Consider the following 72,089-nt stretch of genomic DNA (forward strand, 5'->3'; position numbering starts at 1 on the left):
GGATTGGAGAGCGACTAATGACCCTCTCACGCCCACCATTTTCTCCAACACATCCAATCCAAATTTTGAGATATCCATTTTGTTCAACGTAGTTGAAAGTTCTTGAAATAATGAGATAGCCATTTTGTTTAACGTATTTGAAAGTTTTGGAAATTAGTTCTTAGAGGCTGACAACCACCCTAACAGACCTTAGGGTAAGGGTTGTAATTTATGCCTTGGGGGCATATAAGGTGATTATAGAAAGTGTTGTCGTTTCAAAAAGGGCTCATTCAATTGGAAATCGAAAGGCCTTTTTAATAGTCGAAAGTGATTGGAAGGCTTGATATTTTTATAGTAAAGATCGATGTGGGTATAATGTATTATTTTTCGTTGTTGTTGTTGCTTAGACCAGGGCACTTCGTATCGAAGGAGTTGTCGTGGGAACTTCGAAAAGGGCTCATTCGATTGAAAATAGAAATATCTGATGCCCTTTTTAATAGTCAAAAGTAATTGGAAGGCAACTAATCCCCATCTCACTCCCACCCTCCCATTTGCCCATTATGTTTAAAGACTAAATGTTTCCTTAAGATTAAATCAAAATGCAGTGTGTTAATGTTAATTCTCAATAAGGCATCTCAGCAGTATCCCAAGAACGACTGAGGGTATTATGTTCAAACTTTCGCGGCTACTTTTGCTTTTAAAATTTAACCCAATCAAAATAGCTTAAGTGTATCCAAGCTATCAAATTAAGTAAACAGATTTTTTTGCGAATGGTATCAAGTTTTCCATCTCAGGTGAACTAGAGGAGATATGAAACTAAATCACACATTACTTTTTTTTTCAATATTTTTAAAAGGATGTATGTTATTTAAAATTGCCGAACAGTCTTCTCCAGCATAGAAATAGCAGGCCAAACTATGAAGTCTTAAAAAACGAAAAGATTCAAAGTATTATTCTTTTTTTCTCTGAAAAGACTATGTCAACATCAAGCGAACAGAAATTAATTTAAAGAACTTTTTCCACAAAATAAGTTTTTCAAAGAAAAGTAAAGAACTCCATTAAACAAAAAATGAGCAAAAATATAATCAAATAATCTACCAAGTGTGAAACTACCACAAATCACCATCGATAAATAAATTAAACCCAAAACAAACAGAAATTACAATAATTAACCGAGTCAAACTCAAAACAAGCAGAAATTAACATAAGTTGGGCGCAAAACCCTTTATGCTTTCCCAAGGCCAGAACAAAATTTGCACTTTACTGAATACAAATGAATGTGCACTCTCAGTTTAATTTACATATACTGATATTTAGTAATCAAAATGTTAATATTATTTGATTTATTAAAGTTTTGAAAGTAAAAACATTTATATTTTTTTCAGTAAAGTACAAATTTTGTTCTGACCTTATTTTGTGGAATTTTTTTTTAACTAATTAAATTGAATAATTGATGTATAATGATATTAATTGCTGAAAGCTTCATCAGTTCAAAATTTTACTATAATTTTAATGTTTATTTTCAATATTAAGTACGAAAGAAAATATTTGTAATAAAATTGAATTTTAGTAAAGCGCCAATTTGTTTGCTGTGTATTAATTTGAAGCATCTATTTCAACTACTAAATGTAGCTATTAACTAACCTTAACTATGCCGTTTGAACAAAAAATTTAACTATTTAAAATACTAAACTATTTTTTGTCTATTTTGAACTAATTTTGACCTATTTAACTGGTTTTAAAAATGAATTTTTTTAAGCTCAGATTTCAATGTTTGCATAGTCTAGTATTTATTCTTCGATAACTCCCGTTTTTGAGAAGATAAAAAACGAAACACAAACAAGCAAATAATATAAAATATTACCTATACCTTCAGATATCCCTTTCTCATCAATCCACTTACAAATTAGGTTACCTACTTAGTACTACGATGTCCTTGATGGAACTAGAACATACTTAATAAGACAGCTGGTTAAAAGAAAGTCAAGGCACTCGAAAGTCAGATTCGTCAAGTTCAATGTCTTACACGTGATTTCCAAAACAGAAAGAGACACTTCCTTTTTAGAAGTCAATAATACCTCCGAAAGTAAAATCCTAGCAGTTCAAACAGGAGGCAAGGGATGCAATATTCGCTACATACCACAAGTAATTACAAATTCTCCTATTAATATATGCATTCCTTTCCCGGGGATAGAATCCTTATTGAAATTGAACGGAGCAGAATTGTTATTCGAACTTATATAAGCTATTAAGTAGGCATGACACAGATAGCAATAATCTAAGTTATGTAACCAACAAAAAGAGTAATCTGGGTTATATTAAGACCTTATAAATCCCCTAGGCTAATGAAAGTTTTGGGTTAGAGTCAATATCGATACATCTCCATGAACGTTAGTTAAGATTGATTAACAAAAACATATAACATATATTTGTTCTAATCTGTTACCTGCAGTTCTATACATGAGAGGGGAGGAGAATTCCCCTTGCAAAGGTTTAAACCTTTTATTTGCCTAAAAATTTGCCCTTGTTTTAACCCCCCCCCCCCCAAAAAAAAAAAAACTCTGAAAAATTCTGAACAGAATTTAGTTTATGTAAAGAATTAAGGTATTAGTTCAATTCATACTACACAAAGGTCTTTCAATATTGAAATAACTGTAAACATAATAATAGGCAGCGCACCAGCGCTGCCTTAGTAAAGAACGATGTTGCCACAATGTATTATTTTTTTTCCTCCATACCCGGGCACTTCGTATCGAAGGAGTATCTTCGTATCTTCGTATCGAACTTCGAAAAGGGCTCATTCGATTGGAAATTGGAGTGGTGATTGGAGGGCAACTAGCCCCCCTTCCCAAGACAATCATTCCCCTAAACACATCCAATCAAAATTTTGAGATAGCCATTTCGTTCAGCGCAGTGGATTTCCACATAGAAAATATGTTTTTGAGGATGACACTCCCCCACAACTCTCGGGGCAAGGATTTTAAGTTATGCCCTGAGGGTATATAAGAACGATGTTGGCACAATGTAATATTTTTTTTTCCTTAAGAGCAGGGCACTTCATATGGAGGGGGTCGTAGTAAAAACTTCAAAAGGGGCTCATTCGATTCGAAATTGAGAGTTCTAGTGCCTTTTTCAATAGTCGAAAGTGATTGGAGGGCAACTAGCCCCCCTTCCCCCACGCCCATCATTCCCCCAAACACATCCAATCAAAATTCACATCAAAATGAGATAGCCATTTTGTTCAGCGTAGTTGATTTCCACATAGAAAATATGTTTTTGAGGAGGACACTCCCTCACAACCCTCAGGGCAAGGGTTTTAAGTTATGCCCTGGGGGCATCTAAGGTTTTTATAGAAGGCGTTGTCGCAGCAACTTCAAAACAGGCTCATTCTATTGAAAATTCAAAGGGCTATTGCCCTTTTTAGTAGTCGACAGTGATTAGAGGGCAACTAGCTCCCCCCACGCCCATCATTCCCCCATACACATCTAATCAAAATTATGAGATAGCCATTTTGTTCAGCGTAGTTGCTTCCAGATAGAAAATATGTTTTTGAGGAGGACACTCCCCCAAAACCCTCAGGGCAAGGGTTTTAAGTTATGCCCTGGGGGCATATAGGGTTCTTATAGAAGACACTGTGGTAGAAACTTCAAAAAGGCTCATTCGATTGGAAATTCAAAGGGCTAGTGCCCGTTTTAATAGTCAAAAGTGATTGGAGGGCAGCTGTCCCCCCCACGCCCCTCATTCCCCCAAACACATTCAATCAAAATTTTGAGATAGCCATTTTTTTCAGCGTAGTTGATTTCCACATAAAAAATATGTTTTTGACGAGGACACCCCCCAGACCCCTAAGGACAAGGGCTTTAAGTTATGCCCTTGGGGCATATAAGGTTTTTAAAGAAGGTGTTGTCGTAGAAACTTCAAAAAAGCTCATTCGATTGGAAATTCAAAGACTTAGTGCCCTTTTTAATAGTCGAAAGTGATTGGAGGGCCCCTAGCCCCCCCCCCCCACTTCCATCATTCCCCCAAACACATCCAATAAAACTTTTTAGATAGGCACTTTGTTCAGCGTAGTTGACTTCCAGATAGAAAATATATTTTCGAGGAGGACACTCCCCCAAAACCCTCAGGGCAAGGATTATAAGTTATGCCCTGGGGGCATATAAGGTTTTTATTGAAATCTTTGTCGTAGAAACATGAAAAGGGTTCATTTGATTTGAAATTTAAAGGGCCAGTACCCTTTTCAATAGTCGCAAGTGATTTGAGGGCAACTAACCCCCCTCTCACGCCATATTTTCTCCAAACACATCCAATCAAAATTTTTAGATAGCCATTTTATTCAACGTAGTTGAAAGTTTTGAGAATTGGGTCTTTAAGGATGACAACCCCGTCCCCCACAGCCCAAGGGTTTTAAGTTATGCCCTGGGGGTATATACATTTTTTATTGAAAGCTTTTGTCGTAGAAACTTCAAAAGGGCTCATTCAATTGGAAATTGAAGTGCTTTTTTTAATATTTGAAAATGACTGGATAGCGACTAACGCCCCTCTCACGCCCACCATCTTCCCAAACACATCCAATCTAAATTTTGAGATATCTGTTTTGTTCAACGTAGTTGAGAGTTCTGTAAATTTGGTTCTCTGAGAATAATAACCCCCTCAGAGCCCACAGTGCAAGGGTTGTAAGTTATGCCCTAGGGGCATATAAAGTTTTTATTGACAGCGTTGTCGTAGAAACTTCAAAAGGGCTCATTCAATTGGAGATTGAATGGGCTAGTGCCCTTTTTAATAGTTGAAAGTAATTGGATAGTGACTAACGCCCCTCTCACGTCCACCATTTTCCAAAACACATCCAATCAAAATTTCGAGATATCCATTTTGTTCAACGTAGTTGAACGTTCTGGAAATTAGGTCTTTTAGGATGATAACCCTCCTCAGAGCCCTCAGTGCAAGGGTTGTAAGTTATGCCCTGGGTGCATATAAGGTTTATATAGAAAGTTGTTGCATAAATCATAGGCAGCGCGATTGCGCTGCCTAAGTAAAGAACGGGGACACTCAAGAATAAGAAAGGAAACGGGGACTAAGTAATGAGTAAGACACTTCCCCACAACCCTCAGGGCAAGGGTTTTAAGTTATGCATTTCGGGCATATATGACCGATGTTGGCACAATGTATTATTTATTAATTTTTTCTTTTAGAGCAGGGGACTTCGTATCGAAGAAGTTGTCGTAGAAACTTCGAAAAGGGCTCATTCAATTGGAAATTGGAGTGGCTTGTGCCCTTTTTATAGTCGGAAATGATTGGAAGGTAGGATTGGAAGGATTAGAGGGCAACTAACCCGCCTCTCCCGCCCACATTTTACCCAAACACATCTAATCAAAACCTTGAGATAGCCATTTTATTCAACGTAATTTTAAGTTCTGGAAATTAGGTCTTTGAGGATGACAACCCCCCCCCCTCCCACAGCCCTCAGGGCAAGGGTTGTAAATTATGCCCAGGGGGCATATAAGGTTTTTATGTAACGAGTTGTCGTAGAAACTTCAAAAGGGCTCATTTGATTGGAAATTGAAATGGCTAGTGCCAATGCAGTTGAAAGTTCTTAAAATTAGATATTTTAGGATGATAGCCCTCAGAGAGCCGTCAGGGCAAGGGTTGTAATTTATGCCCTGGGGGCATATGAAGTTTTATTGAAAGCGTTGTCATAGAAACACTTCAAAAGGTCTCATTCAATTGGCTAGTGCCCTAGTCGCCTCACGCCCACCATTTCCCCAAACACATCCAATAAAGATTGTGAGATAGCCATTTTGTTCCACGTAGTTCAAAGCTCATGAAATTATACCTTTGAGCAGGACACTCCCCCCACAATCTTCATTGCAAGGGTTTTAAGTTATACCCTGGGGGCATATAAGGTTTCTATTGAAAATTTTGTCGTAGAAACTTGAAAAAGGGCTCATTCGATTGGAAATTCAAAGGGCTAGTGCCCTTTTTAATAGTCGAAAGTGATTTGAGGGCAGCTAACCCCCCTCTCACGCCCATCTTCTCTTCAAACACATCCAATCAATATTTCAGATAGCCATTTTATTTAACGTAGTTGAAATGTTTGGAAATTAGGTCTTTAAAGGTAACAACCCTCCCCCCACAGCCCTCAGGGCAAGGGTTGTAACTTACGCCCTGGGGGCATATAAAGGTTTTTATTGAAAGCGTAGAAGCTTCAAAAGGGCTCATTCAATTGGAAATTGAAAGGACTAGTGCCTTTTTTAATAGTCGAAAGTGATTGGAGCGACTAATGTCCCTCTCACCCCCACCATTTTTCCAAACACATCCAATCAAAATTTTGAGATATTGATTTTGTTCAACGTAGTTGAAAGTTCTTGAAATTAGGTCTTTTAGGATGATAATCCCCTCAGAACCCTCGGTGCAAGGCTTGTAAGTTATTCCCTGGGGGCATATAAAGTTTTTATTGAAATATTTGTCGTAGAAACTTGGAAAGGGCTCAAGCGATTTGAAATTTAAAGGGCTAGTACCCTTTTAATAGTTGCAAGTGATTTGAGGGCAACTAACCCCCTCTCACGCCATATTTTCTCAAAACACATCCAATCAAAATTTTTAGATAGTCATTTTATTCAACGTAGTTCAAAGTTTTGAGAACTAGGTATTTAAGGATGACAACCTCTCCCCATACAGCCCAAGGTTTTTAAGTTATGCCCTGGGGAATTATACATTTTTGATTGAAAGCTTTTGTCATAGAAACTTCAAAAGGGCTTATTCAATTGGAAATTGAAAGGGCTAGTGTCTTTTTTAATAGTTGAAAGTGATTGGAGAGCGACTAACGCCCCTCTCACACCCATCATTTCCCTAAACGCATCCAATCAAAATTTTGAGACGTCCATTTCGTTCAACGTAGTTGAAAAATCTGGAAATTAGGTCTTTAAGGATGATAACCCCCCTCACAGCCTTCAGGGCCAGGGGTGTAAGTTGTGCCCTTTGGACATATAAGGTTTTTATAGAAAGTGTTGACAACCCCCCCCCCCCCCCACTGCCCTCAGGGCAAGGGTTGTAAGTTATGCCCTGGGGGCATATAAGGTTTTTATTGAAAGCGTAGAAACTTCAAAAGGACTCATTCAATTGGAAATTTAAAGGGCTAGTAGCATATAAATGCCCCTGGGGGCATATAAAGTTTATATAGAAAGTTGTTATACAAATTTAAAACAGGGCTCATTTGATTGGAAATTGAAATTGCCCTATTTAATAGTCGAAAGTGAATGGAGAGTAACTAACCCCCCTCTGACGCCCACCAGTCCTCCGGACACATTCAATCAAAACTTTCAGATAGCCATTTTGTTGAACGTAGTAGAAAGTTCTAGAGATTTGGTCTTTGAGACTGACATCCCCCCCCCCAGTACTCAGGGCAAGGTTGTAAGTTATGCTCTGGGGGCATATAAGATTTGTATTGAAAGTGTTTTCGTAGAAACTTCAAAAGGGCTCATTTGATTGGAAATTGAAAGGGCTGGGGCCATTTTTAATAGTTGAAAGTGATTGGAGAGCGACTACCACCCCTCTCACACACACCGTTTCCCCAAACATATCCAATCAAAATTTTGAGATGGCCATTTTGTTTAACGTGGTTGAAAGTTCTGAAATTTCGGTCTTAGAGGATGGCAACCACCCTAACAGACCTTAGGGTAAGGGTTGTAATTTATACCTGGGGCATATAAGGTGTTTATAAAAAGCGTTGTCGTTTCCAAAACGTATCATTCGATTGGATATCGAAAGGCCTAGTGCCCTTTTTAATAGTTGAAAGTGATTGGAAGGCTTTATTATTTTTATAGTAAAAATAGAAGCGGGTATAATGTATTATTTGTTGTTGATGTTTCTTTTTAGACCACGGCACTTTATATCGAACTATTTGCCGTAGGTACAATAAATAGGGATCATTTAATTAAAAATCGAAAGGGCTGATGCTATTTTTAATAGTCGAAAGTTATTTGAGGGCAACTAATCCCCCTTCCCCTTCCACCTTCCCACGCCCACCCACCCATTTGCCCATTATGTTTAAAAACTGAATGTTGCCTTAAGATTAGTTCAAAATGCACTGTGATAATGCTAATTCCCAATAAGGCATCTCAGCAGTATCCCAAGAATGACTGAGGCTATTATGTTCAAATTTTTGGGCTACTTCTGTTCTTAAAATTTAACCAAATCAAAATAGCGTAAGTGTATCCAAGCTATCATACAAAGTAAACAGATTTTTTTGCGAATGGTATCAAGTTTTTTCATTTCAGGTCAACTAGAGGAGGTATGAAGCTAAATTAATCAGTACTATTTGTGTCCAGATTTTTAAAAAGATGTATGTTGTCAAAAATTGCCGAAAATTTTTCTCCAGCATACAAATAGCAGGCCAAACTATAAAGTATTAAAGAAACGAAAAAATTTAAAGTATTCTTTTCTTTTTCCCTGAAAAGACTATGTCAATATAAAACGAACAGAAATTAATCTTATTAAAAAGCCTCCGTCCAAATCTTAAAAGGTACCTTTATTTATACCTTAATTAAAAACTTTGAAAACCATCCCTCCACCTTTCCAGATATCAATGAATTGGAACTTTTTGTGCTTTTGCAGAATAAACAACTATGCAATAGAAAAAAATCGAGTTGATTCTGGTGCAATTTTCCCTTTTTTCTCAAGCAATTTTTAATGAAACTTTGTTTTTACGCAAGAAAAATGAAAATAAATCATTAAATTGATCTTCTTTCACCTTAAAAAAAACCCTCCAGAATGTGGAGGAATGAAACAAATCACGTGTATATTATGTATAGTGTGCAGTTGCTCAAGTTCTGACAAGGTTTGCCTTAGCTTTGACAAGGTTGACAAGGTTGCCAAGCTTCTGACAAGGTTGCCATTGATTTGCATGTAATTTAGGATACTTAGAAGCAAAAGACAAGTAAAGATTATATTTTTAATTAGCAAAATATAGCTAAACAACTCAAAAGAGATAAACGTTTAGGACTTAATTTAAAACTTACTTTCTGTCTAGATCTAAGACACAACATATTAGATAGTTATACAGCGAAGCAAACATAAATCAATTTGGGAGCATGGTTAACTCGGGAGTTTACTTTTTCCACTTTCTTGCTTTTCTTACAAGGGTGTCCGGGATTTCCCTAGAACTTGGGTAAGGAATTGCTCTTCTGACATGCATGAGACCAGCAACAGTTTTCGGATTGAGTATATTACAGAGTGGGGTCTTTATCGTTTAACTCAGAAAACTGACACTCTGCTCCAGCACTGGAATGGGGTAGACACATCAATATAAGCATAAAATTAGGAAAAAATGTAAGGAAGGGTTGTCAGTTCCATCTTTTAAATTGGCAACACACTTCCAAAATTTTACTAGAGACAGATTAACATCTAAATCTGTCTCATTTGTTATAAAAGGAGGATGTCTCAAAACTGTCTATAGCGTCTCAAGATCGATATGAGGGACCTCAGAGGAGGAGGGGGGTTATAATATCAAAAAGATGATCATGATCATGATACTTGGAAAATGCCTAGCATAAAATCGAAAATTCCGACTCAACTAACTCACCCTCTCTTCAATGCTTGTGTATAGCCTTGGTTATAACCGATAATTAGCTCATTTTAATAATTCTAAATATTTTGTCAATATCAGCTGTTCATAATCCCATATAAAAAGAGCAAGTTTTGTTTATAACCTGGTATTATGTCCAACCACTCGGACGAGGGGTGAGTTTATTACCCAAAGAACAATACATATATCATCTTATAATCCCATAAATAAATTATAAACAACATTGCGTCTATTATTATTTACCTATTTGTATTATAAATTTTTCTTCCTGGCTTCAGCTTGCTCCTTCTTCATATAATTTCAGTATGACTGTTGACTCCAGTATAAATATATACAAATATTCGTATATATATATTTATACTGTGTTATAGTGCTCGTATATATGTATGTACTTTGCTGTTGACTGAACAACATTCAAATTCAACTTAAGGAAGTTGGTCACTCACAAGATAGTGTAAAGTCTGTTTGCTTTCTCAGTATTCTCAAATCATTGTAAATGATAAACATAGGCAGCGCAATAGCGCTGCCTAAGTAAAGAACGATTTTGGCACAATGTTTTTTTTTTTTTGGTTTGTTTTTTTTTTAGACCCGGGCACTTCGTATCGAAGGAGTTGTCGTAGAAACTTCGAAAAGGGCCCATTCGATTAGAAATTGGAGTGGCTCGTGCCTTTTTAATAGTCGAAAGTGATTGGAAGGCAACTAACACCGCTTTCATGCCCACCATCTTCCCGAACCCATCCAATCAAAATTTTGAGATAGCCATTTTGTTCAGCGTAGTTGATTTCCGGAAATAAATTATTTTTTGTGATGGAAACTCCCCCACAGCCCTCAGGACAAGGGCTGTAAGTTATGCCCTGGGGCCATATAAGATTTTATAGAAAGTTTTGTCGTAAAAACTTCAAAAAGGGTTTATTCGATTGGAAATAAGAAGGGTCAGTGCCCTTTTTAATAGTCGAAAGTGATTGGAGGGCAACTAACGCCCCCTCTTACGCCCATCTTTTCCCCAAACACATCCAATCAAAATTTTGAGATAGCGATTTTGATCACGTAGTTGAAAGTTCTGGAAACTAGGTCTTTGAGAATGACAACCCCCCCCCCACACATCCCTCAAGGAAAGGGTTATAAGTTATGCCCTGGGGACATATAAGGTTTTCATAGAAAGTGTTGTCGTAAAAACTTTAAAAAGGGCTCATTCGACTTGAAATTGAAATGGCTAGCGGCCTTTTTACTAGTCGAAAGTAATTGGAAGGCAACTAAACCCCCTCTCACGCCCACCATTTCTCCAAACACTACACAAACAAAATTTTGAGATACGTAGTTAAAAGTTCTGGAAATTAGGTCTTTTAGGATGACAACCCCCCCCCCTCCGAGCCCTCAGGGCAAGGGTTGTAAGTTATACCCTGGGGGAATATAAGGTTTTGTAGAAAATTTTGTCCTAGAAATTTCAAAAAGGGCTAATTTGACTGGAAATTGAAAGGGCTAGTACCCTTTTTAATAGTCGAAAGTGAATGGAGAGCAACCCCCCCCCCCCCCCTCACGCCCACCATTTCCTCTAACACATTCGGTTAAAATTTGAGATAGCTATTTTCTTTAACGTAGTTGAAATTTCTGAAAATTACGAGTTTGAGGATGAAACCCCCAAACCCCTCAGGGCTAAGTTGGTAAGCTATGCCCTGGAGGAATTTAAAACTTTTATAGAAAACAATTTCGTAGAGACTACAAAAAGGGCTTATTCGATTGGAAATTGAAAGGGCTAGTGCCCTTTTTAATAGTCGGAAGTGATTAGAGGGCAACTAGCCCCCCTCTCACGCTCACCATTTCCCCAAACACATCCAGTCAAAATTTTGAGATAGCCATTTTGTTTAACGTAGACGAAAGTTCTGGAAATTAGGTCTTAAGGACGACACTCCCCCCAAAGCCCTCAGGGCTAAGGTTGTAAATTATGCCCTAGGGGCATATAAGGTTTTTTTTATAGAAAAGGTTGTCGTAGAAAGGTTCATTCAGTTGGAAATTGAAATGGCTAGTGCCCTTTTTAATAGGCTAGTCGAAACTGATTGGAGGGCAACCCCCCTCTCACGCCCAGCATTTTCCCAAAAACATCCAATAAAAATTTTGAGATAGCCATTTTTTCAACGTAGTTGAAAGTTCTTGATATTATGTCTTTGAGGATGATAATCCCCCCCCCCCTCAGGGCAAGGGTTGTAAGTTATGTCCTGGGGGAATATAAGGTTTTTATAGAGCGTCGTAATAGAAACTTCGAAGGGCTAGTGCCCTTTTTAATAGTCAAAAGTGATTGGAGGAAAACTAAACCCCTCCCACCCCATGCTTTCTATATGCAAGAATATAATATGTACTGTACTGAAATTTTTTTTTTTTAATGTTTTCACTTTTATAACTTTAAGAAATCAAAAATTAATTAAGATTTTAAGGAAAGAATATCAGCATATGTATATTAAACTGAAAATGCACATTTTTTTTTCAGTAAATTAATTTGAATTTTTTTCAGAAAAGTACAAATTATATTCTGGCTTTTAGAAAGCAGTTTGAGTTTAAATTATTTTAATTTCTGTTGGCTCTGGGTTTCAATTATTTATCTATACTGAATTTATAGTAGTTGTAGGTATGGTGGGTTATTAGCTTCTATTTTTGTTCATTTTTGGTTTAATGGAGTTCATTACTTTTTTTTGAAAACCTTATTTTGTGCAAAAAGTTTATTTTGATTAATTTCATGAAAGAGAATGTTATCCTAACTTACTATGCGAGTAAGCGAAATGGGTAATTCCTCATACTAATAACTGAGTGATAAAATATCCACGATGTGAAAGAATGTCGATACTCAAGTCACTGTAATTGAATTTAAACAGCAGAATTTTTTCACGAGAAAAAATACATTACTCAGGAAATGTATATTTTATCCATTATTCAAAAGCGTAACATTACTGCAACATAAATTCAAAAACGTACCAAAAATGGTACGAACGCAACCTCGGTGGCAACCCTGGTCAAAATAGCGTTTAGTTGGAGTTATTTAGCTGACGGTGAAGCTAGGTTGTTTATTTTTTCAAAAAAGGTAAGAAGGCTATTGTTTTTATTTGTGATAAAAAGTTACAGCGTAATAAGATCAGAGCAACAACTGCAAAAGTTATTGCTGATGTGTAATCAAATATTCTGGTATAAAAAATATGATAAAGCCATTTCGACACCCTCAGTGATGGATTCTATTTTTTGGAGCCTGCAGTCCCAGTGGCCCTTACGTGGTGGCAACTGTAAAGTCCCGCTGGTCGAAGTTAATAAAATGACAATTTTGAGAGTGTTTGACAATAAGTAATTTCTAAAGCGGCAGCAATCTTGGAATTGTTTTCTTCTGGTTTATTTTAATTTCATATGGCCTATGGCTTTTTGGTTTAACTGACCTTGCTCATCACACACATTAACTCTCTCTTATTTCTTTTTCGCCTGTTAATAGCGCCTTTTTCTCTCTTTTTTCAAGGCATGATAATAAAAAGAAAGAAAAATTTCTTCCTTCTTTCATTCTCTCTCTCTCTATTTCCCGTACGATTTTATTTTATAGTTGGTTCTTTTTCCAGAGCATATGATTGCGAATGTTTACCAACCAAAGTACCATACTGAACGCATTAGAAGAGTTGGGAAGCGATCTTAGTGATTTCGATGAAGATGATGACTGGTTTCAGCAGTCTGAAGAGATGGAACTGGATCTACAGGAAAACACCGACACAGAGGACAATGCGTTGGAGACAGACCTGACTGACATGGCATCAGCTAATGTTCTCACAAGTTCAGACATACCAAACAATGGGGAAGACTCGCCAGCCATTTCTCCAGTCCCAACCGATACAGATCCTTGCCTTGTTTCGCCTTCAACTTCATTGGCACCTATTGCGTCTCGTGCAGCTTATCAGCCGAAGAAATATGTAAAGCCACCGACAAGGAAGGCAAAAGTCGTTGAACCACAAAGGACTTGGAAGAAAATTGTCGCAAAAACCCACCAGTTGAACTCGATGAATCTTGAGGCTAATTTAGAGGAAATAGGGAGTGATCAACTCCTATAAATTTTTTGACTTTTCAGTCATTTTTATTCACTTCAGAAGGGCAGAAATATTGATGTAACAGAAAAAGAACTTAAGGTATTCCTTGGGATAAATCTGTTAATGGGGTACCACCAACTTCCAAGCATGAGAGACTGCTGGGCTACTGATCCTGACTTGGGTGTCCTTTTTGTATCGTCAAGGATGTCGAAAAACAGGTTCGAAGAGATTTAAAGAAACTTGCATATTAGAGACAATCTGACAATCACAGCTGGCGAGAAAGATAGGTTTTTCAACCTGAGACCGATGATTGACTTGCTAAACTTCTGCTTCAAGCAGTTAGTGAAGCCTGGAACTTACCTGAGTGTTGACGGGTCCGTTATTCTCTTCAAAGAACGTTCCACACTTAAGCAAAAGAACCCAATGAAACCAATAAAAAGAGGTTACAAGCTTTGGTGCTTGGCCTGCATGACCGGTTATGTTTACAATTTTGACGTTTATCAAGGAAAATTCTAAGCTCTCGAAGATGATTTGGGATGTGGACTCGGCGATAGAGTCGTTCGACAAATGACTGAAGGTCTAAGTTGAAAAGAGCATATTGTCAACTTCGATAACTTTTTTTCTTCTGTCTCTCTTCTTGAACCACTTAGGAAAGATGGTATCATGGCGTGTTGCACTATTCGCTCAAATAAGAAAGGCCTTCCTATCCTTGCACCTGACAGAACTTTAGATAGAGGGAGCTTTGAGCAAAAACATTGTGGATTGATTGGTCTCTATAAATGGATGGATTCCAAGGCTGTTCTGTTTACCTCCAACAGCCATAGTACAGAGGCAGCCTTTGTAAGGAGAAACAATAATGATGGGTCTACCTCCCTTATCCCAGCCCTTTAAGTAGCAAAAGATTATAATGACCATATGGGGGGTGTAAACCTTTCTGACCAGAAAAGGGCGGCTTATGGAAAAGATAGAAAGTCATTGAAACGGTGGCACCACCTTTTTTGGGGTTTTGTGGATTTGACGCTCTGCAATGCCCATGTTTTGCACACTCTCCTGCATCCCGAAGAAAAATTGACACTGCTTGAGTTTAGGCTAAGGGTCGTGAGAGGACTCGTGTCTATGCCAGAGTCGAAGAGGAAAAACGGTAGCACATTCCAGCAGGCTGTGGCAGCCAAAAAAAAAGACAAGGAAGTTGTGGTGCCTCGGTTCCAGACGATGTCCGTCTTAGTGATCTGGGCGAGCACTGGCCTCGCTTTGTTTCTCAACGCTCAAGATGTGAAATGTGTTCTCTAAAGCAACTTGAGTCAAGACCGTTCTCGATTTGCTCCAAATGTGGTGTAACGTTGAGCATCAATGAACGGCAGAATTATTTTGCTGAGTATCATGAGCATCATTGATGACAAAGTTGTAATTTATATTTTTGATCAGTTTTCCATTCGGAATAAATAATTTTTTCTTCTAGAAAAAAGTGACTTGCTCAGCAGGACTTTTTGGTCCCTTCAGCTAGCATTTGATCAAGTTGCTTTGCCCAGCGGGACCACAGAGTCCCGCTTTGAACAGATTTTTTCTACTCATTTAGAAGGTTTTTATGAGTATATTCAAGATCAGCGTGTCTTTCTGGTCAGGAATCATATATTTTTCGTCATTTTTTTGTCGAAAAACGAGGGCTTGGTCGTGAAAAGGTTAAGTTTCTTTTGTAATATCCCCTCCCCTTCCCTTTGAAGGTAATTAACCTTCAAATTAAAATTCTTTGAAGATAATTAACCTTCAAAGGATTTTACAATATTTTATACAAAAATATTGTCTTTTAGCAATAAGATATTTATTTTTGGAGAATGACTGTAACAAGAGGCTTTCTATATGTATAAGGTGTCCATAAAGTCCCTTTACACTTTTACATATTTAAAAAAAGAATAAACAAAAGTAAGGCAGTTGAGAAATTTTAACAAAATTTGTTTTATTTCAATACTTACTTATTCAATACTTTCAATACTTACAAGTGACAAAACGACAAGTTTCCATTCAATGTGCCTTAACCCAAATCTGGGAATGAGATTTTAACGCCCAGGTCGGTAGAAATAGGGAATTATGGCAAATTAGCCTAGGTGAACTTGGCATTATTTAAGTGGAAATGGTATTAAAATTTATATTTCGTTTGTTTAAAGAGCATTCGGTTGTACACTTAAAGTGCAAATATTACAGGCACTTGAACCAAGTGACAGACCTGTGACAGCCAAGTGACAAAACGACAAGTTTCCATTCAATGTGCCTTAACCCAAAACTGGGAATGAGATTTTAACACCCAGGTCAGTAAAAATAGGGAACTATGGCAACCTAGCCTAGGTAAATTTGGTATTATTTAAGTGTTAATGGTATTAAAATTTATATTTCGTTTGTTTAAAGAGCATTCGGTTGTACACTTAAAAAGTGCAAATATTACAGGCATTTGAGCCAAGTGACAGCCAAGTGACAAAACGACAAGTTTCCATTCAATGTGCCTTAACCCAAAACTGGGAATGAGATTTTAACACCCAGGTCAGTAAAAATAGGGAACTATGGCAACCTAGCCTAGGTAAATTTGGTATTATTTAAGTGTTAATGGTATTAAAATTTATATTTCGTTTGTTTAATGAGCATTCGGTTGTACACTTAAAGTGCAAATATTACAGGCACTTGAACCAAGTGACAGACCTGTGACAGCCAAGTGACAAAACGACAAGTTTCCATTCAATGTGCCTTAACCCAAAACTGGGAATGAGATTTTAACACCCAGGTCAGTAAAAATAGGGAACTATGGCAACCTAGCCTAGGTAAATTTGGTATTATTTAAGTGTTAATGGTATTAAAATTTATATTTCGTTTGTTTAAAGAGCATTCGGTTGTACACTTAAAAAGTGCAAATATTACAGGCATTTGAGCCAAGTGACAGCCAAGTGACAAAACGACAAGTTTCCATTCAATGTGCCTTAACCCAAAACTGGGAATGAGATTTTAACGCTCAGGTTGATAGAAATAGGGAAATATGGCAACCTAGCCTAGGTAAATTTGGTATGGGAAAAGGAAACAGTAATGCCTACAGATTACTGCAATTTTGTAGGTATAACAATCTAGTTATAGCCAATAAAGTATTTAGTCATAGAAAGGGCCCTAAGTTAACATGGTATTCACATGATGGCAAGACAGATAACCTTATTGATTATTTTATTGTAAACCGAAGACTGGCAGGGTAAACACAAGATAATAGGGTATATAGGAGTGCTGTTAATGATGCTAAAAGTGAAGATCACCATCTAGTAGGCTACTGTCTAGGATTAAGTTAAAGCTGAAATTTTGGAAGGGTAACTACCTCCCGGGAAGCTATGACGTTAGTAGACTCCAGGATGAGAATTTGAGATAAACTTTCCAGGAACAGATAAATGCTAAACTGGGGAGTTTAAAATTTGACAATGTAGGAGATGGATGCATTAATTTTAGGAAAATAATTTGTCAAGTCACTGATGGTGTCTTAGGGAATAAAGTTAGGAACGCAGCTAGGAACATTGGTGAAAATGCTTTGTTTAATAGAGAGGAGGGGCTCGTACAAGAGCAATCTGAGTGGTAGATCGTATGAAAATAAGAGCTGGGTACGCGGCAGGTTTCTATTTATCAACTTTCATTGTCGCTTGTCTTCTAACCACAGATGGTTTGAACCATTTCTTGATGTCATGGCGGTTCACCACAGGTTCGATACAGCCACCCTGGGAAAAACACAAATTCTTTCTTTAAGCTGTGACCTATTAGATTATTCTTGTGGCTAGAAACGTCAATTTACTAGTTTTAAAAAAAAAAAAATATGTATCCGATTTCCATTCCGGGCCCTATCATGGTTACGCGACAGGCTTGTCTATATTGATTCTCATTTTCACTTATCTTGTAACTGCAGACAATGTGAGTCTCTTCTTGATGTCATTGTGTCATGTTAGGTTCATACAACCACCATGGGGAAAATACAAATTCTTCCTTAAATTTGTGACATTTTTTAGCGTTTTAGTGGCCAGAAATGTCAATAAGCAAAAAAAAAAAAAAAAAAAAAAAAAAAAAAACTATGTAGCCGATGATGTAATTTATTCCCTTGAAAATTACTCAGAAATATGATATAAATCGTGAATTTCTACCCCAATCACATTTCATAGATAATTTTTCCTGCATCACAGACTCTAAAAACGATACAACCACTACTGAGGCAAATATGACGTGGTGTGCTTTTCAAATGTATTCATAAAAATGACGTCACTGACATGAATTCCCCCCCCCCCAAATTAAGGCTCTTAACGAATTTTCTCAAACTTCTAACCTTTCTAGATCGCTTTTTTAGGCCAGAGCATCCCAGAGTACAAATTTTCCCGAAAAAAATATGGAGCCGTTTTCGAGGAAAAATAAATAAAAATAATTGCTCGTTTATATATATATATATATATTATATGCAAAATATAAGAAATTGTAAGAATATCTTATGGGAACTTCTTGGGAGGGCGTAAAGAGGGAGGCATTGAATAGATTGGGATGGAGGAGGAGCGTGCGTAGTTGTGTTAGATTCAGAGCAGCTTGGTGCAGCAGTGAGTTGTTAGCAGTAGTAGTATTGACGTTCCACTTATAATTTTTTTTTTACTCCAGGACTTTTACTGGTTCGCATAAAAAATACACTATTTTTATTTAAATATACACTATTTAAAAATACACAATTTATTTATTAAACCAAAACAACTTTATTGGGAAAAATATAACGAAAGTAAAAAAAAAAACAATCTAAAAATACCAATAGAAATACAAGAAGATAAATAAATCCGGCCATCCTAGATCAAAAGACGTCCTTTGCAAAAAAAAAAGAAAAAAAGGTAGGTAGATACCCAAAGACGTTTATAGTTCCAGTCTGAGACGTACGACGGGAGAGCAGCGCGGCCCCCTCAAAGTTCTAAATTTGGCCAAATTCCTGGGCATTTCTCATTAAAATTACCATATAAATTTTTTTTTTTTATAATTGGATCAGAAACCCCCCCCCCCTCCCTTTGAAAAAGTTCCTGTATACCTGCCTGGACACAGCTATATCAATTAATGTTGCTTGTGCAGCTATAAAAAGGCTTCTATAAAAAGTAAGCTATAAAGAGGCTGTAGCCCCCCCCCCCTCAAGAAACAAAATATATTCTGTTTTTAAATCTTATTTGATTTGTTCGGTTTTATCATTCATTCCTTAGTCCCTACTCAAAACTTGCATTCTAAGAGCTAAAATAAACTTAAAGTAATGCCTAAAAATACTGTTTTTTCAAAGGAAGTTTTAAAGTTTTCCGTTGGTTGGCTCAGGGACCCCTGGTCATCCCCCCTCCTCCCATAATTATTTTCTGAATACATCACTGGACCAGAATAAATCTAAAAATTAAGAGACGTGAAACTAAAGTATAAGCCCTTGCAAGGATATCAAAATAATTGAAGGGGACACAAATTTATTCATTTGAAATTAATGGTTAGTTTCAGTTAAAGCATCTGTTCTATTTAATACTTTAGAAAACTTGACCACCAATTCAGTTGTTTACTTTTTAGAGACACTATATTTAGCAATTTATAGCCTAATAATTAAACACCTAATTAGTTTAAACAATAATTAGTCAAAACTTGTTTTTGCAAGGAACGAATTTGGATTTTTGATGACCGAGCCATACAATTCTTCTCCTTTTCTCAAAATACAGCCCAACCTATAGCAAACATTAGATAAAAATAAGTAATTTTGAGAATAAAGTAGAAATAGAGTACCTGGAGTGTAAATGAATAAGTAATCTTCCTCAGATAGCGTCAGCTGAAGGTTCCATCCGTTACAGGGGGGAGGGGGTACCAGAAAATGTTTTCTTATCGGAGTTTAAAACATGAAAAGTGCACAGTTTGGCCACTATTTATACTTTTCCAGGGGGGACGGGTCTTACGAACAATCCAGGAAGCAAAATTTCTTAACTGCTCTTTCCCCCTAATCCGTGGACAAACTTGGTTATAGGTACATGATCCCCATTTAAAAACACTATATAGAGAAAAAATTAAATCATAACAGTTGAGAGAAATCAGCCTTGTTGCAAAATAACAAATACAAAAAAGAATAAAAAAAACTCGTTTTCCAGATTAACTAAACAGTAGAAAAATATTTCTTCTCGAGAATCTGTGAAAATAAGTGGAAACAAGTGTCACAAAACAAATTGGACTTTTACATAAAATAAATATGAAATTGGTCTAAATAATAAATGCATAAATGAAAAAAGTCGGGGAGTTAAGGAAAACGAATTAAAATTCATATACAGACTGGTGGTACAAAGGATTAAACATGGTTTACCCAAAAACACCATCATTAATTGGTAGAAACTCTAGTTCCCAAATTGATAGAAATTTAGAAACTCAATTTGAGTATTAGTTTGAAACTCAAAATGATAGAAGTATACCAAGATGAAAAACCAGAAACAAAACCTAAACAAAAACGAAAAGATGAGGGCTAATTTAGACGAAAATGCTAAAATTAATCCCTTAACTATTTTTTAATCTTGACGATATAATCATATTCAGCATTTCAAAACCAGGAAGGGTGGCTTAAATTCTGTCTAGAGAATAGGCATTACTTTTGAAATTTGTTAAAATCACCCATAAAAATGTTACCTGAAGTGCTATTTAAGTAGAAAGCTATGGTGAAACGGAAAAACAGGATATTTTAAAGACTTCAATCTAAACAGAATATCCCTTATCTACAGATAGTTTTAATATTTATTTTTATTCATCTTTTTTTAAATGATTAAATCACAACTAACATTTCAAAAGGGAAAATGTTTTAACTTGGACTGTCGGAACTTCAACATATTAAAAAAAGGAAAGAAAAATCAAAATTATATTTTCAAATTTTCAACAACAATAGTTATATTTTCAATGCTCAAAACCATACGGTATAACTGAAACTTCGTAATTTTGGAACAAGAACCCTTTTTAACAGCATAAAAAAAAAAAAAAAAAAAAAAAAAAAAAAAAAAAACATGTAGCAAAACAATGATTGTGGATTTTTATCCATATAAAATTTATATAACATAAGCACTGTAACATTTTCTAGCCATTCACTGCCGATATCTCGGCGCTTTAAATGAAAATGCCTATGCAAATACGTAAAGTGGATAAAAAGGCGAGAGCTCACTGAAGAACACAACAGTACACTTTAGGGGAAATTTTCCACCGTTTTCTATTGATAATGCGTTTCGAGCAATTCGGATTCTACAACGATCCTGGCTCACGTTATTACAAAGCGTTGAATTTTATGAATCGTCCTGAAGGATTCGGTCTCTAAAAAGTTGACTTTCATCCCCGAAACTATCAAATAGTTCTTTTTTAGGATCCGGTGATTTTGTTTGGCCCGAATATATGCTTAGGAATAAGCCAAATTTCTATCTCAGAATTTTCACTCATTCCCACTTTGGTCTTGTTTAGGCCTAAATTTTAGCTTAGTTTAATTCTAGTGGTACTAAATGGTAAAACCAGCCCTCCACAGTGCATCTTCAGACTGAATTTTAAGGTGACAAATAGATGTACCCCCCGATCCCCCTATTTAGCTAATAAAAGAAGCCCCTTTTTGGGACTACCGTTTGTTGTGCAGCATTTTAGTTACAGAGCTTTATTTCGATATTGCTCCCAGTATTCCTCATGCAGAGGTAAACCCGTGTTTTATTTTGCCTTGTTGAGTGGTAGACGCAAACAACTTCAGGGAGGATAACCCTTCCCACATCTTTTTTAAAGATGTTTTCGTATTTTACTCCTAAGAAACACAACTTGTGACTCAATTCTATTTATAATTTTTAAAGCTTATATTTTAAGGCTAGTTTCATTTTTTAAAGCTTAGAAATACTCAGTGTTTAATATTACTATTCTTTATAAAAATTAGCTTCAACAGAACTAACGGGAATGGAAGATTGCTGCACTAGAATATTCATTATCAGGAGGTAAAAAATGATGAAGAGATAGGGATTTTAGGCTTAGGACAGTCAAAGTAACCAAATTCCTCCACAATTAGTTAGCGGAAGAAAGGAAGACTAAAACAAAATTATAACTTAACAACTATAGTTTAGGAACAGATGCAAGCCTCTTTCGCATTTTTTCTTTGTTGCACAGTGTTTGTGTTTTTCTTCATTGTTCTATGTGCATGTTAATTTTCTTACAACCAATTTTTTTTCCTCACATTTTCCTTTGATGTCAGTGTTCCGGCAATAAATCCAAAATATTCGGACTTGTGCTATTATAAGAAAAAGATACCTTCTTTTTTCAGCGTTCACCCGCTTATTGAAACATTATCTGTTTATATATCATTTTAATTTTCTTAAGGACTATCCTGGACTAATCTTGGGGTGTGCACCCTGACTCTACCCCTATAGGCAGGTATGACGAAAAACATAATTGACTGAAAAGACATTTTCCTGATTATAAAATCCATGGCACCTGCCTAAAATGATGGTGCTTCTGTTAATCAGTTTTATGAACTTGGAAAACAAACATCACTGAATTAGCTTTTCACAACTCGAAGGAAAGACAGCTCATTTAGATTCGAATAAGTTACACTAGAATATAAAACAGAGTGGTAAGCACTATCTTAGCTCAATGTAAAGAACTATAGCCAAAACCAGTAGAGCTGAGAGGGCTACTAACAGCAAGAAAATGGTGCATCTTCGTCGAGTTCTCTGAAAAAAAAATAATGAAAAAAAAAAAAAAAAAAAAAAAAATAATGAATAGAAAAATGATGCATGCAGGGTTAAAATTTAAATCATGGTAATTTTGACAACTATATTTACAATAAGAAGAAAAGGATATGACGTGGTTTTAAAAACACAGAATTTTCTATAAATAGGGACCAGAGTTGCCACATACCACTTCCCAAAATAATGAAACACTTTAAGGAAAAAAATAAATAAATAGGAAAAGCATAAATCTAATATTCGAACCACATATAAAATTGATGGGAAAAAAGGGATAGGTTTGATCGAACTTTACAAAGAGTATTGGAACTTCTAAGAGTTGGAACTGGCACTAGTGTCGACAAAAAAAAACTATCAACGCCATCTAGTGTTTGAGAAAACTCTAAAACTTGGCATTTTCTCAGGTATAATACCAAGAATAATTAATTTAAGTAGTGTAATTTGAAAAAGTACGGTAGTAATAAGGGCTGATCTCAGTCTCTGAAAAAAAAAACGATTACAATGCTTGAAAAAATGCCAAGGGTCACTAAGTGTTAGATGGCGCTGATAGTTTTGCCGACATTACCGCCAGTTTTCACTCTTATAAGTTACCTATACTCTTTGGAGCCTAAGACTGACAATGCTATGTGGATGTATAGCGCTGAGCATGAGTATTTTCCAAGTGCTAGGACCTAGGTATTTATTCCTGCAGGTAATCAGAGGCAACGCTGTAGCGTTGCCTATAGTAAAGGCCATACAGCTCCGATGTTTCATTATTATTTTTTTCCCCAGAGGCACTTCATATCGAAGGGGTCGTAGTAAAAACTTCAAAGGGTGCTTATTCGATTGTAAATCGAGAGTTTTAGTGCCCTTTTTAATAGTCGAAAATGATTGGAGAGCAACTAGCCCCCCCCCACGCCCATCATTCCCCCAAACACATCAAATCTAAATTTTGCGATAGCCATTTTGTTCAGCTTAGTTGATCCAGATAGAAAATATATTTTTGAGGAGGATGCTCCCCCACAGCCCTCAGGGCAAGGGTTTTAAGTTATGCCCTGGGGGCAAAATAGGTTTTCATAGTAGTCGTTGTCATAGATATTTCAAAACAGGCTCATTCGATTGGAAATTACGGGGAAAGTGCCATTTTTAATAGTCAAAAGTGATTGGGGGTGTAACTAGCCCCCCTCCCCCCCCACGCCCATCATTTCCCCAAACACATACAATCAAAATTTTCAGACAGACATTTTGTTCAGCGTAGTTGATTTCCAGATAGAAAATAAATTTTTGAGGAGGACACTCCCCCACAACCCTCAGGGCAAGGGTTTTAAGTTATGCCCTGGGGCATATAAGGTTTTTATAGAAGGGGTTGTCGTAGAAACTTCAAAACAGGCTCATTCGATTCGAAATCAAAGGACTAGTGCCCCGTTTTAATATTCAGAAATGATTAGAGGGCACCTAGCCCCCCCCCCCCCGCCCATCATTCCCCCAAACACATCCAATCAAAGTAGATAATTTCGGAGACCACACTGCCTTTCCATGACGATAAATAAAAGTTCAAATAGGGATAAAATCCTTTTAATAGACCGTGATGATGATAAAAGTCATAGAAATTCACAAAAAATACCAGATATTTCGGTCACATATACAGTGACCGTCATCAGTAGTAAAACTCTAGCCCCCCCCCCCGACGCCCATCATTCCTCCGAACACATCCAATCAAAATTTTCAGATAGCCATTTTGTTCAGAGTAGTTGATTTCCAGATAGAAAATATGTTTTTGAGGAGGACAATCCCCCACAACCCTCAGGGCAAGGGAAGTTATGCCCTTGGGGCATATAAGGTTTTTATAGAAGGAGGGGTCGTAGAAACTTCAAAAAAGGCTCATTCGATTGGAAATTCCGAGGGCTAGTGCCCTTTGTAATAGTCGAAAGTGATTTGAGGGCAACGAACCCCCCTCTCACCCCCACATTTTCCCCGAACATATCCAATCAAAATTTTAAGATAGCCATTTTATTAAACGTAGTTTTAAGTTCTGGAAATTAGGTCTTTGAGGATTACAGCTCCCCCAAATCCCTCAGGGCAAGGGTTGTAATTTAAGGATTCTCCGAATCCTTCATATTATTTCTTATGGAAGGGATACTCGTATAAATTTTAGAGAGGGCTCATTTGATTGAAAATTGAAAGTTCTTCTTCGCTTTTTAAGAGTCAAAAGAGATTGAAGGGCAACTAGCCCCTCTACCTCCTCCACGCCCTAAATACATCAGATACAAATTTTCAGATAGAGATTTTGTTAAAATAGTTCAAAGTTGTGATAACAAAAAAACTCCGGTGTCGACACAGCCCACCAGGGCCCAGGGGTAGGCGTTGTAAGTTATGCCCTGGGGCATAACTTATTAAGGGGGGTTTATAACTTATGGGAAGGGGTTTTGTATGTGAAAAACACATAGATAATCTATTATAATTATCCAATTATAAGGTTAAAATACATACTCTGTGATAGATGCAAAATTGCTTTGGCACACAAATTCCTATTAAGGTCAATTCCAAACAGTCATGATCCCTTTGTGTCAGCAAGTGAAATGGTCTAAACCCCCTTATTGGAGCTATTTGTCCAATCCATTAATTGTTATCAATCACTGTCCACAAGTTATGCAAGCTGTCTATTGTTCATATATAAGGTTTTTATCAAAGAGGTAATCGTATAGACTTTGAAAAAAGCCTCATTCGATTTAAATAGAAAGTTCTAGATGCTTTTATTAAAGCCAAGAATAATAGGACAGTAATTCACCCCCCCCTGCCCTAGAAACTTTAAACTTTTTTGCGATCAAAACGAAAAACAAATGTTTAAAAAAAACTTTCTGACAAATAAGTTTTTTAAAGAAAAGTAAAGGCCATTTTAAACTTAAGCTCAGCAGATACAAATATCTGTTAAAGTTCAAACTAAAAACGACCGGAAATTACTATTAAAGGATAAATCAAACTCAAACCGGACAAATATTATATAAACAACCATAGCAAAGAAACATGTAACAATCATTAATATAAATGAATAAATAGATCTTAACGCGAGTAATGCTTAGATTGAATATGAAAATCAAGCTTAAAACGAAAAAAAAATTTGGCTATTAAAGTATAAATGAAACTTAAAACGAACAGAAATTAAATAAACAATCAATGCGAACAAACATACAATATATTAAGGTAAATGAATAAATACATCTTAAAACGAGTGAAACTTAAATTGAATATGCAAATAAAGTTTGAATCGAATAAAAATAACTACAAACAAGAGTTTGGCTATCGTCTCACTGCAGAAGCCTAAAACCTACTGCGTCATTGGCGCTTTGATAATTTCTGTTCGTTTTGGGTTTCATTTATTCTTTAATAGTAATTTCTGGTCGTTTTGAGTTTGAATTTTAACAGGTATTTGTATATACTTAGCTTAAGTTTAAAATTGCCATTAAATTTCTTTGAAAAAATTATTTTTAGGAAATTTTTTTTTAATTAACCTGAAAAAAAGCTTGCGTGCCTACGTGTTTGTCTAGTCGTCTTGAACGCAGCGACAGAAGGTAAGACAGCTCCTTTGAAGAAGGTAAGCAGATATAGTTTTAGAAAGCAATACACTTAAACTTTCTTGATAACTATACGGATTCACTCCTTTCCCCAAAGGTTGATTAGATAACAAATTCTTACATAATTATTGTTTCAGCCTCATATAATATTTCTGTGAAAGCACTTTCAAACTTGAGTTTCTTTAGTTGCATAAAAGTTGTAAAAGTTGTAAAAGTTTTTAATTATCTGCGTTGCCACTTTTTTTTTACGGCGTTGCCACTGTAGAATTCATTGATGGAGAAGTATGTGAAAACGAACAGAAAATACTGACAAAATTCCAAATATTTTAAAGAAATCATGTTTCATCGCATGTTTTTACAGGCGAAGCGCTCTGGGAGTGCTTGAAAAGCTTATTGTAACTGAAAACTCTACGATTGCTTTATTTTATTATTTTTTACCCAAATATGTGCTGTGGACAAGTAACTGTGGACCCTGTGGACAAGTAATTATCGCGCTATGTTGCAAAAAAAAGTCTAAAATAAACGTGCTAACTTTATATATTTGAGTGATATGCTTCCTTCTTTCGAAGGTTTTTTGTCTTCGTCAAAAGTGATCTTTAGAGTCATAGTACACAAGGAGCCTCCGAGCTCCTTTTGTGATTAATTAAAAAAAAACAAGTTTTTTAACTGAAAGTAAGGAGCGACATTAAAACTTAAAACGAACAGAAATTATTCCGTATATGAAAGGGGCTGCCCCCTCCTCAACGCCTCGCTCTTTACGCTCAAGTTTTTCATTGTTTAAATAAAAAAGTTGTGAGAAAGTCAAACTTTAGCGTAAAGAGCGAGGCGTTGAGGAGGGGACAGCCCCTTTCATATACGGAATAATTTCTGTTCGTTTTAAGTTTTTATGTCGCTCCTTACTTTCAGTTAAAAAAAACTTTTTTTTTTATTTAATTTTTGAACGTTTTTGAATAAATGCAGGTTTTGATCTTGGCTCACCGTACATGAATAATTAAAACAAAATTTTCATATTAATTTACTTTTATTTGGTTAAATGGCTTTCTCGAAAGTTGTTTAATTTTATTTACAAATCTTTTTATTAGTAATAAATATACGTAACTTACGAATTAACTAACATAAAGAACTTCTACATTCATATATTTTTAATATGCATATTATGGGGTTTGCCCCCTAGTTAATACTTTGCTCTTTAAGCGAAAGTTCAAATTTTGTTCCAATTCTTTAAAAATGACCGCTTAATCACAAAGGCCGTTCATTAGAATAGATAGCTCTTATGAAAGTACTAAAAAATCTTTGGCTTAAAGAGCGAGGTATTGACTAGGGGTTGAACCCAATCATATATGTAATATTTTCTGTTCGTTTAAAGTTTTGATGTTGCTGCTGTTGCAGTTGAAAAACTTGTTTTTTTATATTTAATTTCTGATCTTTTTAAATAATGCTGGGAAGTCCAGTCCCCCCTTCATAGCAATGTCCCTTCCCCCATAAAAACTACCATCATGTAAATATCCTCCCACCTAACCCCCGACCCCCCCCCCACTACCAGAAAAAATCTCCCCTGAAAACGTCTGTATACTTCCCAATAACCAATACTATATGTAAACATTGGGCAAAGTTCATAACCTTCAGCCCGCCTCCCGGGAACTTCGGAGGATTAAGTCATCCTAAAAGACATAATTATAATATTTCCGAACATGCTGAACAAAATGGCTGTCTCAAAATTTTGATCAGGTGACTTTGGGAAAAAAATGAGCGTGGGAGGGGGCCTAGTTCCCCTCCATTTTTTTTGGTCACTTAAAAAGGCCACTAGAACTTTTAATTTCCATTCCAATGAGCCCTCCCACGATATTCTAGGACCACTGGTTTGATAAGATCACCCCCTGGAGAAAAAAAAAAAACAACAAATAATCACGCACCCTTGATCTTTCTTATGGCAAAAAATACATAATTCCACAGTTTTTTAGATAGGTGCTTGAAACTTCTACAGTAGGGTTCTCCGATACGTTGAATATGTTGGTTTGATATTCATTAAGGTTCTATAACTTTAAGGGGGTTTTTCTCCCTTTTTTCGAAAATCAGCCAAATATTCTCAGGCGCTTAACTTTTGATGGGTAGGATTAAACTTGATGAAACTTATATATTTAAAATCAGCATAAAAATCCTATTCTTTTGGTGTATCTATTTGTATCAAAATACCGTTTTTTAGAGTTTCGGTTACCATTGAGCCGGGTCGCTCCTTACTTACAGTTCATTACCACGAACTGTTTGATTATAAATTTGCTTCTTCTTTTGGGGAAATGATTCAAGTTGAAATTAGAAATCTGGGCCGTTTTGCACGCTTCAAGTCTAGAGCAAGGAGACTGATCTTTGTAAAAGAATACTAATGATGCAAGTGTTTTGTGATAGGATACTGTATTTCTTGTAAGTTGAATGTGTTGTTTATGCATGACACATAGAGTTACCAGCAGACAAATCTGAAAATAGAGTTCGCCCACTATTTTCCAAATATGTCACCCATAATTGCGCTTTTCAAGTCTAGACTTGACAAAAAATGGGACAACAAATCGTGAAAATATGAGTGGAACTGTCCGTCTCATTTAACCATCTATTGATGGCTAAGTTCACCATATGAGGGTCTTGCTAGGAGGATGATACCGATTGTCATACCTAATCATACTTTATCCAAAGTTGTTGTTGCTCAGCGGTCTGCCTTAAGCCACTGAATAATGGTTTTCACGGCCATACCTTTACTGATCGCCGTTACTGAGTAAGGCTCAAATTGCATCCTACAGTAGACCTATCTTACAGCGTGTCACAGGGCCCTATCACAGCGACTATATTTCACCAGCATTGGCACAGAGCAAAACAGATCCATCTTATACCATAACTTCTCTTCCGAAGGACGAACTAAGGTAACAATGTAAAGTTAGAGATAAGACTATTATCTGCTGCCCCTAGGGCTCTCTTTGTCGGTGCTACGTTAAATAGATCTAATGTCTGGGGAGCTATTATGGTTATTATCAGATTTTCTGAAGTTGTTACTTATCGTATAGGAATTTGTTGCTGGATCTTGGTTAGAAGTCAACAGTCAACAAACCAAACGACTTCAGAATCATTTTAGCAAGCGACTTTAGCTGGCCTTTCATTTCATCTATATTTTTTGTCCCTTTCAACAATATGGTTCTGGTAATTCCTTTTGCATTGCGATGGCTTTTCGATTTAGTGGCTCCATCTGAAGAACGGATTCCAGATCTTTAGAAGCATCTTTAAGAGGAGGAGAGCGTCTTCTTTGCCAAGAAGAGGAGGAAAATTTGGAGCAATGTCTGTGTCGTTGTCGAGGTCTTTTGGGGGTAAGAGAAAATTTATTTGGGAATGATGGATTGCTGCTTCCTGATGCCTTGAAGAGTAGATTGCCGTAGTTTATTTGTCTAGTGGGAGGATATCTTGATCAGTTTTTTGCAAAAAGAAAAGACTAGTTTTTATTTTTTATTTATCATTGTGACGCTAATTTGCTAATGTGTCGTAATTCGCTAATCTTGTATGTTGTTTGTCTACATGGCCTACAATGTCTACAATGATATATTTAGTGGCTTGTAGGCTTGTACTTGAAAAGGGAAGCATGTTTTATGCCCAAATGTTATGACATTCCTTGGAGACTCTCTCTTCTACAAATATTACATTTAGTAGTAATCTTGGGAAAGCGTTGAGTATCATTATGTTTACCATGCAGTAAACTTTTGATTGTCCACAGATGAATTATCTGATTTGTAGACTATAATGTAGATTGTAGATTTTGGATTGAAATACACGCTATCGTATCTTAAGCTTTCCGACATTCATAAAGTGCTGTGTTCGTTTCAAAATTCGCTCCAATTCGGTACTCATTTTTATTAAAAGTGATGATTCTTATCAATAATTCAATAGAGTTAAATTTATAATTTAGAGGTTACAGTTGTTCAAAACAGGTTAAAGAAAGGTATTTTAGAGACTTATAAATAAAAACTTTAGAAATGATTTTCTGAAAATCAAATATCCAAAATAGGCTACTATCAGCATAGGCAATCTTTCAGAGAAATGCGAAATTCGATTTATAAATCTAATAAACATGAAGAAATTCCTCCCAATGACCCGGTAGAAAGTGATATTTGCGATGTAACAGTTAATCGCTGTAAATAAAATGTTCACACCAGCTCTGTACATTTTACCGAAGTTAAACACTTTCAATTTGTAAAGAGTGTTTAGCTCATTTCACATGTAGAAAATGTGGTAGGACTCATTATAATCAATATTTTTATATAAGGGTATTTGAAAACAATGAAAACAACAGGCCGCTCATAGCAAAACGTATAAAAGAGACAAAACAGTCTTCCGAATGTATTATTTCTTCGAAATACTAAAAGGGATACTACAAATGAAATAGGAAAGACTACATTCCAGTATCCTAGGTGTCTTCGTACATCTGACAAACCTAAATATACTATCAATCATATTATACGTCATCTTCACCCACCAAAACTAAGCGAATATGCATTTTTTTTGCCATCGAAAAGTGCTGCATGAACAGAAAAAAACTTGCATGAGAATAATTCAAGAGATGATCTTGTTACTGGTGAGCCATAAAAGAGGCATTTAATAGATCGTGCATGGAATGATGATAATGCTGATTAAGGAGACGTAAACGTCACCTGTCTAGTTTGTTTCAGAATAGTTCCCTGTTCTATCTACCTGATAAATCACTTTCTTAGCCTTTAGGTGACAGACAGGATACATGAACATAGGCGATGTTTTCTTAGTTTGCGCACAACTACTTTCCTCACATTTCATCAAAGTCGATCACTACGCGACAAGGCAAGGATATGACTTTGCTTCAGAATATTTCCCTGTTCTATGCACCTGGTAAATCACTTTCTTAGCCGTTAGGAAAGAGATAGGATATATGAATGACAAGGCGAGGATAAAAAAATGGATACCGTAAACTCAGTTATAGGTACGTTTTGCTTGGCTTTGTTCTGAATGCAGTTAGATGTTTGAGGCTCAAAAAGAGTACAATGAACAATGTTCTGTAATGAATACTTTTGAAGGAATTCAAGAAGAAACTCTGCTCTATAATCCATGGTCATGTGGATTTTCCCATGTATTTCGTGTGATAAGTCTGTATAGTTTAGATCTCATTTCCAGATATATTCGCATTCTTGGGCAGTTGAAATATAGATGGCAGTAGTGAAATATAGTGAAATAGTGAAATATAGTATCTATCCTCCATATCTGTGGTAGTTCAGCACGATATTTTAATATCATGTTGATTTTTTTTTTTTATATATAATATCAATCCCACATTGTCAAATACGAAGAAAAATGGGCCTTGTCCATTCGTTATTCGCAGCACCGAGTAATAAACTTCAATTTTACCATATAAGTTGTCCTTTCTTTTTTTTTTAAATCAAAGTAGAAGTGGCAGAGTATGTCCTTCTGTGGCTTGATGCCGTGAGAAGTTTGAAAGAAACCAGGAAAAAAAAAATATAAAACAAAAACAAATGGGCGGGGTTCTCAATCCGTGGAAAAAAGAAGAGACAGTTGATGTTTCAGCCAAGACCTCCACCAAACCTTCCCCAGCGCTAAAAAAGTTATAAAAAGCATATGTAAAAAGATCTAAAATATATATGGATTACTAACCGTTTGAAGTAAACTAAACAAAATCAGAGAAGGGACTCAAAAATCTTCTTAATTATTTTATATCTTTTCTTCTTTTTTTTATTGAGCCAAACCGGTACTAATAATACCATCAACTGAAAATCCTCGATATTTTCATCTTAATTTGACTAATATGATGCCCGAAGGAAAGATTCTTATCAAGAAGAACACATAGGAACCGAACATATCGATAACTAGGTCTGTTGAGGGAACCCCCATGAAAGATGAATTCCCGAAAGTTGGGTGCATGCCTGAGAAATTCGCAAGGGAATCAGGAACTCGACATAGCAACATTTAATGCCTGGTAATTAGAATTAAAACAAAGAATGGCTCTCTCAAACTTAACAGTCTCAGGCTCCGTTTGGTATGGATCTCTGGCTCCGCTCTGAAAGCTGCATCAAAGGTACTGTCGTCAGTGATGGCAGCTAGAACGTGGTCATCAGTTGATGAAGATCGACATTTGTGGGTATGGAAAATTCAGGGTGCCAATAAGCTCTTGGTTTTTGGTTCATAACCGTAAATTAATTCATTAACATAAATTAACAAAAAGTCCTTTGTCTGTAAAAGTTCGACTCAGCTTTTCTCCATGTGGTTGAGCTGAATTCCGAGTGAGCTAGATCCATTTCCTCCTCTAATCACTTTTTAAGGATCCCAACCACGAAGTGTAAATACCTCTTATAGGTGGATTTTTCTTCTACACTTTTTATTTTTGTTTAAAACTAGAGCTTGTTTTTCATTCAGTTTGTTATTAGAAGACAGCGTAGTGAGCCCTTTTTTCTGTATAACTGCGCGATTTTCCCCGCTACTTTCTGATCAGGGTGGTAAATATCCTAGGACTAGTTTGTTGTAATTCAGGAGTATCGAACTCCAAAATTTAGCTTTGGTATTCCTCGGAATGGGGAATATCAAAGAGCTGCTATATCGGGGTTAAAAGGTTTTCACCTCCGGGTGTCATTCTAGGTGGGTTATACCAACGTGCGTTCACCCCTACTCCAACCCAAGTTCCTAGAGTGATAGTCAAAGATAGTTTTAAGCTACACCAAAGCGTGGTACCGATTGCTAGGAGCAATCCTAACAGGATCATTTTTCTGACAGTTTTAAGCAACAGGTGTCAGCCTATAGTCTACAGCTATTGTTACTTGGATAGTAGTGCCAGCTATCCTCCTATCGGTAGATTTACACTTGCCCATAGCAAGGGGTTCCTCACTTAAACACATATCAACTCAGGAGCGTTGGTTTAGTAAAGAGCGATATAAAGAAGCAAACAATGATTATTCCTTTTTTCTCCAGCCAGTTCACATAGAAAGTGGGGTTCGAGAAACATACCAGTCCTCCTCTCGTGCATCCTCGTCCTTTCGGGAGGATGTCCTCCTCTCGGGAGTACATCGATATCGGGAGGACGGCCAGTCCTCCTCTCGTGCATCATTTTTCCCTTGGGTAAACCCTCAACTCTACATGGCATGGGATGGAAATTTCGAGACCGACCAGGGGTGGGCAAACATTTCTTCGGAGGGGCTACATTATAAACATCATTGCTAACGATGGCCTCGTTAAACTGGATACATATACTTTAATTACAAATTACAACATAATATAGCTTTGTTGTGTTACAGAGCAAGAGCTGTGGCGGCAACCTAGTAAAGAGCAATCCAAAGCCCATAGTAACTAGAAGTTTAAAATGAAGTTTTGGAAAAACTGTCAAGTGAGAAAGAATCACCACTCGTTTGAGAGCCCCCTAAAGCCACTATCTACAAAATATGATCTATCTAGATTTATCAAGAAAAGGATGGTCACACTTGCGGTTTTTTTCCCGGGGGGGGGGGGGTCGTATCAATTCGACAACATTATATTACTGAAAAAAGGCCAAATTGAACGACAATTTAAAGATCTAGTCCCCATTTTAAGTAACAAAAGACATTACGCAAAAACAGAGCCCCAATTTCTAACAGTTTTGGCGCGAAAAAAGTCAAAATACTACCCAACAAAACTCTGAGAACCGCTGACAGGGTATTTACATATTTCCACCTCATATACAAAACAAGGTCTATTCGGCAAGAGAAATAAAATGAACGTAGGTAGAGAAGAAATGTTTATCGCAGAATTGTTTATTAGAGAAGCATTCTTAACTACCGCAGGCTCGTGGCCTTTGATGTGTAACATTAAACTTAATGAACTTTATATTTTTGGAATCAAGATAAAAAAAAAACTCTTTTGGTGTATTAATTGTTTTCAAAATTTCCTCTTTTTAGAGTTTGGTTACTATTGGTCCGAGTCGCTCCTTACTTACAGATCGTTGCCACAGACTGTTTGATTTTACACCGTATATTGTACATATGTTCTGGAATATAGGTAGATTTTCCGTAATCCCTTCTTTTCTCACATTTTTTTTTTTTTTTTTTTTTTTGCCTTAATTTACTTTTGGCTGCCCAATTTTCGCTATGGGAAGAATTTTACGCGGGGGAATTGTCAGGATTGAATTTTCTCCAGGGAAGACGCCGGATCCCCATTTATGTCACTGGTAGTGAATTCCTCACCATTTGCTTTTTAGCTATGGCTCCTTTGTGGGTAGTGGTGACACCTTTTTCGTGGCACCCCTAAGAATATTAGGCACTTTTAAGGGCATAATACTACTAGTTTCAGTAACCGTCCAGTCACTGGCCATCCTGCTCGGTATCTGACCACGGGGCAGGGTATTTTGCGAAACACACTGCCAAGACTGAAAGAATTAAGGCCGGTAATTGATTCCAAAACCACGCCCTCAGGGGGAGAAGGGGGTCAATCCCTCTGGAGTTATGAAGCTCCGATTGTGGCAAAAAAAAAAGATCCCTTGAGGAGCAATCCAAGATGGGAGAAAGATATTCTCTTGCTAGGACTGGTTAAACGGATCAGGCATCACTTTCCACTTACGACTGGCGAGGGAAAGGTGATTCTCTCTCAAAAGAGAGGAGAGCGGCAAAACTTTCTTTTGTAGTGTTAAGATGTCACTACTAAGGAAGGGTTTTCTGCATAGGGGAAAATGAGATAGCCAAGCCCTACCAAAAAATACCGCATCCGAGGGGATACTAATAGCCTAGTGACTATTTTTGGGGGTAACCAATGGATTTTTGTGACCTTTTTGTGATTTTTGTGATCTTTGTGACCTAAGGGCTGACAAATTTGTGAGTCCACCCATTAACCAATAACTTCTTTAACTTTGGTAGATGACTTCGGAATATTAATTTATAAATACTTACTTGTTTTGAAAGTTTTAATGCTTCAGTTATGTTTAATTAGGAGCTTAAAATCGTCTATTGGGAGAAATAGTACCATCTTAGTATGTTTTAAAACGAAAAAAAAGCAATATTCTATGGCCCACTGAAACGGTAAAATAGTTTTTTTTTGAACGATATAAAAAAAAAGATTTAGAATTTTACCTGATATGAGCTTGCCTTATGCAATTCCTCAGTCCCACTAGAAATATTGACTACTGTTGATTCGACATTATTTTCTATAGCATCTATAAAAAGAAAAGAGCGACAATAAGCACAAATCAAAAAATTATTGGAAGACATCGAGGAAATCTGATTGAGAAGACGTCGATATAATCAAAGAGATTGATATCTAGAACGAGGATGAACAGTCAGATACTTTGTTTTCATCCGTGGTCCAAAATTCAATGCCGCTAATACAGAAGCTTCATTGGTCAAATAATGTGAAACTTAAAAAAAAAAGAGCCCGATCTACTTCGGTCTACTCTTACACCGCTCGAACAACATTTCCTTTAGACTGGGGTGCCAGGCAGAGCACTACTGACGTCCTTACCATTTAATAGCTGAATAAAGAAATAAATACTTAATATATCTTTTGTGATTTGAGAGGAGAAGTCCTTGGTTACACCATAATGCTGATGGAGATAGATTGTATCTTTACGAATTATTTTTATATAATTGCATATATATATATATATATATATATATATATATATATATATATATATATATATATATATATATATATATATATATATATATATATATATATATATATATATATATATGTATATATATAGATAGAAAAATGAAGGACAGGCAATGAAAAGGTTAAAACCATAAGGCCACTCAAAGTGGTTATGGCTTCAATTCCTTCAAACTTATCTTCCCAAATGTATTTTAGGGATCACTTCAACAAGATATGTTTTTTGGGGATTGTTTTCATTGAAGATGTTTTTTTTGGTCTTTCGGGTCAGCAAATTGAAAAAGTGACAAAATTACTCACTCCCTTGGATGTTCAAATATACATTTTGCACCCCACCCCCAAATTACCATTAATCAATGCAACTATTCTTATCTAATATAAATGAATATTAATCATGTACTTTTAATTGTGCAGTAAATAAGCAGCCATGGGCACTGCCAAGGAAAAACTATTGGTTTGGAGGGGGGTTGATACTGCCATATTCCCTGGAAAACAGGAAGATATCTATAACATGCATCAATAGAAGGAAATTATAAATGTTCCCACTCAAATCATAATAAAAAAAAGAACCAATTGTAGTACTTACCCCCCCCCCCACCCCACCTCCGTTACGATCTCCTGGTTATGCTCATTTAAGAAGCGGTACATATTAAACAGCATAAGGGTGGTAAATAAAGAATAATAGCTAGAGGGATAGCACACACGGCTCCGGAAAATAAAGCAGACTTTGATTACGACACATATTCACCGCGTGATCTCTCGAAATATCAATCCTGCGCCTTTAAGGGCCAGATAATGGCATCGTTACCACTAGAGGATCTCCCCCCTCCCAAAAAAACGAAATGAAGCTTAAGCGATAAAACTCTGTGGTAGTAGAGTAGATTGATGCTCTGCTTGACAATACGGGCCCCGGGGATCAATATCTGGTGCAGCAAGGTTGGGCGGCAGGCTTGCTACTTGGCCTTGTAAAAAAGATCCAGCCTCTGTAACGTCGACTGCACCAGTGCAGCAGCAATGGTCCTGGAGGACCTTTATCCTAAATCTTAAAGCATTAAAAAGAAGTATATATTGATATATTTAATTAACTTTAACAAAAATTTGCATACAAAAATTAATATGATTCACCCAAAACCAAATGGTTGACGTGGAGTGAATGGGGGAAAAAACACATACATTTAACGTTAAATTCGCTATAATAAGAAAGAAAAAACAGAGAAAAGAAAATAAGAAATAAAAATAAACAAAAAATAATAATAATACTACAGAGACAGCAACGACATGCCATATTCATGCTGGGGGGTCACACTCACAAACCAACAAACATTTACAACTTAATTTAAATTAAATCAAATCTCCTTAGGCAGTAAACCACACATAAGTATGACATCATACTTGGCAGACCCCTCTAAATTTTCTTTTTCAGTGATAATATTCGAGATGAAAGTAGCCAATACACTTTATAATGGTTTTAAGATTGTAGCTATAAAGTTTCAACTTTCTACCTTTAATAGTTTTTCTGTTTATACATTAGAACCGCAAACCCACAAAAACTTCAAACAAAGCAATAGATGGAGCGTTAGTTAACTTACTGTTAGGACAGATAACTTAAAGCAACAGTCTTTTTAAACGGTTATCACATTTTTCAACAGTTTTTAAAAGGAATTATTGCAATGGTGTTAAAAAACAATCCAATTCGTCAAATACTAGTACTACTACTACCAATAACTTATTTTTACACCAAGCCACAAGAAGCCAACCCAGCTGCGCAAGCACCAATCCCATCTTAATATATTCAAAGCTTTATTATTTATACCTTTCCTCGAATATTCAATTTAATTTAAGGTATTTCTTATGATCTTTTATCACCCTATACGGGGGCAATCCGGTGTTTGTTTAGCCCCCAACGGATGGCGAACAAAAACAGATTTTTTTTTTCATTCTTCATTCGAAAACACGGCAGCTACATTAACCTCTCTTTTATTAGAGCCCTAGAAAATGGGATTGAACAACATTTTTATACACCTTAATCAGAGGCAACGCTGTAGCGTTGCCTATAGTAAAGGCCATACGGCTCCAATGTTTTATTATTTATTATTATTATTTTTTTTTCCCAGAGGCACTTCATGTGGAAGGGGTCGTCGTAGAAACTTCAAAGGGGGATCATTCGATCGGAAATCGTGTTCTAGTGCCATTTTTAATAGTCGAAAATGATTGGAGGGCACCTATCCCCCCCCCCCCCCCCCCCCATCATTCCCCGAAACACGTCCAATCAAAATTTTTAGATAGCCATTTTGTTCAGCATAGTTGATTGCCACCTAAGAAACATGTTTTTGAGGAGGACAGTCCTCCGAAATCCTAAAGGAACGGATTATAAGTTACGCCCTTGAGGAATATCAGGTTTTTATAGAAGGCTTTGTCGTAAAAAATTCAAAACAGGCTCAATCGATTAAAAATTAAAGGACTCGTGCCCTTTTTAACAGTCGAATGTGATTGGAGTGTAGCTAGCCCCCCTCCCCCCCAAGCTCGTCATTTTCCTAAACACATCCAATCAAAATTTTGAGATAGCCATTTTGTTCAGCGTAGTTGATTTCCAGATAGAAAATACATTTTTGAGGACGACAATCCCCCACAACCCTCAGGGCAAGGGTTTTAAGTTATACCCTGGGGGCATACAAGGTTTTTTATAGAAGGCGGTGTCGTAGAAACTTCAAAAGACTCATTCGATTGGAAATTCCGAGGGCTAGTGCCCTTTGTAATAGTCGAAAGTGATTTGAGGGCCTCCCTCTCACGTCCACCTTTTCCCCAAACACATCCAAATCAAAATTTTAAGACAGCCATTTTATTAAACGTAGTTTTAAGTTCTGGAAATTAGGTCTTTGAGGATTACAACTCCCCTACAGCCCTCAGGACAAGGGTTGTAATTTAAGAATGCTCCGATTTTTTCTTATCATTTTTTATGGAAGGGAAGCTCGGATAAACTTCAGAGAGGCCTTGTTTGATTGGAAATTGAATGCTCTTTTTAACTTTTTAATAGTCAAAAGAGATTGGAGGGCAACTAGACCCTCTCCTCCTCCACGCCCTAAATGTATCAGCTAAAGATTTTGAGAGACATTTTGTTAAAATAGTTCAAAGTTCTGACAACAAAAAACTCCGGTGTCGACACAGCCCACCAGGGCCCAGGGGTAGGCGTTGTAAGTAATGCCCTGGGGCATAACTTATTAAGGGAAGGTTATAACTTATGGGAAGGGGTTTTGTATGGGAAGAACACATAGGAAATCTATTATAACTATCGAATTACAAGGTTAAAATACATACTCTGAGATAGATGCAAAATTGCTTTGGCACACAAATTCCTATTAAGGTCAATTCCAAACCGTCGTGATCCCTTTGCGTCAGCAAGTGAAATGGTCTAAACCCCCTTATTGGAGTTATTTTTTTCAATCCATTCATTGTTGTCAATCGCTGTCCTTAGGTTAGGTTAGGTTAAGGTTAGGTTAGGTTTGAAATTTTTTGAAACCGAAAACTAACAAAAATTAATTAAAAAAAAACTTTCTGAAAAATAAATTTTTCAATGAAAAATTAAGGCCATTATAAACTTATAATCGGCAAATAAAAATACCTGTCATAAGTCAAAACCAAATCGACCAGAAATTACTATTAAAGAATAATCATTTATTCTTTAATAGTAATTTCTGGTATATAGCAAATATTTTGCTATTAAAGTATGAATGAAACTTAAAACGAACAGAAATTAAATAACAATCAATGCAAACAAACATACAATATATATTAATGTAAATGAATAAATAAATCTTAAAACGAGAGAAACTTAAATTGAATATGCAAATCAAGTTTGAATCGAATAAAAATAACTACAAACAAGAGTTTGGGTATCGTCTCACTGCAAAAGCCTAAAACCTACTGCGTCATTGGCGCTTTACTGAAAACGAATTATATTACAAATGTTTTCTTTTGTACTTAATATTGAAAATAAATATTAAAATTACAGTAAAATTTTGGACTGATGAGCTTTTAGCAATTAATATCATTATGCATCAAATATTCAGGTTAATTTATTAGTTCTTTTCAAGATTGGTCAAAACAAATATAGTTTCACTACAAGCAAAATTTGGACACTGCCCCCTTCTTTAACTGTAAAAACCTAAAGCCTTCTGCGTCATTGGTCCTTCACTGAAAACGAATTACTCGTATATTACAAATTTATTATTTCCCAGTTCTTACAGCATTGAAAATGAAAATAAAAATTACAATGAAAAAATTTTTGAACTGATGGATCTGTCAACAATTAATATCATTATGTACCTAATATTCAATTTGATTTTGTTTATACTTTCCAAGACTGTTCCAGGCTCATATAGTCTTGCCATTTTTTTTAACTCTGCCATTTTTTGTAACTAATCGTGTAATCGTTTGTTATGAAAACATTCTATGGCTTCTAGGCATTTCTATTTGAGCGGAAAACTGCACCTCAAACTTTGTGGAACATGCATTTTCTTGCATGAAAACACCAAAATATAATAAAATGTCAAGTTTCGGAGTGTTCCACCACTCGCAAGCAAGTGTCATTTGTATTTTTGAATCCGAATGGTCAATTTAGGGGGTGGAGGGTAGGCTAATTCTCGCAGCAGCCCCGTCGTGGTATTGTTGTCATTTTCAACACCTGGCGTCCGGACTATCATATAATCTACCAAGCATACAACTACCCCAAATCAGTATCAATAACTAAATGAAACCCAAAACGAACAAAAAATAAAAAAAAATATTAGAATCAAACTCGAAACGAGCATAAATTAATATGAGTAGGGTTCAAAACCCCTATGCTTTCTAAAAGCCAGAATATAATTTGTACTTTACTCAAAAAAATTCAAATGAATTTACTGAAAAAAAATGTGTATTGTCAGTTTAATATACATATGTTGATACTTATTCCCTAAAATCTTAATTCATTCTTGATTTCTTAAAGTTACAAAAGTGAAAATATTTCAAAGAATTGTTTTCAGTAAAGCGCAAATGACGCAGTAGGTTTTAGGCTTCTGCAGTGAGACGATACCCAAATTCTTGTTTGTAGTTATTTTTATTCAATTCAAACTTGATTTGCATATTCAGTTTAAGTTTCACTCGTTTTAAGATTATTTATTCATTTACATTAATATGTATTGTATGTTTGTTCGCATTGATTGTTATTTAATTTCTGCTCGTTTTAAGTTTCATTTATACTTTAATAGCAAAATATTTGTTTTCGTTTTAAGCTTGATTTTCATGTTCAATCTAAGCATTACTCGCTTTAAGATCTATTTATTCATTTATATTATTACTTGTTGTATGTTTTTTGCTATGATTGTTTATTTAATTTGCGTTCGTTTTGGGTTTAATTTATTCTTTAATTGTAATTTCTGTTCGTTTTTAGTTTGAAATTTAAAAGGTATTTTTATGTCCCGAGATGAATTTTTAAATTGCCTTTACTTTTCTTTGAAAAACTTATTTTTCGGAAAGTTTTTTTTTAATTAATATTAGATAAACAGGCAGTCAAATTAGTACCTGTAACTATACTTAAACAGTTCCCCTGACAAAATATATAATAAATCTTCAGTCTATCAAACAGTCAATGCTTCAGAGCCATACTTGATCAGTGTCACTGCCATGACTTCCGATATAGGCAAGATAGCCATAGTTCCGGCTCTGGTTGGGCAAACTTTAAAGGGTCCATATCAACACCAGACGAGGTCACGCAAGCAAGGTTTCCCTTCCAGGGACAGAGAGGGAGGAAGGAGCTTATGACAGATTAAAGTCCCCAAACAGTCTCACAGTACCAGCCAGGTCAAGCCTTTAATACACAGCCTATTCTCGTCAGGAAATTTGTGCAAGGCAAATGAATTAGCATTAGATGATTATATGAAAAAGCAAATACATACTGATTGATTCGCCTTGTTCATTCACCATATTCGCAAGCTGCTTCATTATCTCATTGATGTCAACTACATTCCTTTCAAGTTCCTGTACTATTTCCTGTCTATTAGCCAGTACTTCCACGTCAGCCTGGACTTGACGCAAAACCTGAAATCAAAACAAGAATACAGGAAACGAAACTAGCATTTTAAGTTCTGCAGCATATGAGGTTTGTTTCAGCAGGATACGAGCTAAGGAATCCTTTAATCTTGACACGGCGAGTCCGACAGTGCAATCGGAATTTTTTTTTATCTGCTATAGTTTCTCAGATACGATATGCTATTACTGGAAAACTGGTTTTCCATACCAAAAACCTAGCATGGACAGAACTAACAACTGTTGACATCTCATATACTAGATTCCTTTGAAGTTCTTGCACTATTCCCTGCCTATTAGCAATTATTTCTACGTTGGCCTGCACTTGAAGCAAAAACAGGAATGGAGACACCTATATGGGCAATGAAACTAGTTTTTCCAAAAAGGTTTTAGAGCACACGAGGCTGGTTCAAATAAAAAAAAAATGAATTTTCAAGTTTTACAGGCTACACAACTTCGAATGTAATTTTTTTTCCTTATTTCGTCGTGTTGGTAAACCAATTTCAAAAAGTGCTAAGTGGGAGATGGGAGTGGGTATTGGAGAGGTTATGGAACCATTAGATATTAAATTGACTTGTTTATAATTTGAGATGCAAGTTCCATAATCTGGTTGTTTAGGATATAAACCCTTAAATCTGATTTTTGAAAAGAAAACGGTGCTTGTGAGTCTTGATGGGAGCGCAGACCCAAGAATCAAGCTTATACTGATAATTCTCCAACGACTGTGAACTCAAAAAATCGTTACATGCCAGTTTTTTTTACTTAAAAAACGGGCCTGAGACAGGGAGGAGGGCTGGCATCAGCCAAATAAGCTTATCATCGAAATAGTTTCTTTTGCCTACTTGCAAAATTGGGGTCGCGTTTATTATGTCACCCCATAGGTCCATTGTGCTAAATAAAATGCCAATTTTGCAAAATCGTTCCTTAAAAAAGCACTGGAGCTCAGACTTTGCAATAGAATGAGCTTTCTTGACTCTCAACGAACATTAGTTCTACATGAAGATTTCTGGAAACAACTTGGAAGGAGGTGGCAGGAAGGCAGGCGGTGAGGGGGGGGGACAGGCTCAAGTCACAAGAATTGACCTGTTTACTAAGCTCAGTGATCACCAGGAAATCCTACCAATGAGAAATATTTTAAAATTCTAAAATAATAGTTAAGAAATCGTACACCTTTTAACTGTTGAAAATCAGGTCAATGGTCAATGCGAGCAAATTAGATTTCTTTTAAATAGCAAAGATTTTGATTTTTTACGCTAGATTTTTATATTTTCTAGGTGGCATAGTTCATAGTTACTTTGCAAGTTGCATAAGTGTACCAAATCATCTTTGTATTTATCAATTTTAGTATCTAGGTTCAACTTAATATATTGACATATAGCGTAATGTTCTAGCATTTAGTTTCAAAAGATAGTAATACGAAAAGAAATATAGGCCAACTTTCAGATGAATAACCTTTCCCGTTTTATGCAACCCTTTCAAAACGCCTGCTTTGCTTCTAATTTCTAAGCTTGGATGAAACTTGGAGACGATAAGAACTTGTATACGGTACACTCCAATCGTTTTGTTTTATAATATTGTGCAGCTATTACCCTGACCGAACTTAATTAAATGCTCTGGTGATTTTGTTGGACTGACTGTAAAATTTCAATTTAGGGCTCTCTGGCCCAAAAAGGTTCTCTGCCCAGAGGCTTCTCAGGTCAAAAACAGGTCTAATATGCATATGTGAAAACACAGATACCTCTAACGTCTAAAGAAAACACTTCTACCCAGTTCTAAAGTTGACCAGAAATGTCGACGCATTAGATAAATACCTCTACTTGCTTTTGCCGTTGCAGTTGTTCTTCTTCCAAAAGAACTTGACGATCGGATGAGATTCTTCTTTCATCAAATTCATCAAATGGGTTCCTCCTTTTAGGTCTGGATGTTTTTGATATTAGAAACTGTAACATAAAAATAGTAAAACGAAGTGAGAAATATAAGGAAGAAAAAATAAAAACTAATAGTAACAAAAAATCCCATTAATTGCATTATTTCGAGTTTTAGCTGGAGAATTACCACGGGTGCTGGGGAAATCCATATTTATCTGTCTTTAAAAAGATCAATAAGGAAAATAGGAAAAATTCATATCCGAATTCTTCATGGCTGTATTTTCAAGGTTTTCATTAGCCATTGATTACGTTTTGTTTTACGTCATTTGTTATGTCTAGCCATTTATTACGTCAATCTCTATTTTTTTCCTATTTGCTTCTGTATTCAGTCTACATCCATAGCTACATAAAACAGAAGGACAAGCACAGCTTCACGCAGCAAAGAAGAGCGATGATTGATAGAAAAGCTACAAGTAGAAAACTACTTCGCAAATAGATAAGATTCTGCATAGGCTTTCACTGTTCTTTGCTACACTTAGTGCAGCTCAGATGCCAACACTCTTTTTTGATGAATGACACACAGTACACAAAAAAAAAAAAAAAAAAAAATGCAAAAAAAACGAGAATTAAAATGTGTTATTGTTAAAGGTGCCATGTTAAAACAGCGTATTTGATAAGTGAAAACTTTTCAAGACTGATGAATTTTAAAAGTGTATGCATTCTCCATTTGTTACTTCTATCAATTCTAAAGACTTTTCCATGATTTTCAGATTGATTTTTATGTGAAACGCTTATTTACGAGTATGTTTAATCCTTTAACACTATATACATGCAGATAAGAGTGAGTGCGTTTTCTTGGTTAAGCTATGATTTGTCTGGTAGTAATCTCTGTTTATTCACCTTTTTTGTTCACTCTCAGAAATTGATTCTGGCGTCCCTCAAGGTTCAATTCTACAGCTCATGTTGCGTGTAATTTATGCTAACAGCGTTTTGTTTGCAGCCATAACATGAAACTTGCAGCTCTCTGTAGGCTATGTCATCACACATTTTTTCCAAGCTCGTAGCGTTAGTTGTACAGTTTCACCTAAAGCGACTAAGAGACATTGCTTTGGGGAAAGCCTCTGCTAGGAAGTCATGCCGACAGTACGCCAAACAAAAAAAAAACTTTTAGGTACTTCTGGCGGGAAATTCCCTGATGTAGGCAGTCCTGACGAGTAGTACTACGATGAGTGCATCTTGTCAGCTTAGCTCTGCAGGTATAAGTTTCGACAACTCCTCTGACAGAAGATAATGCATATTATGGTGCGCAGGGTAGCACACACCTAAGAAAGAGCAAAGCTCACCCCATTACAACATAACATTCAAAACATCTTTTAAATAAATTTTCAAATATAAAAGAATTGCCATTTCACACTGATTCAGGAGTGATAACTTATATCCATTTTCAACTTGAAAGTAAAAGTAAAAATGAAAAAACATTATTGGAAGAATTTCTAAAAGAAGTTGAAAATCCTCAAAAACACTGATGGATGGAAAAGTATATAATTGATATTTCGACGTTCAAAAACTCATGGATTGTAAAGTTTAAGAGATATTTTAAGGAAAAGCAGTGTGGTCTAAGAAATTATTCATGGATTATAGTTTTCAGTTCTTTATCTCAAACTGAAGAGAATCACATTTCGGCTTGGGTAAGACCAAAATGAAATGATAAGTTTCTTTTATTTGTTTTTTCCCCTTATGCCAGGGCTAGCAGGCGACTGGAAAATCAGAGAGAGATGGTTAAGGGCTCAATTGTAAACTATTGTCGAAATTGGCATATCAATAAAAATTCATGCTTTAATTCCATCTAAAAAGGGAGTCCCATTAGAAAACTTAAAAGAACTTGCAGAGAAAAGCAAGAAAAATTATGTCTACCTATCCCAAAAAATAATTTTTTTTTTTTTTTTTTCTTTAAAGAATAGCAATTCAAAACATAGGCAAGTGATACTAATGAACCAGGTTCACCAGCCTGAATTTAGTCTGTCAATTTCATCTGGACAAACTAATTTTTCCTGCCTAGTTGTAGATTTTGTTCCTTGTATTTACATGTAGTTTTATGCAATCGAAAATCATTCCCAAAGGATAAGTTTTTTTCTATCATAAAGCCTGCAAAACTTGGAATATTTAGATCATTTTGACAGAAAAATTAAAAAAAGACATTAAATTAGCACAGTTCTGATTCAATAAATTCTCCTTTAACTGTGGTGATTGTTGGACCATTTGCTTAGTGATTTTTTTCAGTGGCAACAATGACCTATGGCCCACACTTAGCAACATTTTTTCAAGTTTTGCAAATTTTACCTTTTGAAGATTTCCATATGACTGAACAGCAGCTTCAAAATCACTTTTTAAACGTTTAACATGTATCTTCTGTGTTGGGGATAGTGAGGACATCAACTTCATAAGTCCATTCACATCTACGGTTGTGTCTGATATTAGATGCTTAACAGAAGCCATGGCAGATTTCCTAAAATATTACCAAAATATATCATATTTAATGATAGGGGATTAAAAACTCTTATTTTTGCTTTGCTTCTTACGACTCTAGCAGCTCTGAGTGTTGCACTAGTAACTAGAAGCAATTGCGGCTACCACAGTACAGTCTTTCAAAGTTGACCAGCTTCTACAGAATTCCAAACTAGGTTTTATTGTGATCTGTTTTGATTTTTTTTTTTTATATAAATTAGTTGTTCTTGTGACATGTGTTGTTATTAAGTATATTTCATTGTTTTTTTGAATTGTTGTTTTTAATTTTGTAACGTTTAGTGCGGCACGTTTTGTAAAGTTTATCGCATTTGGTTTTAATAAATAAATACTTTTCAGAAACAGTTTTTTATGAAACTAATATACTAGCTATACTTGAAATGGATCACCAAAACAGATCATTGGCCAGGGGTTTTATATGTTTTTCTTCAGGGATTTGACAATATTATTTTGAATTTTCCTACTAATGCTTCAGCAACAGTAAAGTCGCAATAAAAAATAAACTTTTTTTGTATCAAAATTTATTTTTTGAAGCATGCTCTGGTTAGTATACCCCAAGGTCCGTATGCCATTTTATTTCAACCCTGAATTAAGATAACCTTTCTGAGATCATATCTAAGTGAGGTATGGCTTTTTTGTTGAGTTCTAGCAAGGCTATTAATTTAACAACTAAAACCTAGCCTATTAATCATTATCCTACTTTTGTCCTAAGAAGCTTAAAGAATTTCTCTGTATCAAAATTACTGTTTTTGGAGCATGCTGTGGCTAGTACACCCTAAAGGCCCCACGCCGATCAACCAAATCAACCAAACTCCAAATTTCATATTTCAACTCCAAATCAACCAAACTTTCTTATATCATGGCTAAGGGAGGTATGGCTTCTTTGTTAAGTAGTGGCAAAAATAAAAATTTACCAATTTTATGTTCAGTATATATACAATTTTTATTTATTTGCCCCTTTTTGTCCAAAGAAGCTGTTCAAACTTAGTTTCGAGTAAAACAAATGTCATTTGTCAATACGAGTCTCCCCCCCCCCCCCTCATAATTTGGGATATCCTCCAAGAAAAAGAGTTTTATATCAATATTGTCCTCATAAAATTTTCCAAATGAAGCCACAAAAACTTTTCTTACCAGACAATTCTATTTGCACTTTTGCAGCATAGTAACTTCACGTTCCTATGAAGCATTATTGTTAATCTAATGAAAATGTGAAAAAAATAGCAGAGGTGCTGGCTGCTTTTATGTAGCTGAAAGTAGCTGGAGAGAAGTTGAAGATAAGTTTTAAGACTTAAAAAAAAAAGACTAGAAGCCATGGTAATGACGATGGGCAGGCGTGGCTCTGAGGTGCAGGTGCTTCAAGAATTTCAGAATGATATGCTGGGTATTTAATTGGATGGGTTCAGCTACTTGTTATGTCTATAAAAAAAATGACCTGTGAAAAAAATATTTCCAACTCACTGTCTAGAGTTACATAGAAATAAAGATCAAGATGATTAGGCCACATTTAGGTCTAGCATCCAAAAGAAACCAAATCACTCTGATAAGGGTCCTAGGAGACTCTGGGATCAAAGGTAATTAGATGACAAATGAGACAACTAAAACTATAACATTAGCCTACTAATAGAATATGGCCTAGAAAATTTCTTTCCCATTTCTCAAAGCTGTTGGAAAGAGGTGATGAACAGGAGGAACATCAGAAGAATAAAACAAACGAAACACTTCCGAAGTTTAACTCATGCTCACTAAACATTTAATATGGTCAAGAAGGTCAGAGATAAGAATGTTGACTGAAGCCATAACAGAAATTGGGAATTTTGGGAAGCAACTCACTGTACCAGTTGAAGATTTTCAATACGAGGGCTGTTCAGAAAGTAGGGAACGTTTTGTTATAAAACAAAAACTAGGTACAGGAAAAATATTTTATTATATACATCTGAAAGAGTGACTAAAATGCTACTTTTCTACATAGTCACCAAACAAATTAAGGCACTTATCGTAGTGATGGACAGGCTTCGAAATTCCTTCATCATAGAAATCCACCGCCTGCGATCTCAGCCACTCAGTGACGCACGCCCGGAATTTGTCGTCGTCATCAAAACGCTGTGTCGCTAGCCAGTTCTTCATCTTCAAGAACAAGCAAAAATCACTCGGTGCTAAGTCGGGACTGTAGGGTGGATGTGGGAAAATCTCCCATTTGAATGAGTCCTGCTAATCCTCCATCAACTTTGGCGAGAAGATTGTCTGTCACAATACTCGGGCGTCCACTCCTCTCGTTGGTTTGGCTATTTTTAAACCGGATACACCATTTTCGCACTGAACTTTCATTCATTACGTCGTTGCCATACACTTCGCACAGTTGCCGATGAATTTCTGTCGGTTTTTCTCTAACAAAAACCGTATTACGGACCACACTTCACAACTGGCAGGATTTGAAATTGCAGCGCACTTTTTAAATTGTAATATTGGGAAAATGGGCAGTGCGGAGATGTTCTTGTTCTCACGGCTGGATGCCGACTGAAGCGACGAGCACATGCATACCAAAACATACGTGATCGCCGCGTGTCTAGCGGCCTCAGAAGGAAACTATCCCTAGTTTCTGAATAGCCCTTATATATTGAATGTTAACCAAGAGGACAAGGAAGAGTCCAACAGCTCGCAAATTATCCGGCAGGAGAGTGGATATGTGGCACATATGGAATTCATACCACCAGCCAATAATTAGTTTTTTTTGGTGCACGGAGGTAATAGGTCTGTGAGACCTGAGCCTTGATCCAGAACGTAGGGGTCCATCCAATCAAAAAATTAAAACTAGGTCATATTTGATGGATAAAAGATCACATGATGACAGAAACCGTGCTTTTAAAAAACGAAATGCAAAACTTCATTGAATGAGGTGAGAGGAGACAATAAAAAAGACTTAAAAGAAGTGGAAACTTCATGGGAGGGAGTAAAGATTGAAGCCCTGAGGAGTGGGATGTTGGTGGAGCAAATACTCTGAGAGCTAGACCTTAATGAAGCTCATAGTCAGGCCTTGTTACCAAATACCGAAAAATCAGGTAGCAAAAAAAAACTTTATCAAAAAAACCTAGGTTTATTGAATCTATTCAATACCCCCAAAACATAATTCGTAAGCAGTCAATCTGGAAATCACTAATTCAGATCTATGATATTTAAAAAAATATATTTTGAAATGTTGAATAAAACTTGTAGTCAGGTCTTATTAACAAATCCAAAAAAAAATCAGGCTGCAAAAAAAACACAAAATTTGTTCCACAAAACATAAGTTTTTGAATCTTTACTACATCCAAAAAAAATTATTCTGAAGCAGTCAATCTGGAAACCCCTAATTTAGATCTATAGGACTTTAAATTTTAATAGAATCTCTAGAAATGTTGAATGCATATACAGCTGCCGCCCAAAAGGTGACTGACAAAAGAGCAGAGGGATTTGGAAGGCGAGTTTGTTTTCTGGAGTCTTGCAATTTGAAAATTTAGCACAAGAGGTTTTGATATCTCAACTAAATTTGCTGGGAAGTAAAATCTAAGATCCTACCTGAGGCAGGATCATTTAGTTGTCAAGATGCAAACCAACATTTTTTGAGGGGGGGGGGGGGGTATTCAAATTCATTTTATCAGGATACTTACCTAAGTATCCTGATAAGGTGGTAAGATCTCCACCAAACTTTGGAATGTAAAAATACTGTCCTATCCCTTTTTGGGTCAAGACCTGATCTGACCTATTTCGACAAGAAAAAAAGAGAGAGGGTTGGATAAATCATTGCCATAAACACATCTATAAAAGGGAACAGTCAGACCTAGGCAAAACTGGGTGGAAGTAATATTAAAAATCCTAGTTGCATCTTTTGGCTGATCAAAACTAGTTTGACTCTTATAGGGAAGGCGAATTGCCATCACAACATCTATCAGGCTGAGTGTCAGATATTGTTTAAACTTACTCTGAAGCAGAGCTAGTGTTCTAGTTGTGCCCATTGAGGATCCCTACCTGGTCCAACAGGTCTAAGAGAGAGTAGAAGAGACAGGGCCTTCTTTGAGTGTCATCATGACATCTTCCAGAAGGCATCATTTCCACTCAACTAAACTAAGGAGTTGATATTTCAACTGCGTCTTATGGGAATCTCGCCTAATCTAACCTCAAAGAAGAGCACAGGAAAGATATGCCTAAGTGCTTGTCATAAGCAGATCTACAATACAGAAAATTGGATCCTAATCAAATTTGGTGCAAAGTAAGTAAGTAAAAATAAGTATGACGGCACTATACCCTTAAGGTCCAAAACCGGCGGTGCATATCTCCGTTTCGTGGCCCCTAATCAGGGAAATGCAATTTGGGGGCCATCCATCCTGTGCTTGCGCACATCCTTCCTGCTTATCTTCCCAGATTTCTCCAGGTACCCATTTAGAGCTGGATTGACTCTGGCTGAGCTTACAGAGTAACAACACTGGCCCCGTCCCAAACTGAATAACTGGCTGCACCAGGGTTCGAACCTGTACCCTTTGGACATAGAATTCGCAAACCAGCACGCCAACCAGTTAGCCAGGACGTAAAGTAAGCACGAGTACAATTTTACTTTTCAGGTGCTTACACTAGGAATACCTAAATGAGAATAGAAAGGTGATCTAAAGTAATGAGAAAATTAATAATGTGAAAAGTTTCACTTAACTGGTCAGTATTACTAGCAAAGATGGTGGATGCTGTGAAGTTGTAAAAAGTAGAATAGCCAATGTGTGTGGTGTTTTTCCACAGTTGAAAAAAGCTTAGAAGAATACGAAAAAAGGCTACAAACTAAGGTTAGAACATTAGAAGCCACGGTCGAGACAGTGGTCAAGCATAACTATGAAACTGTACACTTCAAAAGGCTAAGGGAAGATTTGTTGAATACTTTCAAAAGGAATTGTCTGAGGACATTTTTAAGTACACGTTTGACTGATCATATATCAAACAGTAAGCTGTACAAAAAAAGTGTAGTTTTAACTCACTTTCCAAGGCTACAATGAAAGAAAGGTTAAGATGGCCAGGCCACGTTTTGCAAATCAAGGATGAGAGATTGCCAAAGATTGTGTCTTTTAGCCATTCATCTAAGGCCAAAGCAAAAGCATGTTGTTTAAACTAAATGGGGGGGGGGGGGGTAAACGAGCTGCTTTGACTAGACTGGGGTGGAGGAAGAGCACAGCTGTTCACCTAAGGTGGCTTGGTGCTGCAGTGATTTGTTAGTAGCAGTAGTAGTCAAGGCTGTACCCAGAGGGGAGGAGGTTAGGGGGGTTTAACCCCCCCCCTCCCGAAATGTTTTTCTGACCCCAAAAAATGTAACAAAAATGGATAAAAAAAATTTTTTTATACGTTTTTGGAGTTTTTTTTGTGTAACCCCCCAAAAAAATCTTTGAGTAACCCCCCCCCCCCTCCAAAAAAAACCTTGGTACAGCCTTGGCAGTATTTATCTTATCAGACATCTGCAAGTGGAAGGGGGTTCCTATATTGTATTAATAAACATCAAATAAAAGAGATGTCATGTCTCAATGAGACTTGATGTAAAGTTACACCTGGTTTAGCAGCTGTACCTTTTATAGATTCAAGACAGACATGGCACCTGTCAGGAGACTGGGTTGGAAGGTAGCCAAAAGCAGTTGCTGGATCCAACCAATCAAAGTTTGTCAGGAGTGACTTAAATGTCCAAGTAATAGTTTTCCAGCTTATCAATAGCTAATTACTAGCCAGGCTAGTGAAATTCATTCCAACAAATCAGAGTAGCAGCTACACCAATGATACTCTCCAATACAGAAAAAGACAAGTTATGGAAAGTTTACTACATTAGCTTGTTCAGAAAGTTATTTGGTAGGGGGAAGAGGACTGCAAAAATATTAATTCTTGAATCTAGTCATTTTTTACTAAAATTACAAATTCTGAAGATAAAACAACAAAAGAGAAAGCATTTAACAGTGTGTATGATGGTAAAAACCAGTAAGTCTTTCCATAAAAATTAAAGGCAGGTAGAACTATGGGAGAGGGTAAAGAGTAAAGTTTTGAATAGATTGAGGTGAAGGAAGAGTATGCAAAACCATTTTGGTTGCAGACAGCTTGGTGCTACAGTGAGTTGTTAGTAGTAGTAGTAGTTATCTGTTGTGACTTCTGCAGGAGAAAGGGAAGGGGGTTCCTAAATTGATCTCCATGGAAGACCTAATAGAAGAGGTAGTTGGATCTCAATTAGACTTGATGCAAAGTACTTATACTTGTTTGTATTTGTTTATTTAATATACTTAAAAATACAAAAAACATTAACCCTCAACAGAGAACAGAGCTTGTAAGTCTGGGTATGTAAATAATAGGACAAAAACAAAACAAAACATCTCGTAACAATAAAAGTAATAATAGCAAACATTAACTTGATTAACAAAAAAACAATGAAAGAAAGGTTAAGATGGCCAGGCCACGTTTTGCAAATCAAGGATGAGATATTGCCAAAGATTGTGTCTTTTAGCCATTCATCTAAGGCCAAAGCAAAAGCATGTAGTTTAAACTAAATTGGGGGGGGGGGGGTAAAACGAGCTGCTTTGACTAGACTGGGGTGGAGGAAGAGCACAGCTGTTCACCTAAGGTGGCTTGGTGCTGCAGTGATTTGTTAGTAGCAGTAGTAGTCAAGGCTGTACCCAGGGGGGAAGGGGGCTAGGGGGGTGTAAACCCCCCCCCTCCCGAAATGTTTTTCTGACCCCCAAAAATGTAACAAAAATGGATAAAAACAAATTTTTTATATGTTTTCGGAGTTTTTTTTTTGTGTAACCCCCCTAAAAATCTTTGAGTAACCCCCCCCCCCTCCAAAAAAAAACCTTGGTACAGCCTTGGCAGTAGTTATCTTATCAGACATCTGCAAGTGGAAGGGGGTTCCTATATTGTATTAATAAACATCAAATAAAAGAGATGTCATGTCTCAATGAGACTTGATGTAAAGTTACACCTGGTTTAGCAGCTGTACCTTTTATGGATTCAAGACAGACATGGCACCTGTCAGGAGACTGGGTTGGAAGGTAGCCAAAAGCAGTTGCTGGATCCAACCAATCAAAGTTTGTCAGGAGTGACTTAAATGTCCAAGCAATAGTTTTCCAGCTTATCAATAGCTAATTACTAGCCAGGCTAGTGAAATTCATTCCAACAAATCAGAGTAGCAGCTACACCAATGATACTCTCCAATACAGAAAAAGACAAGTTATGGAAAGTTTACTAGATTAGCTTGTTCAGAAAGTTATTTGGTAGGGGGAAGAGGACTGCAAAAAAATTTATTCTTGAATCTAGTCATTTTTTACTAAAATTACAAATTCTGAAGATAAAACAACAAAAGAGAAAGCATTTAACAGTGTGTATGACGGTAAAAACCAGTAAGTCTTTCCATAAAAATTAAAGGCAGGTAGAACTATGGGAGAGGGTAAAAAGTAAAGTTTTGAATAGATTGAGGTGAAGGAAGAGTATGCAAAACCATTTTGGTTGCAGACAGCTTGGTGCTACAGTGAGTTGTTAGTAGTAGTAGTAGTAGTTATCTGTTGTGACTTCTGCAGGAGAAAGGGAAGGGGGTTCCTAAATTGATCTCCATGGAAGACCTAATAGAAGAGGTAGTTGGATCTCAATTAGACTTGATGCAAAGTACTTATACTTGTTTGTATTTGTTTATTTAATATACTTAAAAATACAAAAAACATTAACCCTCAACAGAGAACAGAGCTTGTAAGTCTGGGTATGTAAATAATAGGACATAGACAAAACAAAACATCTCGTAACAATAAAAGTAATAATAGCAAACATTAACTTGATTAACAAAAAAACAACAAAAAACAACAAGAACAAAAACCTAAGAAACAAGGAAAAACAGAAAGGAAGGGAAAAGAGATGTGCTGGGGAGGAGGGGTGTGGGAGGTTATTCCATTGTGGGGACAATTAACAAAACAAATAAAGAAATATATCGTAAGTTTTAATATTCCATCATCAAAGGTAAATAAACAAACATTAAAAAACAATTTTAATATGTGTTTCTTTAAATTCAGCTGAGATTTTGGTGATGGATCAATCTGATATCATTCAGCTTATATTTATTTGCAATGTATGGCATTAGATACCTAAGTGAAAACCTTGATCTTTCACATCCTAAAAAAGGAATTCAGTACAATCCCAACCACCAACAAGCCAAACAAGTGGGCAAAATCAACAGAGATTTATTGTAGAAATAGTTATTAGGATTTTGAATTTGAAAATGCCATAAGGAAATATTTACATCTTGTATGTCCTGTAATCCAACAAATTTCGGAAAAAGAACATCGTTTTTGTTTCAGGTGAATTTTCAAGTTTTGATGGTCAATGTAAAAAATTTCCAAGTATTCTTACTGCCCTATTTTGTAGTACCTGTAATTGTTTTAAATGCATCCAGAAGGTATTAAGATAGACAATTGGGCAGTAATTCAAATTTGAAGAAATTAAAGAGGGATTAATTATTTTTAATATGGAAAATGGAAAAATATTTCTCAAACAGTAAATTGACCCAATAATTTGAGCAAGTTTAACCCTTAACTTATCAATGAAATTACAGAAAGACAGAAATGGATCAAGAAAAACTCCTAAATAACAATATGACTGAACCCTACAAGTTTTATTCTAGAGGCTATGCATAAGAGTGTTGTAGAAATTTCACATGTGAGAGCCATATTTTTAGTGATCATTGCCTTGTAACCTGGGTCTATATACAGGCATGATTGAGGGTGGGGGGCTAGGATGATATTGACACAATAGCCAAGCAATTATCACATCTGGAAGGAGAGATGAATAGCAAATGAAATGGTAGACAATATTTCTTTTTTGTCAATATCTGACTTCTGTACTATAGCACAAGGTAAAATCCTAGAGCTATAGCTCTTTGTAGGAAATACTATAATAAACAATAATTCTTTCTATATATATTAGTTGCTACTCTGGCAATACATTCTACCCTCTTTAAGGGTCCCAAATATAGCCCTTGCCATAAGTAATATATTATTAGGAAGATGGGAAAGCAGTATATTTCTATGACATTACTGTGGTTAAGGGAAATGAGGGTAGTAGCTGGTTTCATATTGAATCAGGAGTTAAGTAGGGCTGTATTCTATCCTTATTTATATGGATAATTTTAATGGACTCTGCCCTAAGGAGCAATGCAAAGGCAATAGGAGAACACAGAATCAAATAGGGATGTGCATCTCCTCTAGAACTTAGATTATGCTGACAATTTAAGCATCCTAGATGAAAGTGTTAACAAAATGAATAAAATTTTGTGAGTTTTTCATGAAGGATTTGTGGGTAAATTTTTTTACTTTAGCTACTTGTGGCTATCTTGGAAAGGGGTTAGGTTAGAAAAATGAAACTTTCAGGGATGGATCTACAGGCTAAAGTATGTCCTGGGAAGGTATTTTGAAGTACCTACCTCTACTCCTCCCTCTAGAGGGTCCTGACCTTTGATGACCTTTAAAAATTTGTGTGTTATAAAAGTGAAACCTTGCAAAATAGATCTTCTGCTTAAATGAAGTACAACAAAATTGTTTTCAGCTTCATGACTTTGCTCAATCCCAATTTATAAGATTTTAAAGATTAAAATTCTATTCTATGTGACTACTCAAATAACAGGAATTGCATTTTCAGAACTAAAGCCAGAGACAAAGAAACTGAAAACTGAAAATTAAGGTAAAATGTTGTTTTGTCAAAATTGTGGCAAATTTCAAGACCTTCTAGAGAGAGAAGGAGTGGAGGTAGGTACTTCAAAATACCTTCCTGGGACATGCTTTGGTAAATTTTTGGCAGTTCATACTATTGACTTACAAATAAAGTGAATATACTACTTGATGCCTTTTTTTATGCTCTTTACAAATATAATAACAAAATGAATTTTACCTCCACCCCTATATATACCAATTCAGGGTATATATTTCTACATTAAGGGGGGGGGGGGGTGGGTAAGGTTTAAACTTACCTATCATTTGCATCAGAAATAAACTTTACCCCACCCCCCTTAATGTGCAAATATAGTATGTTGACTTTTTAAGGCATTGAGTAGTATGTTTACTTTATTTGTAAGTCAATAATATGAACTGCCAAAAATTTACTCATACTTTAGCCTGTAGAACCATCCCTGAAGATTTCATTTTCCTAACATATGCTAACCCTTTTCCAAGATAGCCAAAATTAACTTATGGAGAATTTTACTGGATTTGTAAGTTCTGGGTGCAAGAATAGGTTTGAAAATTAATGTTAAGAAAACTATGTCACTTAGACTAGGAAGAAATTATGGTGAAGAGGTAATGCTGGTTAGTGAGAAGATAAATCAAGTGGATAGCTTCACTTAGCCTACCTAGATAGCACTATTAGTAAAGATGGTGGATGTAGTGAATATATTAAAAAGCAGGACAGGCAAGGCCCAGGGTGACATTTTACTTCATAGTTGAAAAAATTTCGAAAGAATAGGCCTAGGAAGATAAGTCTGCAAATCAAGATTAGTATGTTGGAAGCTAAGTAGAGTGATGAAGCATGGTTATGACACATGGTTCTGAAATGCATGAAATGTATATAGTTTAGACTAGAGCTTATATATTTTCATTAGGGAGGGGGTTAAAGTAAAGTGATCTGCTTCTAGGAATGACAGAAGATTCAGAATTTTGGAGTGTTTGCTTTTGATGAAGCTTAACTGTGGGTAAAGTTCTACAAAATCATATTATTGAGTAAGGACTAAAGTGAATACACTACTTGATGCCTTTTTGGTTAAGTTCTATGAAATCATATTTTTGAGTTAGGAATAAAGTGAATACACCATTCGATGCCTTTTTTATGCTTATACAAAATTAAATACGATTTAATTTTGGAAAGTAATTTCAGCCCCCCCCCCTAATACGGTACAATAAGTTTTAGTTTATTGCTAGCATATTTCGAGGGGGGGGGGGATTAAATTAATTACCGAAAGAAAATGTTATTAGCCTATATTCGTAATCAGCATAAAAAAAAGGGGTCAATATCTACAAAATCATATTATTGAGTTAGGACTAAAGTGAATACACAGTTTGATGCCTTTTTTATGCTGATTACAAATATAATAAGTATTTCTATCGGAAATGAATTTCAGCCCCCCCCCCTATATAGGCTAGGCCTATACCTAACCTAACCCTGAATTGGCCTATATAGAGGGGGGCTGAAACTCATTTTGGTCAATATATACCAAATCATATTAGGCCTATTGAGTTAGGACTAAAGTGAATACACCATTTGATGCCTTTTTTATGCTGATTACAAATATAATAAGAATTTCTATCAGAAATTAATTAAACACCCCCCCCCCCCGCGGCCCTATATATGCCAATTCAGGGTTAGGCTAGGTTAGGTTCGGTATAGCCTATATAGGGGGGGGGCTGGAATTCATTTCCGATAGAAATGCTTATTATATTTGTAATCAGCATGAAAAAGGCATCAAATGGTGTAGGCTATTCACTTTATTTGAAACTCAACAATATGATTTGATATATATTGACCCTCATTTCCGACAGAAATGCTTATTATATGGTGTATTCACTTTTGTCCTAACTCAATAATATGATTTTGTAGATATTGACCAAAAAAGGCATCAAATGGTGTATTCACTTTATTCCTAACTCAATAATATGATTTCGTAGAACTTAATACCTTTTTTTATGCTTATTACAACGATACTCCGACTTTACATTGGAAATGACTTAACGCCCCCCCCCCTATAGCTGTCCATGCCGGGGGATTGTAGGTAGATCCTATATAGGGGGGGGGGCTGAAATTAATGTCCAAGAGACATTCGTTTTTTATCTATACAACGGCTAAAAAAAGGCATCAAATGGTGTATTCACTTTACTCCTAACTCAATAATATGATTTCATAGAACTTTAACTAACTGTGTACTAATATCAATATAGATTATAAAAAAAAAAAAACAGTCAATACCTACAGTTTAGAAAACTCTGCTGGATCCACAGTTTGGCTATCAGTTAAGGAACTGAGTTGTTTAGACAGGTTCATAATAACTAAACATTCTTTTTGAATATTATGGATACTCTCAGCAACATGAAGACTGCACCTTCGATATTTCTGACTAACATTGGAAGATATTCCAGAGGCATTGTCCACAGCTCCGTAGTTTTTAAAATCTGCTTGATTTAGCGCCATTGTCTTCGATTTCTTCAAAAAAAAATCAAAGTTTACATCGCAAAAATGTCAATATTTTATGTTTCGCCTAAAATATATACTTTGAATAGATGTTCTCCCAAGATCAAAATAGCATACATAAAAAAATACATTTAATGTGAAAAAATAAATTTTGCTAGAACAGAAACGTTAAAAATTAGGATACAGGTGTATTATGCGGACACCGCTATTTACTGTATCAAGGAAACCAGTCACAAAATCCGTCAAACTGGCTATTTGCAAGATACAGCTATATATAAATGATTGCAAAACCGTGGTTTCTCAATGAATTAAATTATTTAAACGATTTTTTTTTAGTTTAGGGGGGAATGCATCTCGTTTAGGTTACGTATTTAATATATGCTATGCTTCACCCCACCCCCCTCTAATGTGCAAATATATAGCCCAAATCTGTTTCTAAATTATTATATATTCATCCTATTTTATTTCATTAGCATTGACCAAACTTTACTTCTTTCGTGGTGTCCGCATAATGCACCAGCATTAAAGTTAGTAACGTCATCATAGGCAGCGCGATAGCGCTGCCTAAGTAAAGAACGATGTGGGCACAATATATTATTTATTTTTTTTTTCTTTTTTCTTCTCCATACCCGGGCACTTCGTATCACAGGAGTTGTCGTAGAAACTTTGAAAACGGCTCATTCGATTGGAAATTCAAAGGGATAGTGCCCTTTTTAACAATCAAAAGTGATTGGAGGGCAACTAACCCCCCCCCAGGCCCATCATTCCCCAAACACATCGAATCAAAATTTTGAGATAGCCATTTTGTTCATCGTAGTTGATTTCCAGATAGAAAATATGTTTTTGAGGAGGAAACTCCCCCTCAACTCTCGGGGCAAGGATTATAAGTTATGCCCTGGGGACATGTAAGGTTTTTATAGAAGGCGTTGTCGTAGAAACTTCCAAAAAGGCTCATTCAATTGGAAATTCAAAGGGCTAGTGCCCTGTTTAATAGTCAAAAGTGATAGGAGGGCAACTAACCCCCCCTCACACCCCCACCGTTTCCCAAAAAACATCCAATAAAATTTTGAGATAGCCATTTTGTTAAACGTAGTGTTAAGCTTTGTTAATTTTGTCTTTGAGGATGAGAAACCCCTCACAGCCCTTAGGACAAGGGTTGTAAGTTATGCCTTGGAAGCATATACAGTTTTTATAGAACGCGTTGTCATAGAAACTTGAAAAAGGACTCATTCGATTAGAAACTTCAAAAAGGGCTCATTCGATTAGAAATTGAACCATTTCCCAGAACACATCCAATCAAAATTTTGAGATAGTTATTTTGTTCCACGCAGTTAAAGCTCAGGAAATTATACCTTTGAGCAGAATACTCCCCCCACAGTCTTCAGGGCCAGGGCTATAAGTTATTCCCTGGGAGCATATAAGTTTTTATTGAAATCTTTGTCGTAGAAACTTGAAAAACGGCTCATTCGATTGGAAATTCAAAGCTTTAGTGCCCTTTTTAATAGTCAAAAGTGATTTGAGGACAACTAGCCCCGCTCTCTCGCCCACTTTTTTCCCAAACACATCCGATCAAAATTTTTGGATGGCCATTTTGTCCAGTGTTGTGGATTTCCAGATAGAAATTATGTTTTTGAGGAGGACACTCTCTGACAGCCCTCTGGGCAAGGGTTGTACGTTATGCCCTGGGGGCATATAAGGTTTTAATAGAACACATCGTCGTAGAGACTTCAAAAAGGGCTCATACGATTGGAAATTGAAATGACCAGTTCCCTTTTAATAGTCGAAAGTGATTGGAAGGCAACTAACACCCCTTCCACGTCCACCATTTCCCCAAACATATCCAATCAAAATTTGTAGATAGCCATTTTATTCCACGCAGTTTAAAGTTCAGGAAAATGCACCTTTGAGCAGGACACTCCCCCCACAGTCTTCAGGCCAAGGGTTATAAGTTATGCCCTGGGGGCATATAAGTTTTTATTGAAATCTTATAAAAAATAATATTGAAAAGAATAATCTTCATTCTTTGGGCTGACGAAACTAATCTGGAGAAGAACCCTCGAAGAATACAAGATGCAAAACCCAGCCGAAAATGCAGTCCGAAAGGAGGTGTTGGGATGAACTGGCAAAGGATGACAATGTCAACCTTCAAAATGGGTTCACAGCGTGATTTGACAGAAAGCGTTGCATCAAAAAGATTCCCGATAGGCGATCAAATGACGAAATCCGTGAGGCAGTTGGTGATTCTGTCATAACTTCCTTTGAAAAAAGGCGGCTTGTCACTGTTGGTCCTGTGTTGCGTAAGCGAACAAAGCTTAACAAGGCTCCCGGAAAATCACTAGCTGAATCGAGCGACAGAGAAGATGAAGATCTTGAGGATTTAGGGATGAGTGAAGTGAAATCTGCCAAAGCTAAAATGAACCCGAATGAAGGGAAGGGAGCTGGAAAAGGTTATGAGAAGTCCTGAATCTAGACTGCTCATCTGACGACGCATCAGACAACTTGGTGGAAAAACTGTGCGACGATTCCAGAGAGCTAAATTGGGATGAAGACCAGAACAGTGAACACGAGGGTGGTGACAATTCTACTTGTAAGACGGACTCAGGTCTCCCAATTAAAATGTCTGACTTCTATGATGTGTTCTACGAGAAAGATTTCTACATTGGGCGAACAGAAGACTTTACAGATGAGTGGATGGTGAAGTTCAAATTTATGGAACGTGTGAGCGATACTGACTCGTTACAAGTGGCACAAGAAAGGTGATGTCAGTGCTGTTGAAGAAAGATATGTTTTCGCTGGACCACTCGTTTGAAAAGGATATGGCCCCTTCGAAATTGCAGGGCACCGTAAAGTTACAAAGTCATACAAAAAAACTTTGCAAAGAACACAAAGTCTAGCCTCCGGTTTTCCGGGATTTTTCTGCAAGTTCTGTTTTTTGACATGATCTTAGTCTAATTTTCTGTATTTTTCTTAATTTTGTTCAATATAAGTGACATTTTTTACATTGAATCTTAGAGGGGAAAAGTATGTAAATAAGTGGTTGTTCAAACTTACCGAAAGCATGGCCAACTTTGAACAAATTAGGAAACTACATGAACAGTACATAAAATAAAATAACGTCGTTCAAAGTTGGACGAAGTATGGGTAACTTTGAAAAACCATTTTCAAAAAAAAAATTATGGCCATGTGGGAAGGGATAGAAAAAATCCGGAGCGTCCACCCTCTTCAGCGGTCAGAAATACATATGGAAATGTGTTTCTAGGTTGTTATGTTACCATTTACAAAATTTATTTCGAAATAAAGGAGAAAAAAAGTTACTTTTAGTTCAAAGTAACCCCGTTTAATGCCCTTTTTAATAGTCGAAAGTGATTGGAGGGCAACTAGTCCCCCTCCCACGCCCCCCCCCCATTTGCCCAATATGTTTAAAAACTAAATGTTGCCTTAAGATTAAATCAAAATGCACTCTGTAAATGCTAATTCCCAATAAGGCATCTCAGCCATCCCAAGAACGACCGAGGGTATTAAGTTCAAACTTTCGGGGCTACTTCTGCTCTTAAAATTTAACCAATTCAAAATAGTGTAAGTGTATCCAAGCTATCAAATAAAGTAAAAAGATTTTTTTGAGAATGGTATCAAGTTTTCCATTTCAGGTCTGCTAGAGGAGGTATGAAACTAAATTAAACACTACTATTTGTTTCCAGATTTTTAAAAGGGTGTATGTTGTTAAAAATTGCAGAAAATTTTTCTCCAGCATACAAATAGCAGGTCAAACTAAAAAGTCTTAAAAAAAGAAAAGACTATGTCAATATAAAACGAACAGAAATTATTTAAAAAACCTTTTTCCACAAAATAAATTTTTCAAAGAAAAGTAAAGATTTCCATTAAACCAAAAATGAGCAAAAATAAAAATCAAATAATCTGCCAAGCGTGAAACTACCTCAAATTAGCATCGATAAGTAAATGATACCCAAAACGAACAGAAATTACAGTACAGAAATTACAATAAATAACCGAGTCAAACTCAACACGAGCAGAAATTAACATGAGTAGGGCTCAATACCTCTATGCCTTCCCAAGGCCAGAACATAATTTGCACATTACTGAAAAAAATACAAATGAATGTGAATTGTAAGTTTAATATTTATATACTGATATTTAATAATCAAAATGTTAATATTATTTGATTTATTAAAGTTATGAAAGTAAAAACATTTATATTCCGTAAAGTACAAATTATGTTCTGGCCTTGGGAAGGCATAGGGATTTTAAGCCCTGCTCATGTTAATTTCTACTCGTTTTGAGTTTGACTCGGTTATTTATTGTAATTTCTGTTCGTTTTGGGTTTCATTTATTTATCGATGCTGATTTGTGGTAGTTTCACGCTTGGTAGATTATTTGATTTTTGCTCATTTTTGGTTTAATGGAGTTCTTTACTTTTCTTTGAAAAACTTATTTTGTGGAAAAAGTTTTTTTTAATTAATCTAGTAAACGTCCAGTTTTTGTCTTTATTCCCTGTGAAACACATAGCTTTGCGGCAAGCAAAATTATTCCATCCATATTTTACAATATCAAATTCTAAAATCAACCATTTCATTTTTAACAAGGTTATTGCTTCTACAAATTATAGCAGTCTATTACCATTACTATACACTCTTCCCACATTAAATTTACCTAAGCTAAGACCGCATTTGTCCTTGTTTGAACTAACATGTGAAACAAAAACCCTAGCAAAAATATAATTTTTCTAATTAGGATCTTGTCTATTTGTTCTTTTAAAATCTACCTAAAATTCATCTAAGTTACTGCTGGCTCAGTCAGTCGGTTCTACAGGGTCATTTACTACTATAACACGCTCGAGGCTAATAAAAATAAAAAAAAAGGTGACACTGGACCTCATAATCCCTACCGGCGGTGCTGATCTCCGTTTTATGGCCCTTCAGCCAGGAAGTACATTGGGGGACTGCCCAGCCATTCTGTGCTTTCACACACCCTTCCCGTTTAACTTCCCCAAATTTCTTAAGGTAACCATGACTGACCACCGTTCCAAACAAAATAACCAACCACAGCAGGACTCAACCCCTGCCATCACAGACAATAAATAGAGAATACTAACCTATATAATAATGCTTTATTAATCCCTTGCGCCGCGCGGGATTGAACCTGAAAATCTCCGATTGCTAGGAATGGTTGCTTCCACAACATAAGCAAAAATGAAGAGTTTAAATGCAAATTTGAAAGGCAAATCAATAAAAAAAGAAAAAGATTCATTGTTGACTTTGACCCTCAGCTTTTCCTTGAAAAGTCCCTGGTACGGGGCATCCATGACGTCAATAAAGTTTTCTAGAAAATCTATCTGGGCCACAAAAAGTTTTAGTTTTCCGACTTTACATTTAGTTTTCAGCTTTACAGCTAATCTCAACATCAACTTAGCTGACTTTCTTTGGAAATTAAAACGAATTTTAGCTTCTTTCCGACTTTAATAAAGGAGATTAAGTTTAATGAAAAAACGGCTTTATTACTTATGGAAAACATTATTGGCTTTACAGACAAGGTGTGAGTCCCGTATGAGACTTGCAGAATCTGTGTCTCTCAGTCTTATGTGATCTGTTCCAATAAGTCTTTTGAAAACGTATAGAGAAAATGAGTTTCAAAATGGGACCCTAAAAGTCTGAATGAGACCCGAACGTAATTTATCTCGCAAAGTAAACAGTGATGTCCCGTAGCAATATTAAATTTTACCATTCCCCGCAACGTGTGTATAAACTTCCTAAAGTGCAGTATATTTATGACCCTTTATACTCCAAACATAACTACTTAGGCCAAAACCTTCAATAAATGTAAAAAGGGACTTGAGCTCAGAGTGATGACTTGACACAATTAAGACGCGGCTTAATTCCCTAGTTAAAAGCTATTTCAGTGCAGTAGCGGTTCCTGTGTCTTGGACAAAATCTTGATTAGCACCCCCTTCCCTGTCACCCAAATTTTATTTATTTACGAAATTTGAAAACAAAATATCCCAAAAAATAATTAAAATTAATTGAATTCAGTCTATTTAATTTTATTTCCAGGGAATGGTGATGTAGGTACAGGAAAAATGAAAATTTCCGATATAATTTGCTTATACTTACTGCCAACTGCCCCTTTACTTTACTGTAGTAAAATAAAATCTCAAAAATTACAAAATGATTATAACCATTAGATTAGTAATTTGAAATTTTGCACCAGGGGTAAGTACCCCCTCTGTCCCCCTAAAACCGCCTGTTTCAGTGAGATAATCTCTGAGGTTTATTGTTGGTAGTTGTCTGGAAGTAATTCATTTTTCTCGGTTTTCAAAAACCCCTTGAACAATATATATTTATTTATTTCTATCAAAAGTAGTTCAGTTCGCCGCGCTCCGACTGGGTTATGTAAAGCTCGAACAAATATGAGAGGCCAATGTTTCCAATATCTACGGCGTTTAAGACTACAACACCAACAGATTCATGCGCAGGAGTCTATTTAGGTTGGGGCAGGGTTCGGACAGGTCGGTCCGTTTCAAATTATAGGCTTTGTTCTATTTTTATAGGATTTCCCGGGCCCAAATATAGGCCAAATACAGGATTCAGAAGTCCTCGGGATCAGATCTGTGGTAGATGGCGTGGGATGCCTGGTCACATAAATTCGTCATTTCCTGAGTTTTTGCATTTATTTATTTATTTTTTTTTTTTATTTCAAATACAAACTGTACAAATAGTGAAAAACAGTAAAAAATTAGATACACACACTATGCCAACGATTGACTGATACAGGTAAAATATTTCGAATTCTTCTTGCTGCATCTATGGCCTCAATTTCGATATGAGGTCAGTTTTTCTCTCTGCAAGAGACTGCTCCATTTTCGCAGATTCCACCATCTGCTCTCTTTCACTTTTTCTGGACTTCACATCTCCTTCGAGCAAAGAAACAGCTAGGGCAATGTCTATGGAACTCTTGGAGTCGGCAGCCTTCTTCATTCTGTCGGTCGCTTCCTGAAGTAGAGTATCTGCTACTGTTCTCTTTTCTTGCTCTGATGCTCTAAGTTTTTTCCTTTTGCTTTCCAGGTCTTCTATTCCTTTCTTTTTGTCGTGGGCCTCCTGCAACTTCCGCTTGCTGTCCTCTTCGAAAGCTGCTTTCTCCTTCTCGGATAGCTCCTCTTTTTTCTTTTCATCCAAATATTGTTGATACCGAGACCGTGCGGAACGTGCAAGATTCAGCAGCTCTTTTGTAATAACAACCCGTTCTGGTTTTCCTTCATAAAGCCTCAACGTGTCATATACCATGAGTCTCGCATCCAGAACGCGTTCAGACATCAAGGCACGGTCTTCACCGAGAATCCTACCAGAACGCGAGAACCCACGCTTAACATCTGCGCTACCATGCGACGTCAGCACCGCTTTGATAAGCTTGGCAAATTCCGGGTACTTGCTGTCCCCGCGCCCATTCACCAGTCCAAAATAATGGCTCCAAAAATTATCGATCCGAGTAATGTTCTCACGGGTCCAGTTTCCGTTCGCAAAAGCAGCCACTCAGCCTGGGCGACGTCTGACCTTACTCGAATCGCAATCTCGCGTGCCACAACCGCTATGTCTGCAATGCTTCTTGAATCCTTCATGTTGATCGGACTCAAACAGCATAAAGCCTCTAGAAAACCATCCTTTTCCAGAGGACATTTGCTTAAAATATGGCAAATACCCGCAATAAAATGTTTTCGCACATTGACATAGTGTTGCTTTCTCACCGAAATCTCATTCCACATTTTCTGAAACTATGGGCTTTTCTGCAAATTTTTCAGCAAGGTTCAACATTTCTGGTGAGAAATTTTCAGTTTCGGTCACAAAATCTGGAGTAAAGACCCGTCCGCAAAGCGTCACAACTAGTCTTTTGATCTCTGAGTGCAGAACATGAATGAGAAGTTCTTCTTTCTGGAACAGTTAGGTGAAACTCATGAACAGTTCTGCTGAGGCTAGAACAAACTCGAGTTGGGCTTCCATCGTCGCACTTTTGATATAAGCAACAATCTTCAGAAATTTGGGAATGGATAGAAGATTCTTCAGCTTTTTCTCTGTTGACACAAAGTTCAGGAAGTACAGGAAGATCGGCCACTGCGGCATAATTCTAGTGAGGGCACGTCCGATCGTCATCCAGTGGCTTGGGACATGCTTCATGAAAGCATTCTCTGGCACCCCCACTTTCGATAGTCTTCACAACATGCAGGCCAGCCGTCAAAAAATGAATGCACAAGAATAACAAAGTCGGAACTTTATTCTCCGAACATCTGAAGACCTTTCAAGAAAGCGTTATGAATTATATGGATGATGCAAGTACTAATATTCAACATTCTCTTTCCCTTCACTTTCTTTTTTTCGGCATTGAACTTGTTCCAAACGCTTTTGTTGACTTTTGGTCCGTCACTTCCAAGCGTGATCAGTTTTTCAAGTAGCAGCTGATTCTGCTCAATGGCTGCCATAATCTTCCTATACAGGTCATCACTTTTCGCGTGGCCCATAAAACTTCTGCATAAATGTCTGCTCTGGATTTCGTTTCCGTATGAGGACCACATCGAACACGTATCTGTAACTCTCATACCAGCGTTGTTGGTTGTCTCGTCATATTCTAGTACAAAATATGACTGAATGTCCTTCACAAGCATTTGCTTACAGTAAGGATGCAGCGCATTGGTGATCAGATACGTGTGTTTCTTCGCACATAGGGACATTCTGTCAGGAATCTTACCAGGAAACATCACATGGAAGGTTGCGACAATATGGTCTGAAGAGTTAGCAGACGTGGAACTCCGTACCATCTGAAGTGCCCATATTAACTCAGCTTTATAAGCGGCATCACGCTCACAAAACAAGTTTGTACCAACTAATGGTCTATCCTTGGTTGTTTAATCAACTCGAAATTGTCCGGTCAGGTGAAGCTGTAGTGGATGTAGTTGAGCAGTAACTGCGGCTTTGAATTCTGCAGGTCGCACATGTTGGTTTAGCTGAACAACCCCAGCTGTACAACAAGGATTTTTCAAGCAGAGTTTGCAAAAGAACGAGTGGATATGTCCGGAACTGGACCATATTCGCACCAGTATTTTATAGCGTTCAGCCAGGAAACGAATAAGTCGCAAGAACTCACAGTCTCATTAAGCAGAGACTGCTAGCCTATGTGCTGATCTTCACTCATTTCAGACAGGCCCAACATGACAAAAAACAAAACATAGGTTACTAAGTCAAAACAATATCATAGCCCAAGCAGAAGCAGCTTACTAATCCCAACACAACGCATTAGTTAAATTTAAACAGTTCAACAGTTGTAATTACTTATCGATCTACACCGAAAGACAGCACAGTCTACAAGCAGAGTCAAAAGCAAAGAAAAGCACATCTTGGCTTACTTAACGAGCAGTGAATATTGCATATCATGACCAATGTTTTATAGTGCTCTTCAGCCGAAAATATAGGAATAATAGGATTTTAGAAAAAATATAGGCATTTTATAGGGGTGCATTAAAATATAGGAATTTATAGGCGCGTCCGAACCCTGTTGGGGGCATCCTAAAAATAAATCCAGAAATAGAGGATCATGTAGAAAATAGGAATCTAAAGACTTTCTGAACACACTTTTGGGTCTAATCACCATAGTATGACATGCGATGCCGCTTTTCGTGAATATGTCTGTTAAGCTTTTGGTAAATATATACAAAGAACAATATTATTAAGCTTTCTTTATGAAGAATTTTTCCGCGAGGGAAGTGCCATTTTAAGGTGACAACATTCACAAATAAAGGTTAATAAAATCAAAGTTACAAAAATGAGCACGATTCAAACTATAGACATTTTAAAATGATAAAATTTAATATCAAGGATTTCATAAACAAAGTTAAATTATTATTTGAAGTACTTCAACAACATTGCTTGACAATTCACTCCTAAAATTTCTTTGTCCGTAAATACATACACATAGTTTATGATACTATACTACACGTTAATGATACAATATTGAAACCCCCAAAAAATTCTGATGGGAACCAGCAAGGAATCGTCAAGAAAAAACTTCAACTATATGTTGGACAAGAACTTTCACTACTTACAAGGCCCTTCCAAGGTAACAGCTCTCTTCCCAATGCATGCAAAGTCTATATACGCGCTTTAAATTTGGAGGGCCACTTAGTTTCCCGGTACACATAAACCCAAAATGCATATCATAAGGCTTTAGAGAAAACATTCCGAGATTTCGAAATTCATTGCGGAACCGACGGTGTGCTCTACGGGCTTGCCTTTACAACACCGTTAATTTTAAAGTTAAGATGAGTATGTTGGGGTTCCTTTTATTTAGAGCTACTAATTGTTCCTAACGTAAATTCATCTAGTGAAAGATCAAGTTCATTTTTTGAGCGTGAAAACTTGCACTCTTAAGCCATTTAGGTTTTGCCGAAAATTGAGTGCGTTGGACTTGGAAAAAAAAGAGGTAAGTTCAGGGCTCCTACGTGCTTTTCCTCTCTAAAAAAGTTGAAAAAGTGACTTATGGCACGAAAATAGTGACCAAAATAATATCAGTTTACAGGGTCTGAAGTACATCTTCATCGTTTATTTCTATTTACTTCGCAAATACGATCCCTTTTTTCAGTATATCAACTCCCTCTTTTAATAAACTATCGGCAACCTTTATTTTGACACACATCTTTCTCGTTGTTTGTAGGTCTACCTGCAGATTCGACTGTTTTTTCTTTCTTTTTTCTAGCTTTTATAGCAGTTTAACTTCTTCTTGGTCAGATTTTCGCTTTTTTCTTATAGCTCCCTCTTGAGCTTTCTCACGTTTACGCTGAGCTACAAGATGGTTATAGTAACTAGCTCGCACTCCCCGTACAAGCTTGATCAGGTCATGTGTGATAGAACGTTCTCGGGTTTGCCTCCAAACATCTTCAACCCGTTAGTAAGTGTCAGCTTCACATTCAGCTCCCCCCCCCCCATTCCTGCTCTATGTTCAGATATAATCCTTCCTGATAGTGAGAAACCCCTCTCAACATTTGCACTTCCATGAGATAAACAAAGTGCTACTTTGACAACGCGTGCAAGATTTTGGTACTTACATTTCCTAAACGAATCTTCACGACACAGCAAATTCACCCAATATTCGTCAACTCTAATCGTAGCAGCCAAGTTTAGATCCTTCTCAAGGTGAATGAGCTTCCACTCGTCATCCAAAACATCTAATCTTGAGACACCAACTTGCAATTTCGAATCAATGAAGCCAATATCTTTTGAACTTCTCGCTGTTTTTCTCTCTGTGGGATGAAAGCATCTGAAGCTCTTCAGGAGTCTGGCAGAGTCGCTGTTTTTTGAGATGTCTTTTATCAAGTAGGAAGCTAAGGTTCTGAAGTGTTAACGTAACCTCATCAAGAAAGATTTATTATGACGTTCTTCAACATCTTTCAGGTAATCATAAGACAACACGATGTCCATTAGGCCCTTCATATTTGACAAATCATCAAGTAGTTTAGGATCTAACTACTTGTTAACCATTGTAACTACTTGTAACAATTGCTTCAGCAGCTTTTTCATTCAAAATCCGTCCAGACAGCACTAGCATGACCTCCCTTAGCTCCGCAAACAAGAGATGGATCAGTGGTTCGTCGCGCTGAAATTTTTCAGTGAACTCTGTGAAGTAGTCAGCATTGTTCACAACAAACAACAACTCTGTCTTCAAGGTTAGACTCTTAAGCAGATTTGCTATCAACAGATACGAGTTCGAATTCATAATTCTTTCGTTTTTCTTAGGGATAAACTTTAGAAAGTTCTCAATCAATGGTTCTCATTCCAAGAAAACCCTTCACAAAGCTGGGCCAAGTGTAAGCCATCAGGTGGGCACGTGCTTTATAAACCCTACAGTTGCTTCAGTCATTTCTTGCTGTATCCTCTGAATGTCCTCTAATGTAGCCTGCCAGCCCCGAAATTAATAGTACACTGTGATCATCAACTGTGAAACATCATCCACAAAAGCTTCTAGTCCCTTTTGGAAAGAATTATGGGCAATATGGATCCTGCATGTCTCAATATCTAACAATCCTTTGCTTTGATCTCGTTATTTGAACTTTTTCCCTGTTCATCAAGCGCAAAACGTTTTTATTAACGAAACGTCTGTCACTCCCTATCAGGGATTTTGAGGCTTAAATTAGCTTCATCAATTGCCAACCAGATCAACTTATCAACCAGATAAGTTAAGAAAAAGGAAAAGAACAGGTTAAGCATGAAAAACTACTAAGAGGAAGGCAAATGGGATCAACCTTTGAATTACTTCAATTACACTACGCAAACTGATCTCTATCTACCTCCTTCTAAAAGGATATAAGGTAATAGCCTAATCTTGAAATCCAGTGGCAAGGGTCGTCAATCCCTTTCCCTGCTCTCACTTACATGCAACAGCTTTACGTAAAAAAAAAAAAAAAAAAAAAAACAGAATAGCAATTCCAAGGGATGCAAGAAGACAGTCCTCAGCCATTTATGCTACGGTGATGACAAAGTATTCCGTTGTTGAAGTTAAACCAAGTAGAGATGATGAGCAGAGATGTAGCCTTACTGTTTTGGTTGAAAATCAAAATTGGAACTTACCTTGTCAGCTGGCAATGTTACATCTGTCCACAAAAAAAGCACCTGAGTTGAGACAGGCTATTTACTTGGCAACAGTCTCTACAAGTGAAAGCCGCGCAGTGCGAAGAAAAAAAAGGCCTTTTTCCCAAATCAGTCCATTCTAAACGGTTTTGCATTTGCCAGGAAGCTCAAATTCTTGGGAAAAAACTTTGCAATTTTCATAAAAAAGTGACTTTAGTGACCATTTCTCAAAAATAGTGACAAATAGTGACCAGCTTTAAAAAAAGTGACTTTTAGTTGAAATAGTGACCACGTAGGAGCCCTGTAAGTTATTTAGAAAAGTTTTTCTAATTTTTGAACTTGTTTTTATGGTGTTTTCAATTTTTTCAAAAAAGCAAAAACTCTTAAGATAGAAAATCAGCATAAAAACGACAACAATCAACTTCTGCCTGTATCTTTTGAACTTAAAAAATAAAATAAAAAATAAATAGAATCTGTTTTTTTACTGGCCAACGAGTAGCCTTATCCTTAATGTTGGGACAGTTGCAATAGCCTTTCTAAATACTTCACCAAAAATTCAAGCAATATAAATTGATAAGGTCGATGGAATCTAAATACCCAAGAAGTTTCTCATGAGCCGAAGATCACAAGAACGCGTAGAAAACATGCCTGTTATGTGGAAAAAATTCTGTTGAAATACATTATACTTTTATTTCGACAATAAACCAATATTTTACTACCAAACAATATATAAAAATACTCATTTATATACAGAAAAGACAAGGATTTACAGTAACATTAACGCCTGTGTTTAAAAGAAAAGAAGGAAAACAAATTCAGAAAAACGTACCCTTTAGAGCTTACCTACAAGTGGACTGCATTAGCCATTGAGCGTTCTACACATATAATATCCTACAAATAATTCTAAAAATAAATCCTCATTTGTTTTCTTTCGGATTTATATTTCTCTCATCAATACCAAAGAAATGACGAAGTAGGCAACATGGCGAAACATAACAATAAATTTTTATTTTAAAATGCAAAGCCTTACCTTTCAGCATACATTCGTAAACAAAATGATAGCAATATTATTCTCACAGATAAAGGATTCAGCCTTTCAGCAAATAGGTAAGTTCTATAAGGCTGGCCTTCTACTTTTACAGAAGAATATAAAGTTATTGATTAGGATGGTGGGAACACGAATCTCTCCTCCTTAAACCCTCATCAATAATTGACCTAGGTGGATTGACACTTGACATGGTAATGCTATCTGATGAAGTACTATGATTAATGGTCCATCCTTCAGCC

The 72,089-nt window shown here is 36.4% G+C and overlaps 2 protein-coding genes and 1 long non-coding RNA gene across 7 annotated transcripts in view; all 3 read right to left on the reverse strand.

The window, feature by feature from the left end:
- The window catches only part of LOC148951730 (uncharacterized), a 197,301-nt gene extending 195,372 nt beyond the window's left edge, over positions 1–1,929 (reverse strand). Inside the window, exon 1 of the long non-coding RNA XR_016141752.1 lies at positions 1,844–1,929. This is a non-coding gene — a long non-coding RNA (uncharacterized LOC148951730). The remainder of the gene's footprint in view (positions 1–1,843) is intronic.
- Positions 1,930–20,656: 18,727 nt separating this feature from the next.
- LOC148951731 (syntaxin-12-like) lies at positions 20,657–58,185 on the reverse strand. 2 transcript variants are annotated; one of them, XM_089088682.1, is made up of 6 exons: positions 57,968–58,185; positions 45,805–45,970; positions 43,408–43,536; positions 41,467–41,608; positions 34,993–35,075; positions 20,657–22,325 (listed from the first exon to the last, which is right to left on the reverse strand). In XM_089088682.1, exons 1-6 carry the CDS (start codon positions 58,183–58,185, stop codon positions 22,233–22,235), a joined length of 831 nt encoding a protein of 276 aa, XP_088944808.1. In that variant the 3' UTR covers positions 20,657–22,232. The 2 variants fall into 2 exon arrangements, with proteins under 2 accessions (XP_088944808.1, XP_088944809.1); XM_089088683.1 differs by having other exon boundaries at positions 57,964–58,079.
- A 13,293-nt stretch (positions 58,186–71,478) lies between these two features.
- Positions 71,479–72,089, reverse strand: part of LOC148951732 (DDB1- and CUL4-associated factor 11) — a 75,329-nt gene continuing 74,718 nt past the window's right edge. For all 4 annotated transcript variants that reach the window (XM_089088687.1, XM_089088684.1, XM_089088685.1 and 1 more), the window contains one exon: positions 71,479–72,089. This exon is cut by the window's right edge and continues 335 nt beyond it. In XM_089088687.1, coding sequence (XP_088944813.1) covers positions 71,957–72,089 — 133 coding nt within the window. In that variant the 3' untranslated portion in view covers positions 71,479–71,956.

The sequence above is a fragment of the Artemia sp. Qi Xiang Cuo genome, chromosome 5 (genome assembly GCF_049724085.1).
Source record: "Artemia sp. Qi Xiang Cuo chromosome 5, ASM4972408v1, whole genome shotgun sequence".
Lineage (NCBI taxonomy): Eukaryota > Metazoa > Arthropoda > Branchiopoda > Anostraca > Artemiidae > Artemia > Artemia sp. Qi Xiang Cuo.

What these genes read in the sequence shown, in the direction of transcription:
- LOC148951731 (XM_089088682.1), bottom strand. Translation starts at nt 58,185, where the DNA reads ATGGCGCTAAATCAAGCAGATTTTAAAAACTACGGAGCTGTGGACAAT. An exon ending in CATATGGAAATCTTCAAAAG is followed by an intron (nt 43,537 to 45,804) that starts GTAAAATTTGCA and finishes TTTATGTTACAG; the next exon opens with TTTCTAATATCAAAAACATC. An exon ending in ATAAGGCAAGCTCATATCAG is followed by an intron (nt 22,326 to 34,992) that starts GTAAAATTCTAA and finishes TTTTTTTTTCAG; the next exon opens with AGAACTCGACGAAGATGCAC.